The sequence below is a fragment of the Apodemus sylvaticus genome, chromosome 10, assembly GCF_947179515.1.
Source record: "Apodemus sylvaticus chromosome 10, mApoSyl1.1, whole genome shotgun sequence".
In the NCBI taxonomy this organism is placed as follows: Eukaryota; Metazoa; Chordata; class Mammalia; order Rodentia; family Muridae; genus Apodemus; species Apodemus sylvaticus.
The window spans coordinates 50,020,232-50,092,320 of NC_067481.1; the positions used below are offsets into that span (position 1 = coordinate 50,020,232).

At 36.9% G+C, this 72,089-nt stretch overlaps 4 protein-coding genes across 4 annotated transcripts; all 4 read left to right on the forward strand.

Annotated features, from left to right (window-relative positions):
* Positions 1-10,405: 10,405 nt before the first annotated feature.
* On the forward strand, positions 10,406-11,345 carry LOC127694543 (olfactory receptor 1500-like). The gene is given in 2 exon segments (XM_052196033.1): positions 10,406-10,621; positions 10,623-11,345. Coding segments are annotated over 2 exon segments (939 nt in total).
* Positions 11,346-27,681: 16,336 nt separating this feature from the next.
* Positions 27,682-28,620, forward strand: LOC127694103 (olfactory receptor 1496-like). The gene has a single exon (XM_052195517.1). The coding sequence runs from the start codon at positions 27,682-27,684 to the stop codon at positions 28,618-28,620; it is 939 nt and encodes a 312-aa protein (XP_052051477.1).
* Positions 28,621-45,970: 17,350 nt separating this feature from the next.
* On the forward strand, positions 45,971-46,909 carry LOC127694548 (olfactory receptor 1500-like). Its single transcript, XM_052196037.1, has one exon. It carries the CDS (start codon positions 45,971-45,973, stop codon positions 46,907-46,909), a length of 939 nt encoding a protein of 312 aa, XP_052051997.1.
* A 13,143-nt stretch (positions 46,910-60,052) lies between these two features.
* LOC127694188 (olfactory receptor 1496) lies at positions 60,053-60,991 on the forward strand. Its single transcript, XM_052195648.1, has one exon. It carries the CDS (start codon positions 60,053-60,055, stop codon positions 60,989-60,991), a length of 939 nt encoding a protein of 312 aa, XP_052051608.1.
* Positions 60,992-72,089: the final 11,098 nt, after the last annotated feature.

The following is a 72,089-nucleotide window of genomic DNA, read 5'->3' on the forward strand; positions in this document are numbered from 1 at the left end:
ATTCACATTCTTCTGCATGCTGGCCTCCAGTTGAACCAGCACCATTTGTTGAAAAGGCTATCTTTTTTCCATTGGATGTTTTCAGCCTCTTTGTCGAGGATCAAGTGGCCATAGGTGTGTGGGTTCATTTCTGGATCTTCAATCCTGTTCCATTGATCCTCCTGCCTGTCACTGTACCAATACCATGCAGTTTTTAACACTATTGCTCTGTAGTATTGCTTGAGGTCAGGGATACTGATTCCCCCAGAATTTCTTTTGTTGCTGAGAATAGTTTTAGCTATCCTGGGTTTTTTGTTATTCCAGATGAATTTGATAATTGCTCTTTCTAACTCCGTGAAGAATTGTGTTGGGATTTTGATGGGTATTGCATGGAATCTGTATATTGCTTTTGGCAAAATGGCCATTTTAACTATATTGATTCTACTGATCCATGAGCATGGGAGGTTTTCCCATTTTTTGAGGTCTTCTTCCATTTCCTTCTTCAGAGTCTTGAAGTTCTTGTCATAAAGATCTTTCACATGTTCGGTAAGAATCACCCCAAGATACTTTATACTGTTTGTGGCTATTGTGAAGGCGGTCATTTCCCTAATTTCTTTCTCAGCCTGCTTATCCTTTGAGTATAGGAAGTCCACTGATTTGCTTGAGTTGATTTTATAACCTGCCACTTTACTGAAGTTGTTTATCAGCTGTAGGAGTTCTCTAGTGGAGTTTTTGGGCCACTTAGGTAGACTATCATGTCATCTGCAAATAATGATAGTTTGACTTCTTCCTTTCCAATTTGTATCCCTTTGACTTCCTTATGTTGTTGAATTGCCCGAGCTAGTACCTCAAGTACAATATTGAAAAGATAAGGAGAAAGGGGGCAGCCCTGTCTAGTCCCTGATTTGAGTGGGGTTGCTTCATGTTTCTCTCCATTTAGTTTGATGCTGGCTACCGGTTTGCTGTATATTGCTTTTACTATGTTTATGTATGGGCTTTGAATTCCTGTTCTTTCCAAGACTTTAAGCATGAAAGGATGCTGAATTTTGTCAAATGCTTTTTCAGCAGCCAATGAAATGACCATGTGGTTTTTTTTCTTTGAGTTTGTTTATGTAGTGGATTGCATTGATGGATTTCCGTATATTGAACCAACACTGCATTCCCAGGATAAAGCCTACTTGATCATGGTGGATGATCATTTTGATGTGTTCTTGGATTCGGTTGGCAAGAATTTTATTGAGTATTTTTGTATCGATGTTCATAAGGGAAATTGGTCTGAAGTTCTCGTTCTTTGTTGGATCTTTGTGTGGTTTTGGTATCAGCGTAATTGTGGCTTCGTAGAAGGAATTGGGTAGTGTTCCTTCTGTTTCTATTTTGTGGAATAGTTTGAAGAGTATTGGTGCTATGTCTTCTTTGAAGGTCTGATAGAATTCTACACTGAAACCATCTGGTCCTGTTTTTTTTTTTTTTTTTTGGTTGGAAGACTTTCTATGACTCCTTCTATTTCTTTAGGCATTATGGGACTGTTTAGATGATCTATTTGGTCCTGATTTAATTTTGGTATTTGGTATCTGTCAAGGAAATTGTCCATTTCCTCCAGATTCTCCAGTTGTGTTGAGTACAGGCTCTTGTAGTAGGATCTGATGATTTTTTTGGATTTCCTCAGTTTCCATTGTTATATCTCCCTTTTCATTTCTAAGTTTGTTAATTTGGATACTTTCTCTGTGCCCTCTGGTCAGTCTGGCTAATGGTTTATCCATCTTGTTGATTTTCTCAAAGAACCAGATCCTGGTTTTGTTGATTCTTTGTATGGTTCTCTTTGTTTCTACTTGATTGATTTCAGCCCTGAGTTTGATGATTTCCTGCCTTCTACTCCTCCTGGGTGAAATGGCTTCTTTTTGTTCCAGGGCTTTCAGGTGTGTCATTAAGCTGGTAATGTATGCTCTCTCCATTTTCTTTGTGGAGGCACTCAGAGCTATGAGTTTTCCTCTTAGCACTGCTTTCATTATGTCCCACAGATTTGGGTATGGTGTATCTTCATTTTCATTGTGTTCTAAAAAGTCTTTAATTTCTTTCTTTATTTCTTCCTTGACCAAGGTATCATTGAGTAGAATATTGTTCAGTTTCCACGTGTATGTGGGTTTTCTGTTGTTTTTGTTGCTATTGAAGACCACTTTTACTCCATAGTGATCTGATAGGAGGCATGGGATTTGTTCAATCTTCTTATATTTGTTGAGGTCTGTCTTGTGACCAATTATATGGTCGATTTTGGAGAAGGTACCATGAGGTGCTAAGAAAAAGGTATATTCTTCTGCTTTAGGATAGAATGTTCTATATATATCTGTTAAATCTAATTGGTCCAAAGCTTCAATTAGTTTCATTGTGTCCCTGTTTAGTTTCTGTTTTCCTGATCGGTCCATTGAGGAAAGTTCAGTGTTGAAGTCACCCACAATTACTGTGTTAGGTGCAATGTGTGCTTTGAGCTTTAATAAAGTTTCTTTTACGAAAGAGGGTGCCCTTGCATTTGGAGCATTGATGTTCAGGATTGAGAGTTCTTCTTGTTGTATTGTATGGCGGAGAAACATCTTAAAAAATGCTCAACCTCATTAGTCATTAGGGAAATGCAAATCAAAACAACCCTGAGATTTCACCTTACACCAGTCAGAATGGCTAAGATTAAAAATTCAGGAGACAGCAGGTGTTGGAGAGGGTGTGGAGAAAGAGGAACACTCCTCCACTGCTGGTGGGGTTGCAAATTGGTACAACCACTCTGGAAATCAGTCTGGCCATTCCTCCGAAAACTGGGCACCTGACTTCCAGAAGATCCTGCTATACCACTCCTGGGCATATACCCAGAGGATTCTCCACCATGTAATAAGGATACATGCTACTATGTTCATAGCAGCCCTATTTATAATTGCCAGATGCTTGAAAGAACCCAGGCATCCCTCAACAGAAGAGTGGATGCAAAAAATGTGGTATATCTACACAATGGAGTACTATTCAGCCATTAGAAACAATGAATTCATGAAATTCTTAGGCAAATGGATGGAGCTAGAGAATATCATACTAAGTGAGGTAATCCTGACTCAAAAGGTGAATCATGATATGCACTCACTAATAAGTGGATATTAGCCTAGAAAACTGGAATACCCAAAACATAATCCGCACATCAAATGAGGTACAAGAAGAAAGGAAGAGTGGCCCCTTGTTCTGGAAAGACTCAGTGAAACAGTATTTGGCAAAACCAGAACGGGGAAGTGGGAAGGGGTGGGTGGGAGGACAGGGGGAAAGAAGGGGGCTTGCAGGACTTTTGGGGAGTAGGGGGCTAGAAAAGGGGAAATAATTTGAAATGTAAATAAAAAATATGTCGAAAAAAAGAAAATAAATAAAAAGAAAAAAAAGAAAAAAAAAGAAAGAAACTCTGTTACATTGATGTGGCCAAAGTCAATACCCTATTAGGCCTGATGTAGAGAAGAAGGAATATTTGCTTGGCTCCCTATTATCATACCCTCGATATTACCAAGAAGATTGGGATCAACTAATTTGTGTCCAGACAGCTAATTCTAAATATATATTTTTTTCACCACAAAAATAACAACTAATTAAATTTTAGAAAAAAAAAACAAACATAAAATTTGCAGCAAAATTAATGCCACTGTATACTAGTGTTGAGAAGAGACAAGAGCTAAAGGTGATTGCATTAGGAACCTAATAAGAATATCTAAAATTCAAAAGAAGCATAGAAAATGACCACACACACACACACACACACCACAAAGTAGGAATCAGCTGAATTGGAAAATCAAGTTTCAAAAGAAGTTTATGAGCTGCTAATTTTTAAAATGGTATCAAGCCTTTAGTCATGCCAAAATGAAGAACGTCTGCATAAGTCATAAGAGTAAGAAGATGCAGCTATTCCACTTTTGGATATATATCCAAAAGATTCCCCAACATGCTCATAGGCAAGTGCTCCATTATGTTCATATCAGGCTTATTTGTGATAGTGAGAAGCTGGAAACTGCCCAGATGTCCCACAAGAGAAGAATGGATACATAAAATGTGGTACATTTCTTAAGGTGCTTCTCAGCCATTTGAAATTCTTCAGGTGAAAATTCTTTGCTTAGCTCTGTACCCATTTTTTAATAGGGTTATTTGGCTCTCTGGAGTCTAACTTCTTGAGTTCTTTCTATATATTGGATATTAGCCCTTTGTTGGATGTAGGGTGGTAAAAATTTGTTGGGTGCCATTTTGTCCCTTTGACAGTGTCCTTTGCCTTACGGAAACTTTGTAATTTTATGAGGTCCCATTTGTCACTTCTTGATCTTAGAGCATAAGCTATTGGTGTTCTGTTCAGGAAAATTTCCCCTGTGCCCATGTGCTCAATACTCTTTCCCAGTTTCTTTTCTATTAGTTTCTGTGTGTCTGGTTTTATGTGGAAGTCCTTGATCCATTTGGAGTTGAGTTTAGTACAGGGAGATAAGAATGGATCAATTTGCATTCTTCTGCATGCTGACCTCCAGTTGAACCAGCATCATTTGTTGAAAAGGCTATCTTTTTTTCACTGGATGGTTTTAGCTACTTTGTTGAAGATCAAGTGACCATACATGTGTGGGATCATTTCTGAGTCTTCAATTCTATTCCATTGATCTACCTGCCTGTCACTGTACCAATACCATGCAGTTTTTTTTAAACACTATTGCTTTGTAGTAGTGCTTGAGGTCTGGGATACTGATTGCCCCAGAAGTTCTTTTACTGTTGAGAATAGTTTTAGCTATCCTGGGTTTTTTGTTATTCCAGATAAATTTGAGAATTGCTCTAACTCTATGAAGAACTGAGTTGGGATTTTGATGGGATTGTATTGAATCTGTATATTGCTTTTGGCAAGATGGCCATTTTTACAATATTAATCCTGCCTATCCACGAGCATGGAAAAATTTTCCATTTTCTGAGGTCTTCTTTGATTTCTTTCTTCAGAGACCTGAAGTTCTTGTCATACAGATCTTTCACTTGTTTGGTTAGAGTCACACCAAATGTATTTACATTGTTTGTGCTATTGTGAAGGGTGTCATTTCCCTAATTTCTTTCTCAGCCTGCTTATCCTTTGAGTATAGGAAGGCTACTGATTTGCTTGAGGTGATTTTATAACCAGCCACTTTACTGAAGTTGTTTATCAGCTGTAGGAGTTCTCTGGTAGAGTTTTTGGGTCACTTATGTATACTATCATACCATCTGCAAATAGTGAGAGTTTGACTTCTTCCTTTACAACTTGTATCCCTTTGACCTCCTTACGTTGTCTAATTGCTCTAGCTAAAATTTTAAATATTATATTGAAAAGGTATGGAGAGAGGGGGCAGCCTTGTCTAGTCCCTGATTTTAGTGGGATTTCTTCAAGTTTCAACATCATTAGTCATTAGGGAAATGCAAATCAAAACAACCCAGAGATTTCACCTCACACCAGTCAGAATGACTAAGATTAAAAAAATCAGGAGACAGCAGATGCTGGCAAGGATGTGGATAAAGAGGAACACTCCTCCACTACTGGTGGGATTACAAGCTGGTACGACCCCTCTGGAAATCAGTCTGGCAGTTCCTCAGAAAACTGTTCATGATACTTCCGAAGGACCCTTTTATACCACTCCTGGGCATATACCCAGAGGATTCTGTGGCATTCAATTAGGACACATGCTCCACTATGTTCATAGCAGCCTTATTAACAATAGCCAGAAGCTGGAAAGAACCCAGATGTCCCTCAGTGGAGGAATGGATATAGAAAATGTGGTATATTTACACAATGGGATACTATTCAGCAATGAAAAATAATGAATTCATGAAATTCTTAGGCAAATGGTTGGAACTGGAAAATATCATCCTAAGTGAGGTAACCCAATCACAAAAGAACACACATGGAATGCAGTCATTGATAAGTGGATATTAACCGAGAAGCTCTGAATACCCATTTCACAATTCACATATCAAATTATTCCCAAGAAGAAGGAAGGAGAGGGCCTGGGCCTGGAAATGCTTGATGCAGCAATGTAGGGGATTGCCAGTACAGAGAAATGGGAGGGGGTTGATTGTGGAATGGTTGGAGGGAAGAGGGCTTATGGGACTTATGGGGAGGGGAAATCATTTGGAATGTAAACAAAGAATATGGAAAATAAAAAAAAATATGTTCATTTACCCAATGGAATACCACTCAGCTATTAAAAATGGGGAGATCCTGAGTTTTGCAGGCAAATAGATAGAAATAGAAAAAAATCATCTTGAGTGAGTTAATTCAGACCCAAAAGGACATGCATGATATGTACTTACTAATAAGTGTATATTAGTCACAGAACTAAAAAAAAAAAAATGTCAACAAGCTTAAGAGCCCAAGTGAGGACACATCAGTCTCACTTGGGAAGAAGAAGAAAGCAATTGCAAGAGGGAAGAAGGGAGGGACCTGCAGGGAAAGTGGACTGGGCAGGGGAGTGGGTGGTAGACTGCAATCTGATCTGGTATTTGGGTGAGGGAAAAGGACTGAAGCCCTGAGGACCAGCAGAAAGAATGGAAACAGGCAACCTTGGAAGGTAGGTGGTTGAGGGGACACTAGAATACAACAGAGACCTGGGAGGGGAGAGAACCCAAGACTCAAATAGAGTGACCTTAGATGAAATGCAAGACAGTAGGGAGAGGGAACAGCAGGAAGGCAGACATCAAATGAGGGAGAGTAGGGCCATCCCACAGTCATAACTCTGACCCATAATTGTTTGTATCTGAAAGAATTACAGGGATAGAAATTGAGAAGGACCTGAGGAAAAGAAGGGTCAATGGTAGACCCAAAGTGGGTTCAAGCTCAAGGGGAGGTCCCAAGGCCTGACACTATAATTGAGCCTATGGAACACTCACAAAAAGAGACCAAGCATGACCTTACTCTGGAAGACACATCGAGCAGCTGAAAGTCAGATGCAGATATTTGCACCCAACAATGGACAGAAGCAGCTGACCATTCTTGAATTAGAGAAGGCTGAAAGAAGCTGAGAAGAAGGGCAATCCTGTAGCAATACTTGCAGTCTCAATTAAACTGGACCCCCAAGATCTCTCAAACACTGCATCACAAAACAAGAAGCATACACTAGCTGATTTGAGGCCTCCAACACACATACAGTAGATGGCTGCCAAATTTGTGTTCATTCAGAGATAATTTACCTAACCTTGAGAGACTGGATGGAGGCCCCAGGAATTTAGAGGTCAGGTGGAGTTGGGGGAATGGGGACATCCACATGGGGCATGGGGTAGGGAGGAGGTATGGGATGTGGAGCAGTTGGAGGGTGGACTGGGATGGGGTGTAAAGAATAAATTATTTAACAAAAGACAATATAAAAAGAACAAGAAATGAAAGACTACAGATATGCTATAGATGCTTAGAAAATTTACAGAATAACAAAAAATGCTCTCAACAACTCCATTCCCACAAATTGGTAGTCTACCTCAAAAAAGCATTCACAGTTACTTCAGTGCTTTTCAAATAGATTTGGCTCAGTCTACTGAGATCTAACCTGGATCACACAAAAATCCTGTGAATTTCATAACTGGTAAAGGGTAAGTAAGCACATGATTTTCTCTTCATTTCCACCTTCTTAGTAAGTGTATTAAGGACTGATCAGTGACCATCACATGCTCCCACCCCAGGGCTTTGGATAATTGGTTCTATATAGCTTGTAGGTAATTGTACAAGATCAGGATTCCCCAGGGATGCAGAACTCTTTGGGTCCACAGATAGCAAGAAGGGGACATACAAGAAGAAGTTGACTGCAGAGGATGCTCTTTCCTGTTCTTATAATGAATAAAAGTGTCCAGGATCTGAAGCAGGATCCATGATATACCTTCAGTCATCCTAGATAAAATTTCATGAGGTACATTACTATCTTCTAAACTACAGATCTTGCACTTCCAGTTTCATGACAGTATGATGGGCAATTTTTCAGGTATGACATTATTGTACTTTGTAATACTTTCTAATATTTTAGAATTACCTTGTTCCTTAGTTACATTGATATTAATTTTGTTAATGATGGGGTTTATTACAATTACTTATTTGGGACTTTTTCCCATTTCAACCCAAGGTCTTCAGGACAGGGGCAATGCTGCAGTGCTGAAGCCTTCTTTCAGTAAGTTTTTAGTTTTAAGTATTAGTAAGGCTGGAAGAGATCTTCTGTCCAAAAGAGAACAGATATCAACAACACCAGAGTATTCACACCATCTCAGTACCCATTTATAAAATTGAGTATCACCTTGAAAAAACCAGAGTCCATGTTTTTATAGAATTGCAGGTGAGCTGTATATATAACAACAGCTAGAACTATTTCCTTGTCATATCTACTATTCAGGTAAAAATTGTGACTTTATACATCTGAAGAAGTAAAGTAAATTGGGTCAGCAGCATGAACCATCAGAAGTGATCTTTACTTTGTCTTCTCTTCATGTAAGCCTACATAAACCATGGACACCACTCATTCACAGAATACAAATAATTCTGAGAAGCTTGGTGCACAATGTCCCTTAAATTGCTCTAAGTTTTCTGTTTTTTCTACTAACTGCTCACACAAGGCCTGTCGCATTATGAAAGGTCAGAGTCACTTTACTCTGATATAATGTTAATAACTAAATTAAATGTTAAAACCACAGTAAAACACCTTCATAGAATACCTTGAACAGTAATTTGACCAAAATGGACTTTAAGCCCTAGACAAGCTTGTATTAAAACTGTAATGTTAGGTATGTATATCTGAACATGAACTCAAGGGATGGATTAAATTAACTGATACTTTATAAGATATTTATTGTATATGTGTTTCTACATAATTATCAGTGGAATCATATGTATAGGGAAATGAATATCATATAAATATAGTAGAATCATATGAAGCATAAAATATTAGTCATTAGCATTATGAAAAAGAGCATTGCATTCTGCACACCCCAATACTTCCTATAAATACATAATAACATCTTAAATCTAATCACAGATTATCAAATTTTATTGTTAAAAGGGTAAGTTTGGTGACTTCATATTTTGAGGAAAATGAAGAAGAGTAATTATTTGGATATAATGTAAAATTCTTCCTTAAATTTTAGCCTATGATAGGCAAGAAAAATATACAGTTAGAAATGGTGGTGTCACAAACTTCTATTTGCAGTACAGCATTGCTGAAGAGTAAAATGCATATGTGACATGTTAGGTCATATTTGGTTGTAGTGGCTGATAGAAGTTGGGTAAGCACCCAATGTTTTGGTATGTTATTGGATTTGTGTTCTCAAAAAAGAATATGGACATCTAAGGAATGAATTTGGAAAGAGGGAACTGTATTATATCTCATTATACCAGTGTGGTATAAATCTACTGAATAAATTGGCAGTGAGACATGTGAGAGAGGTTGGATTTGAATGCTGACTTCAATACTTCACTTAAGAAATGATGGCATCCATTTCTAATAATGCAATTAGAAGATTTTGAATAAATGAATAAGAAGAGAATGAAGGTGAGAAACTGAATGAGGTCCTGGGTTGGTGTCGAAGGTAAGAGAAAAGAAAGAATACAGTAGGAATCTCATGCAGGATATTGAATTAGTCTTAACTATTATGAAAAAATAAAGAAATGGGAGAGAGAGAACAAGTTATGGGAGAAGAGTAAATTTCTTTTGGGATGAATTAAGCCACTTATGCCTGTGAAAGATCATTAGTCAGCAACAAGGTAGCTATTTCTGTAGATTACAGAGGCAACTGCATTTTGTCTTTAAATGATGATCTAATGCATTAAAGTATAGGTGTTTTTCTTCAGTTTGATTTTGAATTATGTGGAGTAGGTATACAAAAATTCTTCAAGAAGCTTCACAGAAATAAACTAATGAATATTCTAAACAGTAGTTTACACTGTTCTTTAACCAGAATGCAGGAAAGAAATGCCAAAACATTTTTCATATCACAAATAATTCGATGTGCTGAGGGAATACTAGAGAAGTAGAGCATGTTAGGGCAGCAAGGCCATAAAGACTGAACGTATTTGGATGCAGGGACTTCAGTTACTTTGAAGACAGCATGTTTAATTACTCTTAAGTATACCACACACCTTTTATGTCACAAATCATTTTCCTTTACAATGAAATATGTATATGGATAATGTGGGAGGGAATCAGCATACTCTACAGGATTTGATTTGTATGTCAACATCTACCAAGGACAACTGACAAATTAATAGACCAAGATTATTCCATATCATAGTGAGGTAAAGAATATGAAAATTAAAGAATGTAAAAAATAAAGGAAACTTTTTCTAAATAAACAAATGAGGCAAAAGAATGAAATTGATGTATCGTATCATACAGTCACAAACACTGGGATTTTAAGAAAACTTTTTTTTTCTTAAAGCCATTTGAGGGAGAACATGACTGGAAACAACCAAACTTTGATATCGCAGTTCCTACTCCTGGGTCTGCCCATCCTGCCAGATTATCATTTCCTGTTCTATGCCCTGTTCCTGGCCATGTACCTTACCACCATCTTGGGGAACCTGCTAATCATTGTCCTTGTTCGACTGGATTCCCATCTCCATACACCCATGTATTTGTTTCTCAGCAATTTGTCCTTCTCTGATCTCTGTTTTTTCTTCTGTCACAATGCCCAAGTTGCTTCAGAACATGCAGAGCCAAGTACCATCTATATCCTATGTGGGCTGTCTAACACAGCTGTACTTCTTTATGGTTTTTGGAGACATGGAAAGCTTTCTTCTTGTGGTCATGGCCTATGATCGTTATGTGGCCATCTGCTTTCCTTTGCATTACACCAGCATCATGAGCAACAAGTTCTGTACTTCACTAGTGCTACTCCTGTGGATGCTGACGACATCTAACGCCATGATGCACACCTTGCTCATGGCTAGATTGTCTTTTTGTGAGAAGAATGCAATTCTCCACTTTTTCTGTGACATTTCTGCTCTTCTGAAGTTGTCCTGCTCAGACACTTATGTTAATGAATTGATGATATTTATCATGGGATGGATCATCATTATTATTCCATTCCTACTCATTGTTATGTCCTATGTAAAGATTTTCTTATCCATTCTCAAGGTCCCATCTATCCAGGGAATCCACAAGGTCTTCTCCACCTGTGGATCCCATCTGGGTGTGGTGTCTCTGTTCTATGGGACTATTATTGGTCTCTACTTATGTCCATCAGGTAATAATTCCACTGTAAAGGAGAGTGCCATGGCCATGGTGTATACAGTGGTGACTCCCATGCTCAACCCCTTCATCTATAGCCTGAGGAACAGAGACATGAAGAGAGCCCTAATAAGAGTTATCTGCAGTAAAAAAATCTCTATGTAATGTCAGTACCTTGGATTGATACATAATATCATATAATAAATGTATTGATATTAGTGTTCTATATGAAATATTGTCCCTCATCATAGGACCTTCAAGAAGTAGCATGTTACATAACTGTTCAATGTAGAAGAGAGAAGAGGTTTGTTGCAGTAGTGAAAGAAGAAATGTTGTTTTTGATATCTGGCTACTACTTCCTCCTTACCTTGCATAAACAATGGTGAAAATTCACAGTGGATGAGGGACTGCCCAATATGACCTCTGTTCCTCCTATGTTACTGCAAAATTTTATCATGTTACCAGGATTTCTGTGTTCACAGATAGATCATTGAAATATTTTATACAATGGATTTATGACACTGGATTACAATGAAATCTCTTCACTAGCCTGCTTCCTTCTCTTCTTTTCTGCAGGTCCTCCCATACTGATTTTGACCTAATTTTCTTCTTAACTTCCCATATTCTTTCTACATATGTATGTATATATATATATATATATATATATATATATATATATATATATTATATATATATATATATATATATATCTTGATCTTAACAAATTTATTGAAGTCATTTTGTACAATTGTCATTTGTATAATATTAGTCTTAATTTGGGATTGATTAACAAATAGGGATCATTCCATTTATTTCTCTAAAATGAGTGAAAGAAGAAAGAAACCTAGATGCTGCTGATCTCTCATGTATATTCATATTTTACTTTGTAAAATATCAGTTTTTAGTGGATACCTTTTTAAACACTTGTGGCAATCTAAAAGAGATAGAGAAGGTTCTGTTTCATACACTGAAGAATATGAGGTCCAAGGACTTCCCATCTTACACATAGGAACAATGTGTGAATGGTATGAGATCATAGACTTCTACTTTTTTGGTCTGATTTCTGTAGAAAGAGGATTTTTCTTTATTTTTAAAATTCTTTTCCTAACTACAGCATAGAATAATCTTGGTCTATTTATTTCCTCCATTGTCCTTCGTAGGAGATGACTCACATCCAATTGTTTATACTCCACTCATCACTATCCCTTACTACAGTATCTCCATGTGAAGCCAATCCTACCTCTATGGGTTTCTCATTGTCTGGGAAACAGACTCACTTGAGCATCTGTGTAATCATCAATAGAAATATGCATACCTTGATCTCTTCTGTTTTCACACTGTCTTCTCTTTGTACTTCATCCTGCTTCTTGAATTGTTATGTTATCTCCCAACCAGTGGTCTATGTGATCACTCCTATGTACACACTCACCTGCTGTTTCCATAGCTAAACTCTGAAATCTCATTGTCACAATATAACAGATTTATAATTGACATGACAGATATACATCATGTCTGTTTCCTTTTCATGTGAAAAATAAAGTTTAAAAGACAGAAATATTCAATATCAATGAATATTTAATGGTTATAGAATGTAATGAAGAGCTATGATGGACAGTACAAAGAAATACCACAGTGCAAAAATATAGCTTAGAGTATGTAATTCTTCAAAAATATTTTTAAAAATTCAACTGACACATAAAATAATAAAGGTGTATTAAGACAATACAGTGTGATGAATACCATATGTAATGTAGAAGATGGACTGTGTGAGAGTGGAAGTAATTGAAATAGGGGAGGAAGCAATTAACAAGAGAGGTTAACAAAAACATTAAACAAACAAATAAGAAATCAAGTTTGGTGTGATCATATACCTGTGATCCCAGCACACATGCAGCTAAGGCAGAAGTATCAACAGAAATATGAGCTCAACGCAGCTGCTCACCTATGGTGACCCTATAAAATCACCTTCACTGCATGATGAGACCCTGTGATATTTGCCTCACTCACTGTATAGTAGGACCCTGTGAAATCAGCCTGAAGTGCATAGTGAGGACCTTGGAAAATCAAACTCCCAAACATCAATTTTGTGCCAGTGGAATATTGAGTATAAAGTTACATTATGAATGAGAAAATTTACACTTAGGCTTAAAATATGTTGGGCTTAAAAATATTGGTTTTGCTTTTATTATGCAGGCAATTGCAATTTATAATTGTCAGCAGAATGAGCAAATGATGATCAGATAAATAAAATTTATTATTCTCATAATGGGAGATATTACCCAACAACAAAAATGAATAATTTTGAAGTACTCAACTATGTGGAGTTTCTGTAGAGAAAAAGAAGGCAAATGTAAAGAGCAGATGTTGAATGGGTGAATTTCATTTAGATATTTTTAAAAGCCATATGACAATGATCATGCAAAAGTGTCATGGACTTCTGCATATTTATGTTTTATACCCATAGATTTGTGTTACTCTCAACGTTGGGCAGAGATTCTTCTATTCATAGTAGGTATTGGTTAATACTGAGTCACAGAAATGTCCAATGGCTGAGAATAAGTGACTATAATATGCATCCATAGATTGTATCTTATCTGGACCATCCATCCTCCAAGTCTCAGGGAGCATCATGGAAGAAGAGGAACACAGATTGGAAGAGATAGGGGATGGGGACAAGGACTGTGAGATGCTGACCTCATGATGACAGAGGTGTTGCAATCGTAAGTTTCAGGGATTGTGTTCACTTGAATGCACAATATCAAGCCAGCTAAAATTTCCAGTTTGAATAATTCCAACAGCAATTGACATCCCACTTGATGAAGTGCTATGGGTAATTGACAATTGCAGAGATTGAGAGCATTCTTATTCCTCAGTGTTGAGATCCCTGATGGGTTATCCTGTAAAAGATGATCAGTCCTAGATGCATATACATGCAATCAATGCTGAATGAGCCAAGTGGGTATGTGAATATGTGGATTTGTTTATATGTATGAATAACCATGAATGTTAAAGAAGAAGCTGTGAATTTGGGAGTGGTGTCAGATATAGGATGAGTATGATAGAGGAAGGAAAGGCGAGAAGTGATATAATTTCATTTTAAATTTTAAAATAATTAACACAGAAGTGGAAGGGGCTTCTAATACCCCACTCTTTCTTTAGGAGTTCTTGGCACTTGGTCATTTCTATTAGAGAGAAAATCCTTCCATGGAGTGGGGTGGACATCATCAGGCTGCCCACACACTAGTGAATGTCTTACAGTCGTGTGCATCTGAGCAGCACTAACTGGACTCTGGTTTATATAGTAGTAATGATGATAATGATAATAATGATAATAATACCTGATTTTATAAGAGATATGTATAGGGGAGGAGGGCCAAAGGAGTTGGAGTGAAGGTACTGAGAAAGATATGGTGAAGATGGATTGTATACATCTAAGAAATTTTAAATTAATAAAAATAAATACTTTGGAAGAACATTAAATTCTCACAAAAATCAGAGGCTTAATATGTACACATAATGTACAAATAGTGTATAAACATTTATATATATATATATATATATAAAATGTGTATGCAATTTATATGGATTTTTATGTATATATTCTTACCTATATTTGGTATATATATGGGACAGAATCCATTTAAGAGAGGCTACAGCAAGTGAATTTTCTGTATATGGCCCACCATTTAGCATGGCTGTGATGGGTGCACACTGAAGGGCCACAGCTCTAGGGATTTTTATCCCAAGACTGCTCTTTGCTGCTGATAAGCCTTTTCTGCCACTATTACATAACCTAATAATTTCTGAGCATCATACCACCCTGTTGGGCAATTGTTTTTTGCAGATCAACATGAAAATGAATGTTCATGAATTAATGCTATTTAGATGAATTTATAACTTTATAGAATTCCTGATTTGATTCAAATAATTTTAGGAAGAAAGTTTAAGTACAAGCTGTTAGTTTTTTTTCCCAGAAAGATGCAATAAAGTTTGAGTCACATAATGGCTGTCCCCCATAGAATAATAAGTAAAAGCTGCATAATAAGGAATGCAACAAACTTTCATTAATTGCACTAAGAAGAGAAATAGGCTTAGAATGATTCTGATCAAGGAAAAACATTCATTTTAGGTAAGACCCAAGGATGAGGCCACAGGCACGCACTATGGCACTATAGCAAGGCATGTTAAACTGTTGCTTTGAACATATAATGGGCTTATAGAATGAAGCACTGCTTTAAACTTACTATCAACATCCTTCTCTAACTCCCTTTTTGTGTAACATTTTACATGAGGTGATCTTTTTTTTTCTTACAAGAGAAATTTTTGTCTAAAAGATATAAAAAGCTGAAAGAAAAAAATATTTGATGTAGACATTTTGTCCTTTATCAATTGTATGTCTCTGTATATGCCTGACTCTCTCTCTCTTCCTTTTACTGTATATCAGAAAGACTTAAAGAACCTGAGGCTCTCCCCTGGTCGGAGAGAGGACAGTGAGTCAAAGAGTAAAGAGCTCAATAAAGGACCTTTCTTTTCTCAATAGCTCTTTTCTCAATAACTATCAGCAGGAGTTACTTGATCCAAAGGCAGCCAGAAGAAGATGTATTCCAAGGCAGCAGGAGGAGGCTTTGAAATGCCACAGTGGCTAGAGCTTAAGTACAGTTGCGACTCCTAATAGTGCCACTTCACATGGGCCAAGAGTATATACATATATATATATATATATGTGTGTGTGTGTGTGTGTAGTACATATAAGATATTGTATATAAGATACAATAAGACCAGACAGTATTTACATATCAAGGTTGGAAGAGGCAACCCATCAGGATGTAAAGGCTTCTAAATCAAGCAGAAGAATCTCAGATAGGCCTTTCTCCCACTGTTAGTAATCCCATAAGTACACCAACTTACAAAACTATAGCATATAAGCAGAGGGCCTAGTTCAGAGCCATAAATGCTCCCTGATCATTGTGAGCCCACTTGCATCCTAGGCAGCTGACTGTATGACCCATGTTTTTGTGGTATTCTTGATCCCTCTGGCTCCTCAAATTCTTTCTCCCTTTCCTCCACAGGACTATCCAGGCTCTGCATACTATTTGGCTGTGAGATTCTGAATATGTTTTCAGCAGTTGCTAGATGATGTCTCCTTGGTCTGTTAGATGAATTAGATGGGCTCCAGCCCTTGCTCATCATGAAGGCATGACAAACTGTAGGTTGGAGGTTGTGGGCTGTGATGGTGCCTCATTCCTTCTACTTGAGTTATTGCCTTTTTACAAATAATGGCCAGTTCAGGTTCTGTGTCCCCCATTACTAGGAGTCTTTGTTAATGCCAAACTCATAGGTTGTGAAGTTTCCATTTCACTAGATTTCTACTTTGCTCCACAAATGACCATAACTGCAGTCATCTCTCTTACTATTATCTCCACTCATCCCATCCTTTTCATTACTGCTACAATTCCTACCTCCCTAGTCCACCAGGGAAATCTATGTTAACTCTAACAAGAAATTGAAAGGCTTGTATGATTTCCTTGAAGAAGAAAACTGAATAAGATATCAATAGAAGAATGGATACAGAAAATGTGGTTGATGTACACAACGGAATACTATTCAGTGAGTACATCCTGAGTTTTGCAGACAAATGGATGGAAGTAGAAAATATCATCCTGAGTGAGATAACTCAGACCTAAAAGTAATTATGTACTTCCTAAAAAGAGGATATTAGACAAAAAAGTCCAGAATACTCAGGATATAATCCACAGAACTCAAGACGGTTAACAAGTCAAAAGGCTCAAGTAAGGATACTTCAATCTACTTGGGAGGGAGAAGAAAGCATCATGAGGGGAAGAGGGTGGGAGGAAACTCGGTGGGACAGGGAAAGGGGAGGACAAAATGGGAATATGATTAGGTATTGTGGGTGGAAAACAGGAGTGAAGCCCTTAGGGCCAGAAGAAAGAATGGAAACAGGAAATCTCAGGAGGTGGGAGGTAAAGGGAGGTAAAAGTCCATCTAGAATCTATCAGAGATCTGGGAGGTGAGAGACTCCCAGGACCCATAGGGAAGGACCTATAAGGAAATGTCCAACAGTGGAGAAAGGAAACTTAGAGAGTACACCACCAGAAGAAAGACAAGGCATCAAGTGGAGGGATAGATTTGCCATCCCACAGTCAAAAACTCTGATACAAAATTGTTCCTGTTTAAAAGAACTTCAGGGACAAAACTGGAGAAGAGACTTAGGGAGTGGATGCCTAGTGATCAATCTAAATTTGGAAACATCTTAAGGGGAGGCTGTAAGTTGTGACACTATTACTCATGCTATGGTCTGCTTCCAGACAGGAACCTAACATGGCTGCCCTCTGAGAGGCCCAAGAAGCAGTTGACTGAGACAGTTGAAGATAATTACACCCAACTAATAGACTCAAGTCAGGGGCCCTAGTTAAACCTGTTGTTTAAGTAAGGAAAGACTAGAAGAAGCTGAGAAGGGCAACCCCATAGGAAGACCAGTGGTCTCAATTAACCTGGACATTCGAGATCTCTCAGACACTGAGTCACCAACCAGGCAGCATACAGAAGTTTATCTAAGCCCCCTGAGACATATAGAGTAGAGGACTGTCTGATCTGGCCTCAGTGAGAGAAAAGATACCTAATGCTAGAGACTTGAGGCCCAAGGAGTGGAGAGGCCTGGTAGGTGGGATTGGGTGGGGACATCTTCTTGATGATTGGGGAGGAGGAATGTGGTCAGGAACTATTGGAGAGCAGACCAGAAGGGGGGAAACAATTGTACTATAAAAATAAGATTAAACATAATTTAAAAAAGAAAAATAAGAATACAAGGCTTGAACCCAGTCCTTTTAATAGTCACTATTACAAACTGTTTAAGATGATTAAGCAACACAAGTTAATAGAGAGTAAAACTAAAAATTATAATAGATTCTTATTTAATTGTGATAGTGTTTTCAAGAATATTCAAATATTTTTTAAAATTAGATATATTCTTTATTTACATTTCAAATAATTTCCCCTTTCCTGGTCCCCCCTCCAAAGTCCCATAAGCCATCTTCCCCCCACCTGTTCCCCAATCAACACCCTCCCACTTCCCTGTCCTGGTATTCCCCTATACTACTACATTGAGCCTTTCCAGGACTAGGGGCCCCTCCTCCCTTTGATGTCCAACAAGACCATCCTCTGCTGCCTATGAATCTGGAGCCCTGGGTAACACCATGTGTACTATCTGGTTGATGTTTTTGTCTCTGGGAGCTCAGGGAGTACTGGGTGGATCATATCGTTGTTCTTCCTATGGTACTACAAACCCCCTCAGCTCCTTGGGTCCTTTCTCTAGCTCCCCCATTGGGGACCCTGTGCTCAGTTCAATAGCTATCTGAGAGTTTCCGCCTTTGTATTTGTCATGCATTATTTAATTTGTCAAATATTAAATAATGGAGAGTAGTCTATGTTTAACAATTAATTTATATTATATATAGAGAGATAATCTTCAAAAGAATCAGAGATCCATAAAATATGACATTTAAAATAATTTCACTATTAATAGATTATGTAACTAGGAAACATTTGTTCCTGACAGTTCCTCCATCCCACTTCAAGGAAGGAGATGAGCATCAATATCTCCACGTGGAGTCACTCCAATTGTGACAAGCTGGGCAAGAAATCCCATAATTTCATCTACAGACAGAATGCTATCCAGAAAGGACAAATGGATGCAGGATAGTCAACGGCTAAGCTCTGCCAAGCATCATAATCTAGTCCTTTATAATTCACTTCTCTCAAATGGTTATGTGCAGAAGGCTAAAGACAGATGCTCCAACATTATAAGGAATATTGGGCCATGTAATACAGGTAATCAGTTGTCTCTGGAAATTGTATAAGGTTTGGAAGCTATGTCTTCGTGCTTCCTTCTCAAATCTTTGACGGGGTTGAAAAATAGTTATAGTCTGATAATTTAACTTAAATTGTTTAACATTAAAGAAAATATTGTATATTTGAAAGGATGCTTTTCAGATAGTAATACAAGTTAAAATCAAGCATGATTTAGGTACAGAATAAATTCATTCAATTAGTATAAACAGAGAAAACAAGACATTCCATGATGAAAGCAAATTTATATAATATCTTTCCACAAATCCAGCTCTGCAAAGGATAATGGATGGAAAATAGCAACACAAGGCAGGAAACCACACCACAGAAAAATCAATAAGGTATTCTTTCAACAAACCCAATGGAAGATAGCTGCACAACCAGAATTTCACCTTTAACTAAGAAGATAAGAGTAAGCAACAATCACTATTCCTTAATATCTTTTAATATCATTGGACTCAATTCCCCTATAAAAAGACATAAACTAACAGACTGGATATGTAAATGGGACCCAACGATTTGCTGCATACAAGAAACCCACCTCAGTGACAAAGACAGCCACTATTTAAGAGTCAAAGGTTGGAAAACAATTTTCCAAGCAAATGGTCCCAAGCAACAAGCTTGAATGGCCATTCTTATATCAGATAAAATTGACTTTCAACTAAAAGTTGTCAAAAAAGATATGGAGGGACACTTCATACTGGTCAAAGGAAAAGTCTACCAAGATGAACTCTCAATTCTGAACATCTATGCTCTGAATGCAACGGCACCCACATTCATAAAAGAAACTTTAATAAAGCTCAAAACACACATTGCACCCCACACAATAATAGTGGGAGACATCAACACCCAACTCTCAAAGATGGGCAAATCATGGAACCAGAAACTAAACAGAGATACAGTGAAACTAACTGAAGTTACAGACCAAATGGATCTAACAGATATTTATAGAAAATTCTATCCTAAAGTAAAAGAATTTACCTTCTTTTCAGGACATAATGGTACCTTCTCCAAAATTGACCATATAATTGGTCACAAAATGGGCCTCAACAGATAAAGAAATATTGGAATTATTCCATGTACCTTATCAGATCCACATGGCCTAAGGCTAAAATCAGAAATGAAAAGGGTAATAAAATAACAACAGAAACTGGAAATTCAAAAAATCATCTGAGTTTATACTCAATAAAGTTTGAAAATCTGGATGAAATGGACAACTTTCTAGATACATACCAGGTGCCAACATTAAAACAGGATCAGATAAACCATCTAAATAATCCCATAAGTCCCGAGGAAATAGAAGCAGTCATTAATAGTCTCCCATCAAAAAAAAAATAAATAAAATAAAAAAATAAAAAAGCCTAGGACCAGATAGGTTTAGCAGGGAATTCTATCATATCTTCAAAGAAGAGTTAATACCAATCCTCTTCAAACTATTCCATGAAACAGAAACTCAAGGAATACTAACCAACTCAATCTATGAAGCCACAATAACACATATACCTAAACCAAGCAAAGACCAGACAAGGAAGAACTTCGGACCAATCTCCCTCATGAACATTGATGCAAAAATATTGAACAAAATCCTGGCCAACCAAATCCCAGAATGCATCAAAACTATAATTCACTACGGACAGGTAGGCTTCATCCCGGGGATGCAGGGATGGTTTAATATACAGAAATCTCTTGATATAATCCACTACATAAACAAACTAAAGGAAAAAAACACATCATCATTTCATTAGATGTTGAAACGGCTTTTGACAAAATCCAGCAACCCTTCATGTTAAAAGTCTTGAGATCGGGAATCCAAGGCCAATATCTAAACATAGTGAAAGCAATATACTGCAAACCAGTATCCAACGGAGAGAATCTTGAAGCAATCCCTCTAAAATGTCGATCAGACAAGGCTGCCTACTCTCTCACTATCTATTCAATATAGTACTTAAAGTCCTAGCAAGAGCAAGGCAGTCAAAGGTATACAAATTGGAAAGGAAGAAGTCAAAGTATTGTTATTTGCAGATCATATGATAGTATACTTAAGTGACACCAAGACTTTAGAGAACTCCTAAAGCTGATAAACAACTTCAGCAAAGTGGCTGGATATAAAATTAACTCAAGCAAATCAGTAGCTTTCCTCTTCTCAAAGGATAAACAAGAGGAGAAAGAAATTAGGGAAATGACACCCCTTACAATAGACCAAAATAATATTTCACCTCTAGGTGGGACCCTAACAAAGCAAGTGAAAGATATGTATGACAAGAACTTCAAACATCTGATGAAAGAAATCAAAGAAGGTCTCAGAAGATGGAAAGATCTCCCATTTTCATGGTTTGGCAGGATCAATATAGTAAAAATGGCCATTTTGCCAAAAGCAATCTACAGATTCAATGCAATCCCCATCAAAATCCCAAATCAGTTCATCATAGATCTAGAAAGAGCAATTCTCAAATTCATCTGGAATTACAAAAAAAAAAAAAAAAAAAAACAGGATAGCAAAAACTATTCTCCACAACAAAAGATCATCCTGGGGAGTCAACATCCCTGACCTCAAGCTCTACTACAGAGCAATAGTGATAAAAATTGTTTGGTATTGGTATGGAGACAGGCAGGAAGATCAATGGAATAGAATTGAAGACCCAGAAAAGAACCCACACAGGTACGGTCACTTGATATTAGACAAAGAAGCTAAAAACATCCAGTGGAAAAAAGCATTTTGAACAAATGGTGCTAGATCAACTGGAGATCTGCATGCAGAAAAATGCAAATAGACCCATTCTTATCCTTTTGTACAAAGCTCAAGTCCAAGTGGATCAAGGATCTACACATATAACCAGACACACTGAAGCTTATAGAGGAGAAAGTGGGAATGAATCTTGAACACATGGATATACATAGGGGAAAAGTTCCTGAAAAGAACTCCAATGGCTTAAGATTTATCGATTCTTGGCTCTAAGAACAAGAATCGATAAATGGGACTTCATAAAACTGCAAACTTCTGTAAGGCAAAGGACACGGTCAATAGGACAAAACTGCAACCAACAAATTGGGAAAATATCTTTACTAACCCTAGATCCGATAGAGGGCTAAAATCCAGTGTACACAAAGAACTGAAGCAGATAGTCTCTAGAGAGTCAAATAACCCTATTAAAAATGGGGTATAGAGCTAAACAAAGAATTCTCAACTGAGGATACTCAAATGGCTCTAAAGCACCTAAAGAAATGTTCAGCATCTTTAGTTATCAGGGAAATGCAAATCAAAACAACATTGATATCCCTAATGAAGGAGTTGGAGTGTGGTCCTGAGGAGCTGAAGGGGTTTGGAAGAACAATGATTTTGGCCACCCAGATGCTCCAGGACTCCCAGGGACTAAGCCATCAACCAAAGGGTTCACATGGTTCCAGCCATGTGGCAGAGGAATGCCTTGTTGAGCATCAGTGGGAGGAGTGATCCTTGGTCAGGCAAAGGCTCAATAGATGCCAAAACAAAGGGAAATTGTGGGGGTGTGGGGAAGGAGGTTGTGGTTCTGGTGGAGGGCCATATACTTGGGGGGTTGGAGGAGGGATTGAGGGTCTTTGGGGATGGGGGAAATCAGGAAAGTTTTACCATTGGCAGTGTAAATGAAGATGATATTCAATAAAGAAATAAAATATACAGACTTTTTACATGTCTTTTATTCAACAACATAAATGGTCTAAAGTGGGAAGGGACATTGCACTATGATTTATTAAAATAATAGTATTGCACAAAAGTGCAAAGCAAATGCTTTGAACAACATTGAAAATGCTAAGGCTATTTACTTATACTTATATAAGTGAAGATCACAGTTCTTAGGAATGATTGACTGAATTGGACCTTGATCCTACCATCCGATTACCTTGTTTCTCAAGTCAACCAATACTCAGAGAGTAGATGGCATCATTTTTCTTGGTGTAATTAATACCAATTGATAGGCAAGCAAAATTTGGTTGATCTATAAAACCAGAGCAGTCAGAACTGAGTTTAAAGTCTTGAACACATACTTAGATCCAAGTTTCTGTTTCCACATTAACAAACAAAATTTAATCATTCAGAAATAAATTAGTCAACTAAAAATGATTTAAAAGAATTGCTAATTATCTCTAAGATCCCAAGTAAAAATAAGATAAATAAGGACCAACATCTCCTAGGGGGTTAGAATGTTTGTTTTTATTGTAATGTACAGAACTTCATACAACCAATGGCTACCAAGGTCAGGTAATTATAATAAATGAAGGAATTATAAATGGCATCTATAGACTTGTGACCAATGCTGAAGTCATACAACATGAAGTTATAATGTCACATATATTTTGAGGATTGGATAATGGTTGCAAGATATACAATTAATGTTTCATAGGGAGGTAAGTTGGCAAAATAAACTGGTATGGGAACATTGACTGCTTTTCTACTGCCTTGAGGAAGCCTTAAACATGTAATTTTCTTCCTCTGTTCCTGCCCTTTTCACACTTTGGTGCACACAGATTGCTGAACAATGAAGTTTAAAATTTTTCAGAGTGTTGTATATCTGCCCAAGCCCTCTTACTGCCATGTTGCATTGAGATGTTGTTCTTGGAACTTTCCCAGTGTGTGTGTTTTTCTGTGGTCTCATGCTTTAAAATGATGGTTGGATGGGCTGGAAAAATGGCTCAGCAGTTAAAGGATAGGCTCACATTCAACACCATAAAAACTACTAGAGGTTTCTTGTGCGAAACTCTTTTCTTGTGAAACACTTATGTCATTAATAATCAGAAAATTCCTGATAATGTGGGGGTGTTTTGCAGTTACACTTTTCCATTCCCCATCTAAGTGGGTTCCAGTCAATATAAGTCATGGAGACTTTCTGAACAGGAAATGAATATGCATCTTTTCATGCTTTTTGTTTTTCTGTTGCTGCTATTTATGTATCAGCTTTGTTTTTGTTGTTATTTAAATTCTACATTCTATTAAGTGAAGAAAATTTGATCAGTGACTAAAATTGGTTTCCACTAGATATCTCTGAGGAAAATTGGTCCCAGAATGGTCCTGAGTAATTCTTACATATTTAATGACTTCCACAGGATCTGGACTCCTCTGGGATATAGGGAATATAAGGCACAGAATGGCAACATAGTGATGTAGGTAGGGATGTGAAGATAGGATAAGAATACAGAGGCTACTATTCCTGTGTCTGCAAATAAAATGAAGGTGAGCAGGATCATCAACCAAAACTATGACTCAGCTTCAGCTGAGCTGAACAAAGGTAGGGAAATAAGCAGGTGTCTTGCTCTCAATTGGAATTTCTATGTTTCGCAGGGTAGTTTTGGGAGTACAATAACTTTCCTTTTTTCTCTGTTTCCAAAGATTTCACCATACTCTGATAGTATTTGCTTCATGTTCATCATGTATCCCATTCATATTGATATGTTCTTTCAAATTAGTCATTGTGTTGTTTCTTTCTCTCCATTTCAACACAGGAGCAGCCCTGTGAGATAAAGTTCAGTGCTGTGTTGATGAATGGTTGTTTACTATACTATACCTGTGGGGTCTTAGCAATCTCTGTACAGTGTGCTCCCCAAAGTAATTATTAATTTATCTGTACACCTTCACAAATATTTGTTTCATTGGTAATATATGTAAAAAATAGCAAGGGATATGTTTCTAATAGTTGGTGCACACACACATAATTTTGGAATCTCGAACAGCAGTAAGATTGGCTAAGTAGATTTTGTACTTTCGTACATTCCTTGTACATTTACAGGAACACCTAGATAATATAATCTTATTCTCAATGGAATACACTTACATTGAGAATAACATTAATATCATTTTCATATTTTGTCTAACTTGAGGACCATGTGTTTAAGTAATTTCTGAAGTTCATTGATCCATCAGTAATAGTTGCTGGCGATTTCTTTGGAATTTGAGCTTTCAAAACTTGTTTCCATAAAACAAAGATATGTTTCAAATACAGAGAAGGAGAAACTTGGGTGTTATGTCATCTGCCTGTTAGCCCAGTGCTCAGAAATAGAAGGAAGGCATGCTACATATTTGAGGTCATTCTGGAATACATAAGGAGAGCATTTTAAATAGTAGATGATTTTTTCCTACATGGTTTCCTTTTTGTAATGCTAATCCACAATATTTAAGTCTGCAAACTCTGATGTTAGCTGCATTTAACAATTATGTTTTTGAAGGTGCAATCTGTCAGACACGGTTGTAGCATTTCAGAAAATGTTGCTTAGATCACTTGAAGTTTCTCTTGTTTTGTAAGCTTTAAGAAGTGCAATAGAAGCTGGGTGGTGGTGGTGCACACCTGTAATCCCAGCACCCTGGGAGGCAGAGGCAGGCGGATTTCTAAATTTGAGGCCAGCCTGGTCTACAGAGTGAGCTGCAGGACAGCCAGGTCTATAGAGAGAAGCCCTGTCTTGAAAAAACCAAATCCAAAAAACCAAAAAAAAAAAAAAAAAAAAAAAAGTGCAATAGATTCATTAGCTAGGACTGTCCAGAACTACAAAATTACACATGTGTGTATGAGTGCATATGTACTTGAATATGTGTATATGTGTGTATGTATGCATATGTGTATGTGTGTGTGTGTGTGTGTGTGTGTGTGTGTGCACGCCCTGCAATGTCACATGGATACAGACTGCCCAAGTATTAGAGACTGATAGGGGTAACATTTGAAGAACTGCCTAAAACATTGGAGTACCTGATGAGAGTGGACATCTAATTAGACTTGTATCTAAGGTAGAAGATGCAACATATTTCTACACTTAAGTGTCCTTTGCCTGATTCTTTTGTCAGAATGCAAGAACAGTATCATCTGTTGAAGTATTAGTTACCTTTGTCAAAGTCTATATTTTAATGGCATTTAGAGACTATATGCATACCAAGTAGGAGTTTTCCAAATCACAATCTGTGTTTAATGCACTCACTTAATGCATAAATTCACCATCATATACAGCATAACTCAAGTGAAAATTTCAAAGTAGGTTGTTGCTTCTTTTTCATAATTTGTAAATTTTTATTCTATCTTTTCTAAATAAATATCAATGGCATTTTGTGGATTAAAACATATGGATATTATTTGTAGTCCCCAGTATTATGAAATTTTCAATGATTAACACTAACATTGCAAAAATACCTTATGTCTCTAATTCAGATTTTATATTTAAATGGGAATTTTTCTAACTTTGAAGTTAAAGAAATCTGTATTAGTTTGAGCACTACTAGTTAGTAGTTTGAGCACTACTAGTTAACAAACATTCACTGGCTGGATTTATGCATCATGGCTATCACTGATGCTAATTGCAGATTAAGAAGGATTATAAAGATCCAAACAGAATGAAGGCATATGAGACACTTCCTGTATATAGTTTACAACTGATGGGTAGATACCTTAACACAGTGATCAAAGTATTAATTGGGTGGGATATGTAGAGGTTTGTAGAGAACATGGCTAAATGTCTCCCTTAGTATAAGGTGACAAAATAAATTTAACTCAGTATGTGATAAGCAATAGTCTGGTATGGAAGTGTGGAAGAACCAGATGAAGTAAAAACATAAGGAAAGAAATAAAAGGCAAGCGAAGAATGGAGGAGCAACTTATATGTGTAACATGGAGATATTTACCACAGCATTGAATGAGGAGAGTAAAGCACATGGGGCTGTGTGGGATAAACCAGTAGAACCAATAAGATCATGAAAGATCATATATGTGCCTGATAGTAGCTTTTTTCTTATCCTCAGAACAACAGTTAAATTGAAACATGAATTAGAAAAGATATGAAGGAATTCTTCTGGTAGAATGTGATAGTGTAAATGATGCAAGTTTAAGGAGAAGAAAAGGACCAGGAGACATTAGAACATGAACATTACTGAGTCTGCTTCTGTATTTTAGTAAAGACAAGATGTGGTCCTGATATATTGATATAAACTTACAAAAATGAACGGATGAAATAAGAGGAGAATGGAAAATGATTCTCTGGGTAATGTATCACAACAGTTCAAGGTAATAAAAAAATAAACGGATCTAAATTTGTAGATTTCTGCCAAAATCTGATTATGTATTTTACTGTACTATGGGAAACTGGAAAGTTATAAGAACATGGAATGCTTTGGAAGATATTAATGTGAAGACATGAATTTCACTTGGGGCTTATGAGCTCTGGTGTCTGTTATATATGTAATGGATAGAAGATGATTACTTAAAAACAGAGCAGAAATGTTACAGGGTCTGAGTTTGAATATAACACATTGAAGTATAAGATTTTCTTCAAATGTATAAAACATTATGATGTTAAAGTTTGTAAAAATAATTCTTCATAGACATCAATATACAAAATAACAGAATAAATTACCAATGAACAAACTAGTTCCCAGGACGAGCAGGAGGTAGGAGAGAAAAGCATTTGTATCTTACTAGATATCACATGGAACTGTCTATGGAAGGATGAGAGACAAAAACCTGCAAAAGGTAGTTGGAGAAAAATCATTAACAGATATTAGGAGTTTTGAGATTATAATTAAAATAATGACTCTTGCATCCATTGTGGTAGAATATATATCTTAAATATGTATTTATTTTATATTTTAATAAATTCTGATATTTTCTCCTTAGGATACTGGAAAAGAATGAAAATGAACAACAAAACTGCCATCACCCAGTTCCTCCTCCTGGGTCTGCCCATTTCCCCAGAGTACAAACATCTATTTTATGCCCTGTTTCTAACTATGTACCTCACCACCGTCCTGGGAAACCTCCTAATCATTGTCCTTATTCAACTGGACTCCCATCTCCACACACCCATGTACTTTTTTCTCAGCAACTTGTCCTTCACTGATCTCTGCTTTTCTTCTGTCACAATGCCCAAGTTGCTGCAGAACATGCAGAGCCAGGACCCATCCATCTCCTATGGAGGGTGTTTGGCACAAATATACTTCCTTATGGCTTTTGGAGATATGGAGAGCTTTCTTCTTACAGTCATGGCCTATGACCGCTATGTGGCCATCTGCTTCCCTCTGCATTACACCAGCGTTATGAGCCTCAAGCTGTGTACTTGTCTAGTGCTGCTATTGTGGATGCTTACAACATCCCACGCCTTGATGCACACCCTGCTTGCAGCAAGACTGTCTTTTTGTGAGAACAATGTGATCCTCGACTTTTTCTGTGACCTATTTGCGCTCTTAAAGCTGGCCTGCTCAGACACTTATATTAATGATTTGTTGATACTCATCATGGGAGGGCTCATCTTTATTATTCCATTCCTCCTAATTGTTATGTCCTATGCAAGGATCATCTCCTCCATTCTTAAAGTTCCATCTACTCAAGGCATATACAAGGTTTTCTCCACCTGTGGTTCCCATCTGTCTGTGGTGTCACTGTTCTATGGGACAATTATTGGCCTCTACTTATGTCCATCAGGTAATAATTCCACTGTAAAGGAGACTGCCATGGCCATGATGTACACAGTGGTGACTCCCATGCTGAACCCCTTCATATACAGCCTGAGGAACAGAGACATGAAGAGAGCCCTAATAAGAGTTATCTGCAGTAAGAAAATCTCTCTGTAATGGTAGCACTTGGGATTGTCATCAGTTTTTTTTGTAGTAAATGTATTGATATTAATATTTTATCAGACATTGTCCCTCATCATAGGCCCTACATGGAAGGGCTTGCTACATAACTGTTCAGTACATGAACAGTTTAGAACAGTAGTCAATGTAGCAAAAATTGTCTTTAATATTTAGCTACAACTTCCTCCTTACCTCGTATAAACAATCCTGGAAATGCATAGTCGGTGAGGTACTGTCTAATATGATCTCTGTTCCTCTTAAAATACTACAATATTTTATCAATTTTCCTGAACTTCCATGTTCACTGATATTTCAGTTAAAATCATTGAAGTAATAGATTTACTACACTCAATAACAAAGAAATATCATCACCTCCCAATTTCCTTCTACAGGCTATTAGCTCTTCTATAATTCTTTTCAAATTTATGTCATTCTTTGCCACTAGTCTAGGCCCTGAGTTTCCTAGGCAAATGGATGGAGCTAGACAATATCATCCTAAGAGAGGTAACTCTATCACAAAAGAACACACACATGGTATGCACTCACTGATAAGTGAATATTAGTCAAGAAGCTTAGAATATCCAAACATGTTTTACATATCAAATGATGCCCAAGAAGACAGAACAAAGGATGGATACTCTGGTCCTTCATAGAAGGGGGAACAAAATACCTACAGAAGGAGATACAGAGTCAAAGTGTGAGCAGAGTCTGAGGAAAAGACTATCCAGAGACTACTATACCTAGTGATCCATCCCATATACAGTTACAAAACCAGACACTATTATTGATGCCTACAAGTACTTGCTGACTGGAGCCTTATATAGCTTTCACCTTGGAGGCTCTGCTAGTGCACGACAATTACAGAGGGGGCACTCTCAGCCAGCCATTGAACTGAGCACAGGGTCCCCAATAGGGGACTAGAGAAAGGACCCAAGGAGCTGAAGGGGTTTACAGTGCCATAGGAGGAACAATAATGTGAGCTACTCAGAGCTTCCAGGGACAAAAACATCAACCAGATAGTACACATGGTGTTACCCCTGCCTCCAGATGCATAGGCAGCAGAGGACAGCCTTGTTAGACATCAAAAGGAGGAGAGGCCCTTGCTCCTGGAAAGGCTTGATGCCTCAGTGCAGAGGAATACCATGACTAGGAAGCAGGAGAGGGTTGATTGGGGAACGGGGAAGGGAGATGGCTTATGGTATTCTCAGGGGGAACCAGGAAAGGGGAAATCATTTGAAATGGAAATAAAGAATATATCTAATAAAAACATATTACATTGGGTAGTTAGACATCATCCATGGCATGTGTTTTTATTAGATATTTGCTTTACTTACGTTTCAAGTGGTAACCCCTTTCCTCCTTCCCCTTCTGAAAATCCCCTATCCATTCCCCCTCACCCTGTTTATCCTCCCCTCCCCAGTTTCCTGATGTGCATTCTCCTCTTCTGGGGCATCAAGCACTCACAGCACCAATGGTCTCTCCTCTCATTGATGTCTGAAATGGTCATTTTCTGCTACATACGTAGCTGGAGCCATGGGTCCCTCCATGTGTACACTTTGGTTGGTGGTTTAGTCTATGGGAGTTCTGGGGGTACTGGTTGGTACATATTATTGTTCCTTCTGCAGGGTTGCAAACCTCTTCAGCTCCTTGGGTCCTTTCTCTAGCTGCTCCATTGGGGACCCTATGTTCATTTTATTGGTTGGCTGTGAGCCATGAGTATTTTGATCCACTTTCCAATAAGGATCAAAGGATCCATAATTTGGTCTTCCTTCTTCTTGATCTTCATGTGGTCTGTGAGTTGTATCTTGGGTATTCTGAGCTTAGACTCCAGAGAACCAAATAACTCTATTAAAAATAGGGTACAGAGCTAAACAAAGAATTCTCAATTGAGGAATGCTGGATGGCTGAGAAACACCTAAAGAAATGTTGAGCTTCCTTAATCACCAAGGAAATGCAAATCAAAACAACCCTGAGATTCCATTTCATACCAGTCAGAATGGCCAAGATCAAACAGGGGACAGCAAATGCTGGAGAGGATATGGAAAAAGAGGACTGTTCCTCCATTGCTGGTGGGATTGCAAGCTAGTAAAACCACTCTGGAAATCAGTTTGGCAGTTCCTTAGAAAATTGGACATAGTTCTACCTAAGGTTAGATTCTTGACTGAAGCCCATTTTCTTGCCCTTGGCCAAGGTCAGATTCCTGCCAGGTGGCATAACATTCCAGTAAAGCTCTCTACAGAGTTCTTTATTAATATAGATTTATTTTTATTTTATATGTGTAGATATTGATGACCCCATGCATGTTAGTACCCACTGAGGTCAAAAGAGAGCACTTGTATATCTTCTAGAACTGGAGTAAAAGATGGTGTGAGCCTCCATGATAGTATTGGGAATGAAACATAGGTCTATATAGTGTTCTCAACTACTGCCCAGACCTTCAGCCTTGTATCCAATTCTTTGCAACAAAACTACTGGACAAATAGCTATTTCACTTCTTTTCTTTTTATTAAGGTATCATCAGGAAAGGACTGAGGAGATGCTCAAATGGAAAAATACGATCACATAGGTATTAGGACCTGAATTTGAATCCCAAACACAGGCATTAAAAGCCATGCATGGCCATGTGTCTGTAACATCAGCTCACTGGTGTGGAAACGAGGGATCTCTGAGCTTGCTGGCTCCCTAGCCTAGCTGAAACAGAGTGCTTTGATTTCTGTGACAAGACTGAATCAGAAAATTTCACGGAGAAGGATCAAGGAAGATATCTCATAGCAACCTCAACTTCTGTATTTATACATAAGTAGGTACACCTACTCATGAGCAAATATACTTCTGTTTACCACATACAAAAATATATAAAACAAACAAATATAAAATAATTCATGTTCAGGGAACACAACAGGCATACATTTTGAATTGAATACAGTAGAGACATCCTAAGATATCAAGGAGTATGTTTTGATATACACAGCACTCAGTGGTGAGTTTTTTCAACTCACTCTGCTTCTAAAATAGCATTATAATGTGAAAATATTAAACCCTAACTCACAATGGCATGTTCTCTAGAGCAACATCATGTTGTAAAATTTAGAAGATTCCATGCCATCATCACTAGGCTTGATAACATGGATGTAAATCTTTTCCAAATGTGTTTTGATCCATACCCAGTTAATGAGTCACAAGCATTGGTATTAGAGAGAAGGTATGTGAACCAAACAACAGGACTAATCTCAAATGATAAGTTGAGTTTATTTTTTAAACATAACACATTATGAGCACTTGATGTGCATGGATAAAAAGTAGCTTCTTGTAAAGGGACACCCATTTACCACACTGTGTTCCTATGCATCAATGCATGTTTTTCAGAGGTCTTTAGGAGTCCATTAGCTACTGTCTATGATCTTGGCAAATAGAGGGCAAATTACTGGCTTTACATTCAAATTTCAGTGACTTTCACAGATCATATTTTGGAATTGTGTTTAGAAAAATTACATTGCAATGTAAAAAATGCTGAAAATATGTCATAGATTACTTTCTAGAAGAATAGATGACAGGAAATACTTAAACTCAGGGGTAACATCAACCAGGTAGAAAGAAACAAAGAGAACTATTTAAAAAATCAACAAAGACTAGAAGTTGGTTGAGAAAATCAACAAGTTAGATAAATTTTAGCCAAACTAGCTAAAGGACACAGTGTCAGTATCCAAATTAACAAATTCAGAAATGAAAAGAGATATAACAACAGAAACTGAGGAAATTCAAAAAATCATCAGATTCTATTACAAAAGCCTATACTCAACAAAACTGGAAAATCTAGATGAAGTAGATGATTTTTCTAGACAGATACTAGGTACCAAAGTTAAGTTAGGATCAGATAAGCCATCTAAAGAGTCCCATGAACACTGAGGAAATAGAAGGAGCCATTAAAAGTCTCACAACAACAACAACAACAAAAAGCCCAGGAACAGATAGTTTTAGTGCAGAATTCTATCAGACTTTCAACGAAGACCTAATAATAATACTTCTGAAATTACTCCATAAAATAGAAACAGAAGCAATTCATTCAATTGCTAATTCATTCAATAAAGCCACAGTTACACTGATACCTAAGCCATACAACTATCCTACAAAGAGCGAGATATTCAGACCAATTTCACTTATCAATAATGATACAAAAATGCTTAATAAGATAATTGAAAACCAAATCCAAGAATACATCAAAATGATCATTCACCATTATCATGTAGGCTTCATTCTGGAAATGGAGGGATAGTTAATATATGGAAATCCATTAATGTACTCCATTAAATAAACAAAGACAAAGATAAGCGCTAAATGATCATCTCATTAGTTGCTGAAATAGCCTTTGACAAAATACAGCATCCCTTCATTTCAAAAGCCTTGGAAAGACCAGGGATTTAAGGTCCATTCCTAAATATAATAAAAGCAATATACAGCAAACCAACAGCCAACATCAAATTAAATGAAGAGAAATTTTAAGCAATCCCAGTAAAATCAGGGACAAGACAAAGCTGCTGACTCTCTCCCTATTCACTCAATACAGTATGCAAAGTTCTAGTCAGACAAAATAGAAAACAGAAGGAGGTCAAGGGATCCAAATTGGAAAAAAAGAAGTCAAAATATCACCATTTGCAGATAATATGATAGTATTTATAAGCAACTCCAAAAATACTACCAGAAAACTCCTATAGCTGATAAACAACTTCAGTATAATGGCTGGTTACAAAATTAATTCAAACAAGTCAGCAGCCTTCCTCTATGCAAAAGGTAAATGGGCTGAGAAAGAAATTAGGGAAACAACACCATTTTCAATAGTCACAAATAATATAATCTATCTTGGTGTGCTGTAACCAAGCAAGTAAAAGAACTGTATGAGAAGAAATTCAAGTCTCTGAAGAAAGAAATCAAAGAAGACCTTAGAAGATGGAAAGATCTATGGTTATGGATTAGCGGGATTAACATTGTTAAAGCTGCCATTTTACAAAAAACAACTCACAGATTCAATGCAATCCCCATCAAATTTCCAGCTCAATTCTTCATAGTGATAGGAAGAGAAATTCTCAACTTCATCTGGAATAACAAAGAATGCAAGATAGCAAAACAATTCTCAACAACAAAAGAACTTCTTGGGGAATCACCATTCCTGACTTTAAGCTCTACTGCAGAACAATAGTAATAAAAAACACATGGTATTGGTATAGATACAGACAGGTAGATCACTAGAATAGAACTGAAGAACCAGATATAAACTCACGCACTTATGGTCAACTGATCTTTGACAAAAAAAAATCCAAAACCATCCAGTGGAAAAAGCAAACATTTTCAACAAATGGTGTTGGTTCAATTGGCAGTCTACATGTAGAAGAATGCAAGTTTATCCATTTTTATCTCCTTGTAAAAATATCACATCCCAGTGGGTCAAGGACTGCCACGTAAAATCAGATACACTGAATCTAATAGAAGAAAAAGTGGGAAAGAGACTTGAACATGTCAGGATAGGGGAAATTTTCCTGGACAGAACAACAATGACTCAGGCTCTAAGATCAACAATTGACAAATGGGACCTCATAAAATTGAAAATATTATATAAGGCAAATGACACTGTCAATAGGACAAAATGGAAATTTATGGATTGGGAAAAGATCTTTACCAACCCTACATCTGATAGAGGGCTAATATTTAAAATATACAAAGAACTCAAGAAGTTCGACTACAGAGAAACAAATAACCCTATTAAAATAGATAATAGAGTTGAGGAGCTAGAGAAAGGACCAAGGAGCTGAAGAGGTTTGCATCCCCAAAGGAGGAACAATAATATGAACTAACCAGTACCTCAGAGGTCCCAGGGGCTAAACCATCAATCAAAGAGTACACATGGAGAGACCCGTGGCTCCAGCTTCATATGTAGTAGAGAATGAACTTTTTAGACATCACTGAGAGGAAAGGCCATTGCTCCTGTGAAGGCTTGATGCCCTAGGGTAGGGGAATGCCAGGTCAAGAAAGTAGGAGTGGGGTTGGTAAGCAGGGGGAGAAGGATAGGATAGGGGGTTTTCAGAGGGGTAATGAGGAAAGGGCATACCATTTGAAATGTAAATAAAGCAATTATCTTATAAAATAAAAAATATTAAAAAAAGAATTTTCAACTGAAAAATCTCAAATGGCTCAGAAGCAACTAATGAAATGTTTAGCATCCTTAATCATCAGGGAAATACAAATCAAAATAACTGAGATTCCACCTCACACCAGTCAGAATGGCTAAATTTAAAAACTCAGGTGACAGCAGATGCTGGCTAGGATGTGGAGAAAGAGGAACGCTCCATTGCTAGTGTGCTTTTATGTACCATTATATGTGGATATGGTATTCTTGCTTTGGATTTCTGAAATAGTCTGACTTCAACAAGGACTATTGATTTCAACAAAATCCACTATAGATTATTTGTGACCAAAGAAACATAAAGACTTGCAGGAATACCAACCAATTATATCTCCCTCTTAAAATGCTTAATTTTCTTCATTAACAAATTTTTTATTTCAGTTATCTGCAAACATTAAGGTAAGGAAAATGTCTACTGAAAACTCAGATACAGTTTGTGAGAAGTTTGTTTCCCATCTAACTGAGAAGATAGCATTTCTAGTGCTGAGCATGACTAGGAATAAAAGAAGAGAAAGTTCATGTGCAAATGCTGCATGAAGTATACAGCTTAATGTTTCTCAGCACAATGAGGAATCTAAGATCCCTGACTACAGTTAACCCACGAATCATCTAAGATGGTGCCTTGAAAATTAATGTGAGAACTCAGCAGGACATTTACCAAAATGTTGATGTTACCCTTGAATTAAGACATTAGATTTCTAATTCACACTGAAAGAAATGGCATTGCTGTTTCAAATGGACTTAGCTACCTTTTAACTGATGAATTATTAGTTTCTTTAGAAAAATTGTAGTTTCATTCCTGATATGAAATTTAAATATCATTAGATTCTTCAGAAAAATGAAATGATATGACATCATTCAATTTAATTTTAAAATTCTTTTCTTCTATATTCTTTGTTTACATTCCAAATGATTTCCTCTTTCCAGCTTCCTCCCTCCCCATAAGTCTCATAAGCCCTCTTCTGGGTAGATGGAGGAACAGGGGGAGGGAAGAGGGCTTATGGGACCCAGAAAAGGGGAAATCATTTGAAATGTAAATAAAAAATATATCAATAAAAAAAATAAGCCCTCTTCTCTCCATCCATTCTCCAATCACCCCCTCCCATTTCTCTGTCCTGGTAATCCCCTACAATGCTGAATTAAGCCTTTCCTGGAGCAGGGCCCTCTCCTTACTTCTTGGGAATCCTTTGATATGTTAATCGTGTCTTGAGTATTCAGAGCATCTGGGCTAATTAATATCCACTTATCAGTGACTGCATTCAATGTGTATTCTTTTGTGATTGGGTTACCTCACTTAGGATGATATTTTCCAGTTCCAACCATTTGCCTAAAAATTTCATGAATTCATTGTTTTTAATTGCTGAGTAGTATTCCATTGTGCAAATATACCACATTTTCTGTATCCATTCATCCATTGAGGGACATCTGGGTTCTTTCCAGCTTCTGGGTATTATAAATAAGGCTGCTATGAACATAATGAAGCATGTATCCTTATTGCATGCCAGGGAATCCTCTGGGAATCCTGGCATATGCCCAGGAGAGGTATAGCAGGCTCCTCTGGAATGTCCATTTTTCTGAGGAACTGCCAGACAGATTTCCATAGTGGTTGTACCATCTTGCAATCCCACCAGCAGTGGAGGAGTGTTCCTCTTTCTCCATATCCTTGCTAACACCTGCTGTCTCCTGAGTTTTTAGCCTTAGCCATTGTGACTGGTGTGAGTTGAAATTTCAGGGTTGTTTTGATTTGCATTTCCCTAATGACTAATGATGTTGAGCATTTCTTAAGGTGCTTCTCAGCCATCCGAATTTCTTCAGGTGAAAATTCTATGTTTAGATCTGTACCCCATTTTTAATAGGGTTATTTGGGTCCCTGGGGGTCTAACTTCTTGAGTTCTTTGTAGGGAGTACCAGGACAGAGAAAAAGGAGAGAGGTGATTGGAGAATGAGTGGAGAGAAGAAGGCTTATGGAACATATGGGGAGGGGCGAACTGGGAAAGGGGAAATCATTTGGAATGTAAACAAAGAATATAGAAAAAAAAAAGGAAAGAAAAAAAAAGGAAATGGAGAAGAGCTTGAGGAAAAAAATGTCAGAGACAAGCCCAAAGTGGGATCCAGCTCAATAGGAGGCTCCAAGGCCTGACAGATGTAGATATTTGTACCCAACCAATGGAAAAAAAAAACTGTTGACCCCTGTGGTTGAATTCAGGAAAAGCTGGAAGAAACTGAGGATGAGCATGAGCATGTAGCAGGACTAGCAATCTCAGTTAACCTGGACCCCAGAGATCTCTCAATCACTGGACCAGCAACCAGGCAGCATATAACAGCTGATATGAGACCTCCAACACATATACAGCAGAGGACTGTTGGATCTGGGTTCAGTCAGAGAAGATGCACCTAACCCTCAAGAGACTAGAGGTCCCAGGGAATTTAGAGGTTTGTTGGGATGGGGGTTGGGGAGGTGGGGGCATACTTGTGGAGACAGGGGGAGAGGAAAAGATATGTGATGTGAAACAGTTGGAGGCTGGACCGGGAGTGGAATAAAATCTGGAGTGTAAAAAACAGATTAAATAAAAAAAGTAATGTATTAAAAAATAAACTACTGAATAAAAATCTGTATGGATTACAGAGGTGTTGTTGGTGCACTTAAGTGTAGGAATCTGGTAAGAATATAATGTGCAGTGATATAGATGAATATTATCATGAAAATGCCTGGAAAACAGTAGTTAACATGTTTGTAGAAGTTAGGAAAACTTGAAAGACAGAGTAGTATTGAATAGAGGAATATCACATGTAAAACCCCACACTGAAGAATACCATATAACTAACCTAGGAAAAGTAAACCATGATTCCTAACTCAACTAGGATGTATTTAAGGGACTCTGAGACCCCAGCCTGAGATCTTTCTTATTCCCATGTTAATTGTGGAAATGTGAATTAACGCCTCGATGTTCATAATCTGTGTATTATCCCTGCTCGTTTCTTCCACGATACTCAGCTCTGGGTTTGAAGGAACTTGCTCTCAGGAGTCCAGGCCCTGGAATAACTCACTAATGACACATTAATTAGCCTGAATCATTCTGGAATACTTAGGAGTCATGCAATTGTGAGTGATCCAGCCTTGATGACTCCTGACTCTGTTTATGGGAAGGTGGTAATGGCATGGAATGCATAGGTGGGTGTGTAGTCATTGATTCTATTGGGGGTTGAAAGGTATCTTTTATTCCTAGAACATATTTTATGGAGTGTTCCAGGTGCAATTAGGAGATTCTTAAAGTACTTAAGCACAATACTCTGAATAATTTAAGATATATTAAACTTATGCTAACTCACCCTAGAATCCTTCAGATTGTGTGGCAGCAAACTACAATGAGAAGCACAAGTTTTGGAAAGATTCCCAGGTGACCTGCTCCCAATACATCCTAGCTTGCTGTAAACAGGTCCTAGGAGAGATACACATGCTACTAACAAGTGTTATCTGTATGTGAGCCAATTTTGTATTTATGTCTATAAATAAGAAAAAATACCTAATTCAAATCATGTTAAATAATTTTTCATGAAAATATCTTTTAATGGTCTATGGATCCTTACCTTTCCAGGTGAAACTTAACAGCCCTGTGTCCCACCATCATGTTCCTACCATTGTTCACAGGTGCATAGATGACATATTAACTTCTGCTCTCAGTGCCTGTGACACTTGGCTCTCATCATCTGGTTCACATGCTGAAGAGATTCTTTATACAGTGTTATGCTGGAAATTTTCATTCCAGAGTAATCTACATATTTACTGGTCTTTTAACCATTGGATTATATATTGCATTAATATTTGCATGAAAATACTATGTGGTACTTCTAAATTATCCAGTATTGTAAGTTCTAATCTCTATTCTAGTTGTACAAAAAAATCCAAAATTTTCTTTATTGAGGAGTATCATTCATCCCATATAGACTGAAAACCCTGCTTTTTGTGTAATATTTAACAGCAGTATTATGCTTTGGTTGTGTCATGTTTTCTCAAACTCTTATGCTGAAGGCTTTGTTCCAAATGCAGTGTTCAGAGTTCACTTTGCAGACATGATGGTATCTTTACAGCCCTGAACCAGTCAATAGATACATCTAGTAATGAGTCACAATATGATAGCATCAAGTACAAACTAAGATCTGGCACATGTTTGGAGGAGGTAGATCACAAGCATATTTTTAAAGAGTACAGTAGTTTCTATTGCATCATCTCTATCTCTCTTTGCTTCCTGGTTGCCATGAGTTGCACTGATGTTTTCTCACATATTTTCTATTAATACATATCAATGTGGAATCAGAAATGTTAAGCCAAGTTTCCATGGACAGAAACCTCTGAAACAATTAGTAGAATTGCCCTTTCTTTTGTAAGTAGTTTATTTCAGATCTCTAGTCACAGAACTGAAGAATTGACAAAAGGAGCAGACATTCCCCAGCAGAAGAGCACATACTTTGGGAACTATGCACATGCTACATACTACTGTCTGCTCTGTTCTTAAACTTATTTTAGCCACAGAAGCATAACTATCTATGTAATACAATTAGGTGAACTTGAGAATGCCCCACCTTATTCTTTCTGAATATGCTCTTCAATTTTTGCACTAAGACCTACCTGAATCACAGAGAAAGTTGTCAAGCTCCTAGCACTTACGCAAATACTAAGTTCTGTGGACTTTCTTGAGAAGATTGTTTTAGAGAGTGAGAAAGGTAGACTGGGTGCTTTTTCTGTACATGAGTATATTTTGCATAATAATTGCAATACTTTACATTTGTAGCATCAATTAGTAAGGAGCAACCAATAGCTTTTCAATACCCTGGGTTGTTTGTACATTTTAATTGTTCCCCTTTAAACAATTCCTTGATTAGATGTAACATATTCAGGGCACTTGAAGTTTCCTTACAAACTGGAGGTAATGTCATATTGTTGAAAACAGCTCTAAGATATATCATGGAGAATCAAATTGGTGCCAAAATGGAGCCTTTATGCCTACTGAATATTTTTATGGTACTAGAATGTATTCTGTACAGTACTGGAGGGGAAAGGTTAACACCAACTCAGCTATAAATCGTTTGATCTACATCAGTAACCTGTCTACATGATATATTGGGTAAAAAGTGGCACAAAAGTTTTGAGAGTAGCTAACCATTATTTATTTATTTGCTTGACTAAATCAAATATAGTAAGTTGAAACAAAAACCTTCACATCATTGCTGGAATAGGAAACTCAACAGAAGCAAAATAGCCCTGAGTACATGCACAAGAATCAAAGACCCACAGATGCAGGAATTTCATACAAATACTAAACTTAAAGCTAAAATATGTACATAGAAGGCCTGGTGCAGATCTGAGCTTTCCATGTGCTTATTGCTTTAGTCTCTGTGAGTTTATATAAGTATTGCTCCTTTGATTCACAGAGCCTTTTTCATCTGGTATTCTCTCTTTGCTCTGGCTCTTACACTCTTTCTGCTATCCTTTCTTTGGACTTCCATTAGCGCTGAGGAGAGGAATTAGTTGGAAACATTCCATTTTGTCTTAGTCAGGGTTTCTATTCCTGCACAAACATCATGACCAAGAAGCAAGTTGGGGAGGAAAGGGTTTATTCAGCTTACACTTCTGCATTGCTGTTCATCACAAAAGGAAGTCAGGACTGGAACTCAAGCAGGTCAGGAAGCAGGAGCTGATGCAGTCACAGAGGGATGTTTCTTACTGGCTTGCTTCCCCTGGCTTGCTCAGCCTGCTCTTTTATAGAATCCAAGAGCACCAGCCCAAAGGTGGTACCATCCACAAGGGGTCCTCCCCACTTGATCGCTAATTGAGAAAATGCCCCATAGTTGGATCTCATGGAGGCACTTCCCCAACTGAAGCTCCTTTCTCTGTGATAACTCTAGCCTGTGTCAAGTTGACACACAAAACTGGCCAGTACACATTTAGAGCTACATGTTACAAAACTCTGGATTCATTTTCTGACTGTTAGTCTCTCAATCTGTTCCTGTCTGCTACAGAAAATATCTTCTCATCATCAGTGAGGATGACTGAATAAGGCACCAATCTAAGAGTATAGCAGAGTGAAATTAGGAATCATTTTATTGTTTTTTTTTCATTTTCAGACTAGTAATATTTGGTTTTACCCTAGGTCTCAGGGATGTCTAATATCTGGTTCTTGGTTTCACAACTAGTGTTGGGCATGGGTTTCATCTTGTGGAGTGAACTTTAAACCAAATCAGAATTTGGTTGGATATTCTCATAAGTTCTGTGTTGCCTTTGCCCTAAGTCTTCATATCTTTAGTCCCTATGTCCAGCAGTAGATGTCCAACTCAAAGCAAACTTAATAGTAATTTTTGGAGAAAATAGTTTTTTTGGTCTGCTTTTTAAAAATCCTCATTAGTATTTTCCTTATACCTTGTGTCTTCTGGCATTTATGTTGTTATGTATCTGTATATAACTTGTACCCTTTCTTTGGATTTCCTGTTTTTATTTGATTTTTGTTATCTAAAGATAAAAAGAAAGAACAAAGTTGAATGTGTTGGGAGCATCTCAGAGGAATGAGAAGAAAATAGTTATTCAAATATATAAAAAAAATTTTCTTGCCGAGCAGTGGTGGCGCACACCTTTAATCCCAGTACTTGGGAGGTAGAGGTAGGCAGATTTCTGAGTTCGAGGCCAGCCTGGTCTACAGAGTGAGTTCCAGGACAGCCGGGGCTAAACAGAGAAACCCTGTCTTGAAAAAACAAAACAAAACAAAATTTTTTTTCTCAATAAAAAGAATAATCACAAAATGAACGACAAAAACACACAATTTTTTCTGATCTAGTTGCCTTTACATATGAATTTTATAAATAAAAATCAATTTGTACAAATAATTCTTGTTGGAATTGCATTTGTAATTTGATTAAATGCTGAAATAAGCATGTGACAAGATGACATCTACACAAAATTTAATCTTAAGGTGAAGGAATGTTGCAGGTTAAAATATTTCTTAAGGCTTCATGTTTTTAAATTAATTCATAGTTTTGAAAATATATATAATACAGAACACCAGTATTCACCTTTAGATTTCCTATGTGTGGATGAAGTAAGGCCAATTGTTTGATATGCCTTCTGTCATGCCTTCCTGCTGGGTTGAACCCTAAATCATCAAAACATAAGCCCCCCCCCTAACCAGTTTCCTTGTCAGCTTCATACATATATATAGTATAATTTAGTGACTTCTATCCCTGAATCTTCCTTAATAAAATCTTAAGGTTTCTACTAGCTCCATGCAGTTGCAAACTGACATATTAAATGGAAATTTCCAGAGATTCATAGTTTTAAATGACAGGCTGTCCTGTGCACTCTGATGAAAACAGCTATCCCAGTGTCTATCCTGCAATCAATCTGAATAATCACTTTATCTAGTATTTTCACATTGTATCTGCTTCCTTCCTTGTGAGGCATTCTTCAGTCATCTTGAGAACCAGTTCAACTCTGTTTCTAATGCCTCATTTAGAGAGTAAATCTTTAAATGAAGCTCACAGAGAAAACTAAAGCTATATCACATTGTTGTGTTATTCCCTTTATTTCCTGATAATTAGACATTGTAGTAGTTCTCATGATCAAATGTAGAAAGTTGAGTATATGACAGTGAAATACTTTTGGAAATAGAAATAGCCACCAGATTCCTCTATTTATGGCAAAGTATTATAACTGTCATTATTAGTTACTTAGTCTTCATTTGCATAATTTATAAGTGAAATTTTCCTATAGACAAACATTTGTAGAAGAAAATGTCATGTCATAGAATTTTGTTACTACCTTTGTTTTCAAGTATTTTCTTAGACATTCAAATGTATTTACCTATGTGAGGGAGAAGCTGATGTATTTAGAAAAGTGAATAAACTTTTTAGTGATTGGCAATATTTAAATATGCATTTTCATATTTGTATCCTATGATGTTGCTAGATGGGTAGATGTGAACCCCTTTTCAGATTCTCTGGGAATCTGCACAAATAATTATGTTGCTCATAAATAGCTTAATCACTATCTTAGGGTTTTGATGCTGTTAAGAGAAACCATGATCAATGCAACTCTTATAAAGAACAACATTTAATTGGCTTGGCTTACAATTCTAGTGATTTAGGCCATGATCCTCATGGTGGGATGTATGACACTGTACAGGCATATTTAGTGGTAGAGGAGTCAAGGATTCTATATCTTGGTCCAAAGGCAGGAGGTCCAGGAAGAGACTGTTTTCTGTAGGCAGCCATGAGGACATTGGATTCCACACTGGGCATAACATAGCTTCAATATATGTATATATAATTGAGGATATATATATATATATATATATATATATATATATATATCCTCAAATCCTGATTTCAGAGTGAAATACTTCCTCCAACAAGGTCACACCTCCAAATAGTGCAATCCCTATAGTCCAAGTATGGCAACACAAGAATCAGACCACCAAAATAACATATCCCAATATATAGTTTAATTCTTTGTCTTGTTCGTTGCTACACCATGATAAATGTATTTAAATTCCAAGACTTCAACATACATTGAACTTGATACACAGAAAGAGACAATTATTAAAATTGTTGGGAAAACAGCAAACAGAATTTGGAGTGGAATTAATACCATAGACTACCAACATTGTAAAAGTTAATTTTACAAACAAGGTCTAAAGTTAATTATATTAGGAACCTAGAAAAAGATGAATGCCTTAAGGTCAAAACAAACAATGAAAATGAAAACACACACACATACACACACACACACACAAACACATACACACACACACACACACACACACACTCACACACACACACACACACACACACTATAAATCAGTTGCAATTGAAAACAAATATCAAAAGAGGTAAAAATAGAAAAACCAAAATGCTGATTTTTAAAGAGTAATAAACCATTTGTCATCCTTAAAATGAAGAATGTCTGCAACGAAAAGTAATGAAAGAAGAGGCATGCTATGCAAGCCAAGAAAATTTAAAGAGTAACAAAAGAATGCCTGAACTATTTCATTCCCACAATTGATAGTCTAGCTCAAAAAAGCATTTACATTATTTTGGTGGCTTATAAATAGCTTTGCCTTAGTCTACGGAAATCTAGGCAGGATCAGACACAATCCCATCCATTTCATAAACAGGCAACGGATAAGTAGGCATCAAGTTTTCTCTTTGTTTATACCTTTCCACTAAATATATTCAGGAGAGATCAGTGACTACCATCTGCCCCCACCTCAGGGCTTTGACAAATAGGTCCTATACAGTTCCTGGTTAATTGCACAAGACAGGTATTCCCCAGGGATTCAGAGCAACTTGGGTCCATAGATGGCTAGAAAGGGACATATAAGAAGATGTTGATCACAGAGAATATTATTTCCTGATCTTATAATGTATAATGGTGACCAGGATCTAGTGCAGGAACCGTAATACACCCTCAATGTATTTATCAGGAAGTAATTATTGTCCTCTAAACTACAGGTCTTGTACTTCCATTTTATCAGGTATGATATTTTTCTTTGCAATTTCTATACTTTTCAACAATTTGAAATATTTTAGAAATACCTTGGTCTATGGTTACATTAGTAATCATGTACTTAATTATTATTATTATTATTTTTTTTTTACAATTACTTACAAGGCATTTTCCCCATTTCATCCTAATAACAACTCTTCAGAGTAGGGTCAATGCTGGAATGCTTAAGTCTTCTTTTAGTAAGTCTTTAGTTTTGGAAATTAGTAAACATTGACGAGATCTTCTACCCCAAAGGGTTTAAAAGTCTTCAACTTCAGGAAGTGACTATACTTGCTCATTACTGCAACCCATGCACCAGAGTATTCACATCACCTGGGCATCCATTTATAAAATTGAGTGTTAGCTTGAGAGCAGAGTTAGCATTTTCAGAGAATTCGGCTGAGTTGCATGTATATTAACTGCTAGAACTATTTTTATGGGACAGTCTCATCTGTTATTCAGGTAAAAATTGTGAGCTTTACAACTGAAGAATTAAAGTTCATTAGGTCAGCAGCAGCAATCACAAGTGATCTTTGTTTTGTAATCTCTGCATGTAAGTCTACATAAACCATGGGACCCACTCATTCACAGAATACAAATAATTCTGAGAAGCTAGATGTACAATTTCCCTTATATTCCTGCAGTTCTTTTTTTCTATTAACTGCTCATATGAAGCTTGTCACATTTTGAAAGGCCAGAGTTTCTTTATTCTGATATAATGCTAATGAATAATATATGTTAAAAACATGGTAATACACTTTCATTGGTATACCTACAACTGTAATTTGAACAAAATTTCTAAGACCTATATAAGACATATATATATGTGTGTGTGTGTGTGTGTGTGTGTGTATAAATATATGTATATATGGATGTGAATACCATATGAATATGAATATATTGAAATCATCTGACAATTAAAATATTTGTCATTATATTCAGTGAATATTCAAAAGAGCATTGCATTCAGTACACCTGAATATGTTCCATGAATACAAAATTGCATCTGAGCAGTTAATCACAGATTATAAATAGTTCATATGAAAAGGTGACTTTATATTCAGAGGAAATTGAAGTCAAATAACTTTTTGGATTTAATGTAAATTGCTTCCTTACGTTTGAGTATATGTCTCAGGCAGAAATGTAAGGAAGAGAAATGCCAGTATAATTTTCATATTAGAAGCCATTAGATGTGTGCAGTAAATACTAGAATAGCAGAACATACTAAGACAACCTGTCTACAAAGACTGAACATATTTGGATGTAGAGACTAAAATTTCCTTCACGAGAGTAAGATTAATTATTGTAGAGTATACAACACACAGTGTGTGTCAAAAACCATGTCCCTTTTCACTGAAATGTAGATATGGATATTGAGAGGAGGAATCAGCAGACTGTACAGGATTTTGTTTGTATGTCATTATCTACCGAGGACAAGTGAGAAATGAATAGACCAAGGATTTTCCATGTTACAGTGAAGGAAAGAATATAAAAGTCAAAGAATGTGAAAAATAGAGTAAACCTTTTCCTAAATAAGCAGATGAGACAAAACAGTGGGATTGATCTATGATATCAAACAGGTTCAACCACTGGAATTTTATAAAATCTATTTTTTTTCTTAAAGTCATTGAAGGCAGATCATGATTGGAAACAATCAAACTTTGGTCTTGGAGTTTCTCCTCCTGGGTCTGCCCATCATGTCAGAGTATGAGCTCCTGTTTTATACCCTGTTCCTGGCCATGTACCTCACCACCATACTGGGAAACCTGCTAATCATTCTCCTTGTTCAACTGGACTCCCATCTCCACACACCCATGTACTTGTTTCTCAGCAATTTGTCCTTTTCTGATCTCTGCTTTTCCTCTGTCACAATACCCAAATTGCTTCATAACATGCAGAGCCAAGTACCATCCATATCCTATGCAGACTGCCTGACACAGATGTACTTCTTTCTGGTTTTTGGAGACACGGAGTGCTTCCTTCTTGTGCTCATGGCCTATGACCGCTATGTGGCCATCTGCTTTCCTTTACAGTATCCCAGCATCATGAGCACCAAGCTCTGTGTTTCACGAGTGGTACTACTGTGGATGCTGACTATATTCCATGCCATGCTGCATACACTGCTCACTGTGAGACTGTCTTTTTGTGAGAAGAAAGTGATTCTACACTTTTTCTGTGACCTACCAGCAATTCTGAAGTTGTCTTGCTCAGACACATATGTTAATGAATTGATGATATTTATCATGGGCGGGATCTTCAGTATTATTCCATTCCTACTCATTGTTCTGTCCTATGTAAGGATTTTCTTCTCCATTCTCAAGATCCCATCTATCCAGGGCATCCACAAGGTCTTCTCCACCTGTGGTTCCCATCTGTCTGTGGTTTCTTTGTTCTATGGAACAATTATTGGTCTATATTTATGTCCATCAGCTAATAATTCTACTGTGAAGGAAACTGCCATGTCTCTGATGTATACATTGGTGACTCCTATGCTGAACCCCTTTATCTACAGCCTAAGGAACAAAGACATAAAGAGGGCCTTAGTAAGAGTTATCTGCAGTAAGAAAATCTCTCTGTAATGGTAGCACTTGTGATTGTCATCTAAATTTATATAATAAATGTGTTGATATTAGTCTTCTATATCAGATATTATCCCTCATCACAGGACCTACAAGGAAGGGCATGCTACATAACTGTTCAATATCTGAAAGAGAATAGGTTTAGTGTAGTAGTGAAAATATGAAAGATTATCTTTGATATCTAGCTACAACTTCCTCCTTTCATTTCATAAACAATTCTGGACATGCATAGTGGATGAGGTATTGCCTAATATGATCTCTATTTCTCTTTTGTTGCTGCAAAATTATATCGTTACCCCAATTTCTATGTTCACTTATACATCAACTAAAATAAGTAACAGATTTATGACGCTGGATAACAATGAAATCTCTTTAAGTAGTGTTCTAGCCATTCCAACAGGTTCTCCAATATTGATTTTGACATTATTTATCTCTCTTAACCTCCAATGTGTTTTCCTACCCATATTGTATTTTCTGCTCAGTCTTGACCATGAATAAATTTGTTGAATCACTTTGTACAATTGTCATTTGTATAATTTTGTCTTAATTTGGAGTTGGTTACTTAGGACCATTCAATTTATTTTTTTTGATATGAGAAAAAAAAGAAAGAAAAGAAGTTGGTAATGCCTCATGCATATTCATATTTTATTTTGTAAAGCATCTGTTTCTAATGAATAGATTTATTTTTACCCTTGTGACAATCTCAAAGAGATAAAGAAGGCTCTGTATCTCAGACTGAAGAAAGTGAGTTGCAGTGACTTCCTATCTCACATGGAAGAGCAATATGTGAGCTCATATGAGATCATAGACCAGTTCCATTCTTTTCTCTTATTTCTGTAGAAACAATAGTTTTTTTTCCTTTTTTTTAATATTCTTTGTTTCTCTACATCATGGAATAACCTTGTTCTATTTATGGTTTAGTTGTCCTTGGTAGGTGATGACACACAAATCTTGTCCTATATACTTGGCTGACCCCTCCTCTTCATACACATCATCTTTGTGTGTAGAAGATCATGCATCTAAGGACTTCTCACTGCCAGGGGAACATCTGCTCTTGAGCCTTTGTTTAGCCATCAATTGCAGCATGCACACCTTTAGTTCTTCTGTTTACACAGTCTTCTCTTTGTATTTTATCCTGTTTCTTGAAATATGATGTTGTTTCCCACTCAGTGATCTACATAATCCCTTGTACACACACACACACACACATTTACAAAAGTAGATAATGTCTCATGGAATTTCAAATTGTACCTTTTTATTAATATTGTTTTAAAATATTAGTATTGTAATTCTCATGTAGAGTCCACCTACTGTTTTCATAGTCAAACTCTGAAATCCCATTGTCACTTGATAACTGATGCATAAGCAACATGGCAATATGTAAATCAAGTCTGTTTCCTTTGCATGAGAAAAATGAAGTTTAAAAGACAGATATAGGTTCTGTGTTCAATATTAATGAAATTACATTCAATATCTATAGAATGGAAACAAGAGCTCTGATGAACAATACAAAGAAAATCACAGTGCAAAACTATAGTGTAGAATGTATATATATTTAAACATTCAAAAATATTAACTGACATAATTCAATGTGATGAAAACCATATGTAATGTAGAAGATGGACTGTGTGACAGTGGAAGTGGTTTAAAGAGAAGAGAAGAAAGTAAAGAACAAGAGAGATTAACCGAAGAATAGAACAAAAAGTGAGAAATCAAGCCAGGTGTGATTGTTTGCTTGTGATCCCAGGACACATACAACTTGGGCAGAAGCATTAATGTAATGGGAGGTCATACTGGGCTGCACAGTGTGACCCTATCAGATCAGCTTTAATGTACAATGAGACCTCTGTGTGATGTTAATGACTGTTTTTATTTCTTAAGTGATTATGGTGCTGTCTAAGTAGTTTATCTGATCTTGATTTAACTATGGTAAGTGGTATATCTGTCTAGAAAATTGTCCTTTTTTTTTTTTTTTTGGACATCTTCCAGTTTTTGGAGTATAGTTTTTTTAAATAAAATGAACTCAAGAAGTTAGACCCCAGAAAACCAAATAACCCTATTAAAAATGGGGTACAGGGCTAAACAAACAATTTTTACCTGAAGAACTTCGGATGGCTGAGAAACATCTTAAAAAATGCTCAACATCATTAGTCATTAGGGAAATGCAAATCAAAACAAACCTGAGATTTCACCTTACATCAGTCAGAATGGCTAAGATTAAAAACTCAGAAGACATCAGGTGTTGATGAGGATGTGAAGAAAGAGGAACACTCCTTCACTGCTGGTAGGAATGCAAACTGGTACAACCACTCTGGAAATAAGTCTGACAATTCCTCAGAAAACTGGGCACGTCACTTCCGGAAGACACTGCTATACTACTTCTGGGCATATACCCAGAGGACTCCCCAGCATGTAATAAGGATACATGCTCCTCTATGTTCATAGCAGCTCTATTTATAATAGCCAGAGCTGGAAAGAACCCAGGTTTCCCTCAACAGAGAAATGGATACAAAAAATGTGGTATATATAGACAATGGAATACTATTCAGTCATTAGAAACAATGAATTCATGAAATTCGTAGACAAATGGATGGAGCTGGAGAACATCATATTAAGTGAGATAACTCAGTCTCAAAAGATCAGTCATGGTATGCACTCACTGATAAGTGGATATTAGCCTAGAAACTTGCCAAGACATAATCCACATATCAAATGATGTCCAAGAAGAACCGAGGAGTAGCCCCTGGTTCTGGAAAGGCTCAGTGCAGCAGTATAAGACAATACCAGAACAGGGAAGTGGGAAGGGGTGGATGGGGGAACAGGGGGAGGGAAGAGGGCTTATGGGACATTCGGCGAGTTGGGAGCCAGAAAATGGGAAATCATTTGAAATGTAAATAAAAAAATATTGAATAAAAAAAAGACCTACTAATTCTTTGAATTTCCTTAGTATCAGTTGTTATGTCACCATTTTCATTACTGATTTTGTCTTCATTTGGGACCCTTTTCCTCCTACTGGTTGCCTCCTCCAGCCTTGATATGAAAATATTGCCTCGTCATGTTGTATCTTGTTATACTATATTTGATTGATATCCCTGAAAAGCCTGCTTATTTCTGAGGGCAAGTGAATCAGATTTATATCCACAGGAAAGCAAATGTAAGGAAAGAGAGTCTGGAAGAGGGAAGAAGGTAATCATCTAAGAAAAAACTAAATAAAAAGGAAAAATAATTTTAGAAAGCCAAACAAAAACAAATGCCTCTTTCCCAATATTAGTAATCCCACAAGAACACCTGCTGACAACTTACTGAACAGAACACCAAAGTTCAGGTTCTAATATCAACAACTGTTAATGGGACCTCATAAAACTGAAAAGCTTTTAAAGGCAAAGGACACTGTTAATAAGACAAAATGGTAACCTACAGATTTGAAAAAAGATCTTTATGAACCCTACATCCCACATAGGGCTAATATCCAAAATACAAGTCACTCAAGAAGTTACCCTCCCAAAAACCAAATAACCCCATTAAAATGGGCTACAGAGCTAAACAGAAAAGTCTCAACAGGGGAATATTAAATGACTGAGAAGCACTTAAAGAAATCTTCAAGATCTTTAGTGATTAGGGAAATGAACATCAAAATAGCCCTGAGATTCCACCTTATACCAATCAGAATGGCTAAGACCAAAATCTCAAGCAACAACACATGCTGGTAAAAATGTGGAAAAATGGGAACAATGTTCAATTTCCGGTAAAATTACAGAATTGTACAACCACTCTGGAAATCTATTTGTATTTTAAATAGTTATGCTCTCATCCCTCATTAAATGATCCTTTTTCTTTCTTTCATTCTTTTCCTTTTATTTTTGTTCAACACATAAACAATATTACAAAGATCTCCAACTGGCGAAAACAGAGATCACATTGACTGTGGCATTTCCAGTCACAGTGGCTGCATCTACCACTATGTCTAAAGCTATGACCAGACAGGAATTAGAAAAGCTAGAGAACCAGCACCATGCTGTAAGACAGTCTTGTAGACATATCAGGGAAGCAGCACACATGGACTCTTGACCCCTTTATTTTTTTGACATACAAAATAAATTATGTTAGTTTAGAAAATGGCAATAAATGGCTGCTGTGAGAGGGAGAATCAGTTTCCAGTGTCTAGGCTTCTGATAGATTATACAATATCAAGTGGTCACCCCTAAACACATGTACATATTAGCAACATTCAATGGACTCAGTATAGTGAAAGAGAGGGAGAGAGAGAGAGAGAGAGAGAGAGAGAGAGAGAGAGAGAGAGAGAGAGAGAGAGAGAGAAAGAGAGAGAATGAAAAAATATTTAATATTGGTGTGTTTCCCTAGATTCAGTTTGCAAGTATTTTATTGAGTATTCTTGTATCATTGCCCATAAGAGAAATCAATTGAGCCTTTGTGTGGTTTAGGTATCAGGGTAACTGTGGCCTCACATAATGAGTTTGGCAGTTTTCTCTCTGTTTCTATTTTGTGGAATAATTTAAGGAGTATTGGTATTAACTTTTCTTTGAAAGTCTGGTAGAATTCTGTACTATAAAAATCTGACCCTGGACTCCTTAGGTTGAGAGATTTTAATGACTACTTCTATTTCTTTAGTGGTGATAGTGCTGTCTAAATAGTTTACCTGATCTTCATTTAACTATGATAAGTGGCATATCTATCTAGAAAATCATCCATTTTTGGTGATTTTCCATTTTTTTGAGTATATATTTTTGAAGTAAGACTTAATGATTCTTTAAATTTCCTTAGTATCAGTTGTTATGAGTCTCCCTTCTCATTTCTGATTTTTTAAATTGGATACTGCCTCCCTGTCTCTTGATTAATTTGGCTAAAGATTTGTCTGTCTTGACTTTCTCAATGAACCAGTGTTTGGTTTTGTTAACTCTTTGTATTGTTTTCTTTGTTTCAAATCATTGATTTCATCCCCAGTTTTGATTATTTCCTGCCTTCTACTCCTCTTTGATGTGCTTGCTTCTTTTTCTCTAGAGCTTTTGGGTGTTTAAATTGCTGATGTTAGAATTTCCTAATTTCTTTATGGAGGCATTTAGTGCTATGACCTTTCCTCTTAGCAGTGCTTTCATTGGGTCCCATAAATTTGGATGTGCTGTGTCTTCATTTTCATTGAATTTTAGAAAGTCTTTAATTTCTTTCTTTCTTTTTCGTCTGATCAAGTTATCATTGAATAGAGAATTGTTCAATTTCTAGGAGTGTGTAGACGTTCTGATGCTTCTGTTGTTGAAGTCCAACTTCAATCCATGGTGTTCTGATAAAATACAAGGCATCATTTCAATTTTCTTGTATTTTTTGAGGCTTGCTTTGTGATGAAATACATGGTCAATTTTGGAGAAGGATCCACGAGGTTCTGAGAAGATACATTCTTTTCTCTTTGGGTAAAATATTCTATAGATTCCTTTTAAATCCATTTGATTAATAATTTCTTTTAGTTTCCTTATTTTTCTGTTTGTTTTTTTGCTGGATATTCTCTCAGTTGGTGAGAATAGGGTGTTGACATCACCCACTATTAATGTGAGGGGTTTTTATCAGCAATTTAAGCCTTGCAATGTTTCTTTTACAAATGTAAATGCACTTGTTAGGGCATAGATGTTCAAAATTGAGATATTATCTTTGTCATTTATTCCTTTGATGAGTATGATGTGTCCTTCCCTGTCTATTTTATTTAATTTTGAGAGAAAAATCTACTTAATTATAATGGCTACTACAGATTATTTCTTGGTTCTGTTTGCTTGGAAATCTTTTTTCCAGTCCTTTACTCTGAGGTAATGTTTATTTTTATTGCTGAGGTATTTTTCATGTAGGTAGCAGAATGATTGATGAAGAAATGGGGAGCAGAGCACTGGTGCAAAACTGGTGTTGAGTAGATTGCTAACAAATTAAGTGTAAATAAAAAAGTCCAAATGAATCAAACTACCTTGTAGGCTAATATAAATAAGAATAATTTTCATTTAAATTAAGCTAAACATTAAAATGGCAATAAACCATTTTAATGTATAATTACCATATGACTAGGTACATATATCCAATGATTAAACCAAATGGCTGTATATTGATATTCACAAAAATGCTTCTTTGTCCCTAAGTGAAAAAAACTATCAACAAATTATTATGCAAATAACCATGGCATATCTGCCCAATGACATACTGTTCAACAAGTCAGTCATTGCCACATAGAACTATATAGACATACCCTAAAGTGGAAATTGGTTTCTTTGGAGACTCAGTTGTGTTATGTGATATTTTTCTGGAAACTGTCTTTTGAAAGGTTTTTGCTAAACCAGAGATGTAGGAGGATGTTTTGCTGAGAACTGACATTTTTTTTTTTTGTTGTTCTTGTTTTTGGAATCGGATTGGACAAAAGGCTTGTGATGTTTGGGTAGAGCAGACACTTGAAAGAACATGAGACGTTATTGGAAAGGGTATAAATAAAACACAACATGCAATAGATGCTTTAGTGTGATATGGCTTGCCATATCATTCTTTACTGGTCATCACTGGGCTTTGCTAATGCTGGTCTCCGTTGATGGCACTGTTTGGCATTGGCGTATCTTACTATTCTTTGCTAGCCATCATTTGTCATGACTTTCTATAGAGAAATGCACCAAAGAACTTCTAGTGTTGTTCTGGTGGCTTTTTGTGACTTCTGTGACTCAACCAGCTGGCAGAACCTTGAGGTTTTCTTCTGGATCCACCTACTGCTGCTGATTCATGAATGGTGTTTATGAGTGGATTGAGCTGTCACTGATGATTGGTGTGAACTAAACTGCTGATATCTTGACAACCCTGATTGGATTTTCTTCAAAGAACTGTTTCTAAACAGGGACACATCCTCTTTTGCTCTGTTAACCTTTCTTTTCCACTACTTCTGGTGGGTAGTGGGCTAGAGAAGAGGTTAAAGCATGTGAGAACACCTATGAAAAGTACATTTCGAAAAAATATAAGCCTACAATGCAGAGTTTATATTCAAATTAAATATCAAGCATAGCAAAATATGTAAGAGTATAGAGTAGAGTGGATTTGCCTGTGGATGCTTGGAGGTGACAGTATGTGTGCGTGGGCACAGGAATCCTTTGGGAGGTTATGGGTTTCAAACTGCAATACAAATATTTTGAATGACATTGAAAATTCTAAAGTGATTTGGTTATACTTATGTAGGTGAAGAATACAGTTCTTTGGAATGAACCAGTTGAAACTTGAGTCTACCATTCAGTCACTTTTGTTTCTCATGTCAACCAAAACTTAGAGTAGATGCTGTCATTCTTCTTGAGAAATTAAAACTAATTTACAGGCAAGCAAAATTTGGTTATTCTATACAGTCTGTGCAGTCAGAACTGTCTAAAGATCTGAACCCAGTCTTAGATTGCACTTTCTATTTCTACATTTACAAAAACAGTTAATCAACAAAAAAGTAATTGAAAAGTTAATCACCTCTAAAAATCTAAATAAAGGTTAGATCAATAAAGTGCAATATTACCTGGAGATGAATTATAATTTACAGAACTTCATACAACCAATGACTGCCAAGTTTAGGTAATTATAATGAAGGAAGGAATTACAAATGCCATTTATGGCCTTGTGACCAATGTTAAACACATACAACATGGAATTATAAAATAATTTCACATGTTTTCTTTCTTTGTTTCTTTCTTTGTTTCTTTCTTTGTTTCTTTGTTTGTTTCTTTGTTTCTTTGTTTCTTTGTTTCTTTCTTTGTTTCTTTGTTTCTTTCTTTCTTTCTTTTCTTTCTTTTTTTAATTCTTAAGCAATTTTACTTTATTTTTTATTAGATATATTCTTTATTTACATTTCAAATGATTTCTCCTTTCCTTGCCGCCCCCCCCAAAGTCCCATAAGCCACCTCCCCTCCACCTGTTCCTCAATCAACCCCCTCTCACTTCCCTGTCCTGGTATTCTCCTATACTGCCACATCAAGCCTTTCCAGGACCAGGGGCCTCTCCTCCCTTTGATGTCCAACAAGGCCATGATCTGCTGCCTATGTGTCTGGAGCCATGGGTAACACCATGTGTACTATCTGGTTGATGTTTTTGTCCCTGGAAGCTCTGGGAGTACTAGGTAACTCATAATGTTGTTCCTCCTATGGTGCTGCAAACCCCTTCAGCTCTTTCGGTCTTTTCTCTAGATCCCCCATTGGGGACCCTGTGTTCAGTTCAATGGCTCAATGTCTGCCTGAGAGTGTCCTCCTCTGTATTTGTCATGCACTAGTAGCACCTCCCAAGTGACAGGTATATCCAGCTCCAGTCAGCAAGTACTTGTGAGCATTGATGGTTTTGTTGTACTTAAAACCTACTGTTTGATGGGCTGGAAAGTTAGCAGTTAAAGGCTAGGCCCACATCTACAAATAAAAGACTACTGATGTTGTATTGTGAAAATTTTTGTTGTGTGAAACACTGTGAGTCATTAATAATTAGAAAATTCCTGATAATGTGGGTGTTTTGCATTTACACTTTTTGCTTTCCCTTTTGAGTGGACTCCAGTCAATAGAAAACCTGCAGATTACCTGAACATGGAATGCATATGCATATTTTCATGATTTTTGACTTTTTTGTTGCTGCTATTTATGTATTAGTTATGTTTTTTGTAATTTAAACTGTACATTCTATTAAATATGCCAAGTAGTGATCAGTGACCAAATTGGTTTCCACTAGAGATCTCTGAGGTAAATTTGCCTCAGAATGCTGCTGGATAGTTATGTATTTAATGAGTTATATAGGTTCTGGACTCCTCTGGGATGCCAGACAGCAAGGCCTAGTGATGGTAGCAGGGTGATGTATGTAGAAGTGGTACAGATAGGTGATGAGTGCAGAGGCTGCTAGTTCCTGTGTCTGCAAATAAAATGAAGGTGAGCACTATCCAGAACCAGAAATTGACTCAGCTTCAACAGATCTGCATACACTCAGGAAAAGTGTCTTGCTGTCAATTGGAATTACTATGTTATTCATGACAACATTCTAGGTATGATAATTTTCTTTTTTTCTCTGTCTTCCATGACTTCCATATCTTGTGCTAATATTTATTTCTTGGTCATTATGCATCCCTTTCATATTTATGTGTTCATTCCAATGACAAATTATGCCCTTTTTATCTACATAGCATATCATTTCAACACAAGATCATCCCTGTGAGTTCAGTGCTAGTGTGCAGAAGGGTTCTTTAGCATACTTTCACCTTTGGGGTCCTAAACCCTGAACTACATTTTCCGCAAGATGATGGTTACCTTTATGTGTTCATGTTCATAAATCTCTTTTTAACTGAAAATGTATGTGATTGGTCCTAAGTGCAGTCCATCAAGAGTGACATTAATATCATTTAGGTGTTAATTAAATGTACAATGAAATCTATTCAATAAAATTCAGTGCTTCTGAAGATTCCAAACTTATATTCAGGAGTACAAAATGTTAGAAACCTATTCTTTGTCATTTCCATGTACTGTTTTATTTGAGAAGTGTGGACATAACATCTAAAGAAATTTCTGAAATCCATTGACCCATCGGTTGTAATAGTTGATGGTGGTTTCTCTGGTTTTGATCTTCCAAAAATTGCCTCCTTAAAAGAGTTAATGCTCAATTTCAGGGAAGGAGAAACTATACAAAACAACCCTTTCACACTCAGCACTGTACTCTACTTCACAGGGCTGTTCCTGTGTTGAAATGGTATGCTATATATATATATATATATATATATATATATATATATATATATATATATATATATATAAAGGACATAGTTTGTCATTGGAATGAACATATTCCAATGGGTATTGTACTCCACAATATCTAAGCATGTCTGTTTGTGAAGGTGCAAGTTGTCAGACTGGGGTTTAGCACAACAGAAAAAGTTGCTTATATATCTTGAAGTTTCTCCTGTTCTGTCAGCTTTAAGAGATGCAATAAAATCATTAGCCATGGTTGTCCATAATTACAGAATGATGTGTGTGTGTGTATGTGTGTGTGTATGAAAACATGTGTAAACATTCATGTGTGCTGTCTGTCTGTTTCTCCCTCTCCCTCTCCTTCCCCCCACCATGTGTGTGTTTGTGTGTGTGTGTGTGTGTTTGTATGTGTTTGCACATGCACATGCATAGGTATATCACTAAAGACTGTCCAGTATTAAAGACTGACAAGAACATAAGAACATTTAAAGAACTGCCTAGAACACTGTAGTCCCTGATAAGACTGCCCACTATCTAATTATCTATGTATCTAAGACAGAAAATGCAACATTTTTCTACACTTAAAAGTCTTTGGCCCTAATTCCTTAATCTGAATGCATAAAGCTCACCATGCAATGATGTGTTAGTTACATTAGTCAAAGTGTAGAGATTTTAATGACATTTAGAGACTATCTACATAGCATCCAGGATTTTTACAAATCAGCATTAGTGTTTAATCCACTTGATGTATAAATTCATCACACATACAGCATAGACCTTGAGGAATAACTCAAGTGAAAATTCCAAACTAACTTGTTGCTCCTTCTTTTTTATAATTCATAAAATTTTTCATTTTATCCATGTAAGACATGAATATCTATGATATTCTATGGACAAAAACATATAGATATTATTTGTAGTCACCAGTATTACTGAGATAACAAAAGATTAATCATAACACTGAAGAAGTACATTCAATCTCTGACACACTGTACAGAGATTTTATTGCTAAGTATTCAAGACTTTCTATTTAAATGGGAATGTTTTGAATTTAAAGAAATCTGTATTAGTTTGGACAGCAAGTAAAATTTCACTCACCAAATTTATGCATCATGATTGGCACTGGTCCTAGTTAGAGATTAAGAATGATTGTAAAGAACCAAATGTAGTGAAAGCTTTTGTTACTTTTCCTGCATATAGTTTACAGTTGATAGAAGGATAGGTTAAAGGATAATCAAAGTAGTACTTGTTTGGTATATGTTTAGGTTTGTAGGGAACATGGATGAACTTAGGATAAAGAGACAAAATAAATTTAGTTGAGTATATGATAAGCAATAAGCTGGACATAGGAGTGACGATGAACTAGATGGAGGGAAAACAGGATGAGGAAGTAAGAGACAAGAGAAGAAGGGAGGAACAACTCCAAAATATGGGACATGAATTGATTTACCACAGCACTGAATGATGTGAGAAAAGCATGTGGGACCATGTGGGATGTATGACTGGGCAACTGTGAGATTATGAGACAGCTTTGAATGCCTGACAGGGTCATTGACCTTATCACTAAAATAGCAGTGGTGATCTGAAAAATGATTCAGAAAGATGTGAAGGAGGAACTCCTCTGTTAGAATGCCACAGTGTAAATGAGTCATGATGAAGGAGAAGGGAAAGGAGACTGCTTCTGTATTCCAGAAGGCCAATATATGATCCTTAAATATCAATATAACCTCACAGAGAGGAATGGATAAAACAGGATAGTAGAGGAGAGTCTCTGCATAATATATGATGGCAGTTTAATGTGAGGAAAAATGAATGGAATGATGTTCACATAGATCTGATTTAAACCTGATTTTCTTTTGTTTATACTATGGTAGACTAGAGAGGGAGGAGAAGGAGGAATTCTTTGAGAAGTAATACAGTGAAAACATGTATTTCACTTGGGGCTTTTGAGCTTCAGATGCCTGTCATACATGCAATGAAGAGAAGATTAGTTAAGAGTAAACCAGAAACCTGTATGTTGCAGGGACATGAAGGTCTGTGTTTGAAATGGTAATATAACCACTGGCACATTGAGATTTCCTTGAAATTTATGTAAAACTAAGATAATAAAGCTTATACAAATTCTTTAATAAATGTAATATACAAAATAACATAGAACAAATACAAGTGAACAAACCAGTTATCCAGGATGAGCAGGAAATATGAGAGGAAAACATTAGTATTTTAGAAATATCATAGAACTTTCTGGAAAACAACAAGAGATAGAAAACTATAAAAGGTAAGTTGAGAAAATTCATTGGTGAGGTTCTTTTTTTTTGTTGCTTTTTTGTTTTTTTCTTTTTGTTTTTATTTTATAGACCTGAAGTAAATCTATCAATGGTCAAATAGTAAAACAGAGCTGGCCTGCTGTGAGCTATGGGCTATTTAATAATTTGTCTTAAAAGTCTTGTTAATAATTATGTATTTTATTTTTTAGATTTGCTCAATATGTATGAGTGTTTTTGTCACATGTATACCTGTGTAGCTCGTGTATGCCTGGTGTCCTTAGATGTCAGAAGAGGATATTATCTTCCCTGGAACTGGAGATATAGATGGTTGTGGACTGCCATGTAGGTGTTGGGAATAAAACCTGGGTCCTCTGTCAGAATAACATTGTGTTCCTGTCTGCTCAGCCATCTTGACAGACCCAATGATTATATATTTTAAATTTGTAGAATTGTGAATCAGAAATACTCAAGTAGTTTTCTAAAGTACCAGAATACCAACTTTTGTAAGCTGCAGTGTTTTTTCACAGAAACATGCTGGACAGTGTAAACTGGTCACTGGTTGGTTCTTGGTTGCTAGTGGGATTTCCATGGGCAAAAATTATGTTAGGGTATCATAATTTATCCTTTTTAAAAGATAAATTTTAAGTTATCTTTCATCTTTTTTATTTCCTTTATTTACATTTCAAATGTTATCCTCTTTCCAGCTTCCTCCTGAAAACTCCTATCCCATTTCCCTTTCACCTGCTTCAATGAGAGTGCTCCCCCACTCACCCATCCCTTCTCCCCACTCTGGCATTCTCCTACACTGGTGCATTGAGCCTTCACAGAAGCAATGGCCTCTCCTCCCACTGATACCCAACAAGGCCATCCTCTGCTACATTTGCAGTTGGAGCCATGGGTTCCTCCACGTGTACTTTTTGGTTGGTGGTTTAGTCCCTGGGAGCTCTGGGGGCACTGGTTGGTTGATAATTGTTGTTCTTCCTATAGGGTTGCAAATGTCTTTAGCTTCTTCAGTAATGTTTACAGATATTAGAAATTTTTACATTATAATCACTATGATGACTCTCTCGTTGATTTTTGTAGAATATATATCTTAGGTATATATTTATTTTAAAACAAGTGATTCTGATATTTTCTCATTAGGATACTGGAGAAAAAGAATGATAATGAAAAACCAAACTATCACCACCCACTTCCTCCTCCTGGGCTTGCCTATGCAGCCAGAGCACCAACACTTGTTCTATGCCTTATTCCTGGTCATGTACCTCACCACTGTCCTGGGAAACCTCCTAATCATTGCCCTTGTTCAACTGGACTCCCATCTCCACACACCAATGTACTTGTTTCTTAGCAACTTGTCCTTTTCTGATCTCTGCTTTTCCTCTGTCACAATGCCCAAAATGCTGCAGAATATTCAGAGCCAGGACCCATCCATCCCCTATGGAGGCTGCCTGGCACAAACATACTTCTTCATGGTTTTTGGAGATATGGAGAGCTTCCTTCTTACGGCCATGGCCTATGACCGCTATGTGGCCATCTGCTTCCCTCTGCATTACTCCAGCATCATGAGCCTTAAGTTCTGTGCTTGTCTACTACTGCTATTGTGGATGCTTACAACATCCCATGCCATGATGCACACCCTGCTTGCAGCAAGACTGTCTTTTTGTGAGAACAATGTGATCCTCAACTTTTTCTGTGATCTATTTGTTCTCCTAAAGCTGGCCTGCTCAGACACTTATGTTAATGAGTTGATGATATTTATCATGAGTTCTCTCCTCATTGTTGTTCCATTTTTCCTCATTGTCATGTCCTATGCAAGGATCATTGCCTCCATTCTTAAGGCTCCTTCTACCCAAGGCATCTACAAGGTCTTCTCCACATGTGGCTCCCATCTGTCTGTAGTGTCACTGTTCTATGGAACAATTATTGGCCTCTACTTATGTCCATCAGGTAATAATTCTACTATAAAGGAGACAGCCATGGCCATGATGTACACAGTGGTGACTCCCATGCTCAACCCCTTCATCTACAGCCTGAGGAACAGAGACATGAAAAGAGCTCTAATAAAAGTTATCTGTAGTAAGAAAATCTCTCTGTAACAGTAGCACTTGGGATTTTATCTAATTTTATGCAATAAATGTATTGAGATTAATATGTTATATCAAATATTGTCCCTTATTATTGGACCTACAAGGAAGAGTATGCTAAATGACTATACAATACATGAAAGAGAAAAGTTTTTGTGGAGAGGTCAAAGTAATACAGATTGTCTTTGATATCTGTTTATAGCTTCCTCTTTACCTTGCATAAAGAACCCTGGAAATGCATAGTGGATGAGGTACTGCCTAATATGATCTCTGTTCCTTTTAATTATCTGTAAATTATTATTTTACCCTGCCTTTCATGATTATTGATATTTCAGTTAAAATTATTTAAGTAATATCAATGAAATGTCTCTATTTCCAATCTTCCTTCTAAGGCTTTCCCATATTATGACATATTTTATTCTTTTAGTTCTTTTAATTCATTTCCAATTCATGTTAATTCATTTCCAATTCATGTTAGCCTTTGTGACTAGTCTTGACCCTGAACAAATCTGGGGGAATTGTTTTGTATAGTCATATTAATTTTAAATTTTTATTCTAACATTTGAAATTGATTACTAATCAGACACCTTTCAATTTTATTTACTTCTCTGTGATAAGGGAAAGAAGAAAGCTAGAAGCTTGTAATGCCTCATGTGTATTCATATTTTATTTTGTCTTCTTTTTCTTTTTTATTAGATATTTTCCTTACTTACATTTCAAATGTTATCCTGTTTCCTGGTTTTCCCTCCAAAAACACCTGATCCCATCCCCCTTCCTCCTACTCATCAACCCACTCAGTCCCTCTACCATGTCCTGGCATTCATATTTTACTTTGTAAACTATCTATTTTTAGCAGATGACTTTGTCTACTCTTAGTAAAATCTCAAGGTAGAAGAGAAGATTCTATTTTACAGACTGAAGTATGTGAACTGCAGTGACTTTCCATCCCACATAGAGGGGCTATGGATGAGTGAGTATGAGATTATACATGAATTCCACTCTTTTGTATCATTTCTGTATAATAAAGATATTTTCTGTATGCTGCACTCTTTGCTTCACTGTGGCATGGAATAGCCCTGGTCCATTTACTTTCTCAGTTGTCCTTGGCAGTTGTTGACACACAAACCCAGTCCTGTATACTCTACTGACCCCTGAACCCCAAAATACATACATCATCTCCATGTGAAGCCAATCATGCCTCTAGAAATTCTTACTACTTTGGGAACTTATTCACTTGAGCCTCTCTGTAATCTTCAATAGGAACAAGCCCATTTTGAGCTCTTTCTTACACAGCCTTCTTCGTCATTTAGCTTGTTTTTCAATTATGATGTCATCGACCACCCACTGATGGAAGATGTAAGCAGTTCTGATCTATATAAGTTGTTCTACACACACACACACACACACACACACACACACACATTTTATATTTACAAAAGTGAATAATAACTCATAGAAATTTGAATTATGCCTTTTTGTTGAGTTTTAATTTAATATATTTATTATTATTATTATTACTATTATTGCTCCTATTAGTTAAGGTAGCATTGACTGTTTAGATTGATCAATTCTGAAATCTCATCGTCATGGTATAAAAGCATTATCGGGAACAAGACAGACAATATATAAATTAAACCACTTTCCTTCTTATGTGCAAAATAAAGTTTAAAAAACTGAAATGATTCTATATTCAATAGCTATGACATTAGATGTAACTGCTATATCTCAGAAGCAAAAACTGCTGAGCAATGTAAACCAGTGCTACCATGTGAAAATATAGCCTAGAAGGTACAGGTCTTTAAACAGCTTTTAAACATTTTAACTGATACATAAATCATACAGTTGTATTAATATAATACAATGTGATGAATACCACATGTAATGTAAAAGATGGACTGTGTCAGAGTGGTGGTGGTTTAAGAAAAAGCAAGTGGAAAGAGTGAGGCTAATAAGGAACTTAAAAAAAAAATAGAAATCAAGCCAGGTATGATTGATCATGCCTGAGATTTCAGCACACAAGAGGCTCAGGCACACACATCAATGCAAATATTAGGGCAGCAATGTTGCACAGTGAGACCTTGTGAGGTCAGCCTATCTGTGTAGTGAGACCCTGTGAGGTCAGCCTATCTGTGTAGTGAGACCATGTGAGTTTATCCTGAGGTGCACAGTGAGACAATGCAGAAGAAATGTGACCAATCCTGCTCAGTTAGACATCAGGGTGTCAAGGGAGGGAGTGAGTATGGAAGAAAAAATAATTAGCACTATAACATGACTCCAGCAAGCAGTGAAGCAAATTTATTTTTCCCAAGCCGCCTTTATACCATTCAATCTACATGCAAAGTATAGGGTCAAGGAGGAAACAAGGCACAAACAAAAGTTCCATGGTCACTGTTCCTAGGGACTTATCAAAATGATTAAGATGCAAGGAACATATTCCTCAGCTGCATTTTCTTGAGCCTACTTCCTTGTCCTAGCCTAATGTAAATATTCTCTTTAGTTTCCTAAAAACTATACCAAGAGCTCTCCCCAGTAATGAAATTCCCAAACATTAGTACTGGGTTTTGAATATTGTATTTGCTCCAGAAAAAGGATGATATAACAATTTTTCAAACTTTTGTACAAAGAGTTACCATATAATTGAGAAAAGATACAGTTGTGGGATTCAAACAAATAGTTTTGCTTCATTATGCATGCATGCATAATTTATGATGGTAAAATAGCAGAATGAGGTAGATATATAAAACATATCATACTCAAGGAATAAAAATTTATTCAACAACATAAACAAATGAATTTTTGGTTCATACTACTGTGTAGAGGTTTTATGGAAATAAACAATGCCACTGTAAAGACTGTATATTGCATGAGTGAAATTTCACAGAGATATATTAAAAAGCCATATATAAATGGTCATTTGTGGTGTTGCCTTCCAAATATTTTTATTTTTATCCATAAGTTTATGTTACTCTTAAACATGGGTGGAGAACCTTCTGATTGTAGTGGATATAGGTTAACCCCAAGTCACATAACTGTTCAATTGCTGAGGATATATGACTATGATATGCAGCCATAAGTAGGATCATATCTGGAACATCCCTTCTTCAAGGCTCAGGAAGAATCATGGAAGAAGAGGTAGAAAGATGGGAAGGACTGTAAGATGTTGACTTCTGATGATGACAAAACTGTTGCAAACCTAAACTTACAGTGAGTGTGGTCACCTGAACAAAACTTGCACAGATCAAGACAGTTAAAAGTTCCAGCTTAAACAATTCAAATTGCATTTGACATCCTACCCCTAGATGATGAGCTATGGGCAATTAACAATTGCATAGAGAGGGAGCATTCATCTTCCACAGTGATGAGCTCCTCCGTTTGATTTTCTGATACAAAATGGTCAGGTCTTTGAAGTGTACATGTGCAGGCCACACTGAATGAGCTCATTAGATTGTATTCAAATGTGGCTCTCTTTATGTGTATTTATAACAATAATAGTCAACAGGAGTTGCCTTGAGAGATAGATGAGTTGGTAAAATAGGTAACATGCAAATATGAGGCTCTGTATTCAGTCTATAGAGCCCATAAATAAGTACTACCTCTATCCCAAAACTCTCTAAGTGCATAGCCAACTCTGCAATCTTCTCTAACATAGGAGATTTGTCAGCTTCCCCCCTGATCTTTTCAAAAAGTGTATACATGAAAACCATGAAACAAAACCCAAAACCCACCTCTAGAAATAAGTTAGGAGACACTCAGCAGCTGAAGCTGCTATTTTGCCAACCTCCTTAAAGAACATTTATAACTCCTCATTACTTGATCATTCCTCAACCATATTTGAAGCAGAATTACTCATTATACCCATACCACATTGTTCACTACCTATATGCTTGGGTTTGTAAAAATGAACTTTAATAAGGGTTTTTAAATGTTTTGACCTCCTCTTTAGCCAGTCATCTGAAGGCAGGGGAGAAAAGATCTACAAGGGGATGTTGATCTGCTTAGAAGTAGTTCTTTGGGGGTGATTCCAATCTCTGTTTTTCAGGATACCAGCAGTGCAGTTCAAAAGTTTCACCAAACACAAATCAGCAACAGCATATAATCCAGCAGAAACTGCCAGGCCTCTGCTGAATAGGCATGAGTCAGAAGGAGTGACCAGGACCAGCTAGAATGCCAGGAGTTCTCTGCTGTGCCTCTCTTAATGAAGTGAAGGTTACCAATGATGCACGAATGAGCCATTACAGAGCTAGCTATGCAAGTGGTCTGAGTCTGTTGATTCCCACTTACACTCTTTCCAAAATTATGTGTCCTCCCAAGGGTCTTGCCTCAGTAAAACACCACATGAGTCTGCATCACATGACAAAAGCACAAACATCCACATGATCTTGTTTTGGTATTTCTGGTAGATGTCCTTAGGACACATGCTGTTTTATGAAGGGAAATGGAAGATCAGTGAGTCTGGGAGCGGGGAGGTATGTGTTTATGGAGGGGGAGCAAACCGAGAGAAGGAGAGGAAGGGTAAGCTTGAGCAGTGATTGAGAGGGATTGTATGAGATAATAAAGTAAAAATATCAAAACCCCCAATAATTCTTTATAAGCAAGTTGGCACATACTAAATATGCAGAGAGGGTTCATGAAAGGACTGTGACCAGTGTGAGTGTGGTGATCATGGCTCTGCCTGGCCTGGTTCTTCTCCCCAGTTCTTTCTGCTTTGCCAAAAATTGTTAGATTACATTCTTTTTTAAAAATTTATTTATTTATTTGTTTGTTTGTTTGTTTATTATACAGTGTTCTGCCTGCAGGCTGGAAGAGGATACCAGATTATGTTATAGATAGTTATGTACCACATTGCATTTCCTGGGAATAGTACTCAGGACCTGTGGAAGGGCAGCCAGAGCTCTTAACCTCTGAGCCATCTTTCCAGCCATAGATTACATTCTCAAAGCTGACCACCAGGGTCTTTTCCCACATTTTGTCAGTGCTTCCTCCTGAGAATTACTACAAGGTACATCTCTTAAAGTATTGAAGTCAAGCAATCAAAGCCCCTTTAAATTAAGCACCTCATTCTTATACAGGATTTTCCATTGTACCTTTATAAACTTCCATTATCCTATATGGCAGGTCTGTCTCCTCTCTATCCAGTCACTGTCCTTAGTCCCATTTACCTCCAGAACAAATGCTACTTAACCCTCCTTTGTCCCCTTTCTCCATTCTGCTTTGTTCTCTTCTCCCTCTTGTTCTGCTTGCTGGCTTTGTTGCTTATACTTGTCCTCTGTCCCTGTGGGGAGATTAAATCTCATATTGACTGGGTTTTTTCCCTTACAGAACATTTTCAGTTTTGTGAGGTCCCATTTATCAATTCTTGATCTTAGAGCCTGAGCCATTAGACTCCGGAAATTCCCCCTGTGCCAGTGAGATTGACGTTCTTCCCCATATTCTCTTTTATTATTCAGTGTATCTGCTTGTATGTTGAGGTCCTTGATCCATGTGGATTTGAACTTTGTGCAAGATTATAAATATGGATCTATTTTCATTTTTCTTTTTTTTCTTTTATTTATTTATTGATATATTTATTTACATTTCAAATGATTTCCCCTTTTCTGGACCCCCACTCCCCGAAAGTCCCATCAGCCCCTTCCCTCCCCCTGTTTTCCCACCCAAACCTTCCCACTTCCCTCTTCTGATTTTGTTCTATATTGCTTCGCTGAGTCTTTTCAGAACAAGGGGCCACTCCTCCGTTCTTCTTGTACCTCATTTGATGTGTGAATTATGTTTTGGGTATTCCAGTTTTCTAAGTTAATATCCACTTATTAGTGAGTGCATACCATGATTCATCTTTTGACTCTGGGTTATCTCACTTAGTATGATGTTCTCCAGCACCATCCATTTGCCTAGGGATTTCATGAATTCATTGTTTCTAATGGCTGAATAGTACTCCATTGTGCATATATACCACATTTTTTGCATCCACTCTTCTGTTGACGGATACCTGGGTTCTTTCCAACTTCTGGCAATTATAAATAGGGCTGCTATGAACATAGTAGAACATGTATCCTTATTACATGCTGGGGAATCTTTTGGGTATATGCCCAGGAGTGGTATAGCAGGATCTTCTGGCAGTGAGGTGCCCAGCTTTCGGAGGAACCGCCAGACTGATTTCCAGAGTGGTTGTACCAATTTGCAACCCCACCAGCAGTGGAGGAGTGTTCCTCATTCTCCACATCCTCGCCAACACCTGCTGTCTCCTGAATTTTTAATCTTAGCCATTCTGACTGGTGTAAGGTGAAATCTCAGGGTTGTTTTGATTTGCATTTTCCTAATGACTAATGAAGTTGAGCATTTTTTAAGATGTTTCTCCGCCATCCGAAATTCTTCAGGTGAGAATTCTTTGTTTAACTCTGTACCCCATTTTTTAATAGGGTTGTTTGGTTTTCTGGAGTCTAACTTCTTGAGTTCTTTATATATATTGGATATTAGCCCTCTATCTGATGTAGGATTGGTGAAGATCTTTTCCCAATTTGTTGGTTGCCGATCTGTCCTTTTGATGGTGTCCTTTGCCTTACAGAAACTTTGTAATTTTATGAGGTCCCATTTGTCAATTCTTGATCTTAGAGCATATGCTATTGGTGTTCTGTTCGGAAACTTTCTCCCTGTACCGATGTCCTCAAGGGTCTTCCCCCGTTTCTTTTCTATTAGCTTCAGAGTGTCTGGCTTTATGTGGAGGTCCTTGATCCATTTGGATTTGAGCTTAGTACAAGGAGACAAGGATGGATCAATTCGCATTCTTCTGCATGCTGACCTCCAGTTGAACCAGCACCATTTGTTGAAAAGGCTATCGTTTTTCCATCAGATGTTTTCAGCCCCTTTGTCGAGGATCAAGTGGCCATAGGTGTGTGGGTTCATTTCTGGATCTTCAATCCTGTTCCATTGATTTGCCTGCCTTTCACTGTACCAATACCATGCAGTTTTTAACACTATTGCTCTGTAGTATTGCTTGAGGTCAGGTATACTGATTCCCCCAGAATTTCTTTTGTTGCTGAGAATAGTTTTAGCTATCCTGGGTTTTTTGTTATTCCAGATGAATTTGAGAATTGCTCTTTCTAACTCTGTGAAGAATTGAGTTGGGATTTTGATGGGTATTGCATTGAATCTGTATATTGCTTTTGGCAAAATGGCCATTTTAACTATATTGATCCTGCCGATCCATGAGAATAAGAGGTTTTCCCATTTTTTGAGGTCTTCTTCCATTTCCTTCTTCAGAGTCTTGAAGTTCTTGTCATACAGATCTTTCACATGTTTGGTAAGAGTCACCCCAAGATACTTTATACTGTTTGTGGCTATTGTGAAGGGGGTCATTTCCCTAATTTCTTTCTCAGCCTGCTTATCCTTTGAGTATAGGAAGGCAACTGATTTGCTTGAGTTGATTTTATAACCTGCCACTTTGCTGAAGTTGTTTATCAGCTGTAGGAGTTCTCTAGTGGAGTTTTTTGGGTCACTTAGGTAGACTATCATGTCATCTGCAAATAATGATAGTTTGACTTCTTCCTTTCCAATTTGTATCCCTTTGACCTCCTTATGTTGTCGAATTGCCCGAGCTAGTACCTCAAGTACAATATTGAAAAGATAAGGAGAAAGGGGGCAGCCCTATCTAGTCTCTGATTTTAGAGGGATTGCTTCAAGTTTCTCTCCATTTAGTTTGATGCTGGCTACTGGTTTGCTGTATATTGCTTTAACGATGTTTAGGTATGGGCCTTGAATTCCTGTTCTTTCCAAGACTTTAAGCATGAAAGGATGCTGAATTTTGTCAAATGCTTTTTCAGCATCCAATGAAATGACCATGTGGTTTTTTTCTTTGAGTTTGTTTATGTAGTGGATTGCATTGATGGATTTCCGTATATTGAACCAACCCTGCATTCCTGGGATAAAGCCTACTTGATCATGGTGGATGATTGTTTTGATGTGTTCTTGGATTCGGTTGGCAAGAATTTTATTGAGTATTTTTGCATCGATGTTCATAAGGGAGATTGGTCTGAAGTTTTCTTTCTTTGTTGGATCTTTGTGTAGTTTTGGTATCAGCGTAATTGTTGCTTCGTAGAAGGAATTGGGTAGGGTTCCTTCTGTTTCTATTTTGTGGAATAGTTTGAAGAGTATTGGTGTTAGGTCTTCTTTGAAGGTCTAATAGAATTCTGCACTGAAACCATCAGGTCCTGTGCTTTTTTTGGTTGGAAGACTTTCTATGACCCCTTCTATTTCTTTAGGGGTTATGGGACTGTTTAGATGATCTATTTGGTCCTGATTTAATTTTGGTATTTGGTATCTGTCTAGGAAATTGTCCATTTCCTCCAGATTCTCCAGTTGTGTTTAGTATAGGCTTTTGTAGTAGGATCTGATGATTTTTTGGATTTCCTCAGTTTCTGTTGTAATATCTCCCTTTTCATTTCTAATTTTGTTGATTTGGATACTTTCTCTGTGCCCTTTGGTCAGTCTGGCTAAGGGTTTATCTATCTTGTTGATTTTCTCAAAGAACCAGCTCCTGGACTCGTTGATTCTTTGTATGGTTCTCTTTGTTTCCACTTGATTGATTTCAGCCCTGAGTTTGATGATTTCCTGTCTTCTACTCCTCCTGGGTGAAATAGTTTCTTTTTGTTCCAGGGCTTTCAGGTGTGTCATTAAGCTGCTAGTATATGCTCTCTCCATTTTCTTTTTGGAGGCACTCAGGGCTATGAGTTTTCCTCTTAGCACTGCTTTCATTGTGTCCCAAAGATTTGGGTATGTTGTGCCTTCATTTTCATTAAATTCTAAAAAGTCTCTGATTTCTTTCTTTATTTCTTCTTTGGCCAAGGTGTCATTGAGTAGAGTATTGTTCAGTTTCCATGTGTATGTGGGTTTTCTGTTGTTTTGTTGCTATTGAAAGCCACTCTTACACCATAGTGATCTGATAGGAGGCATGTGATTAGTTCGATCTTCTTGTATTTGTTGAGGTCTTTCTTGTGACCAATTATATGGTCGATTTTGGAGAAGTACCATGAGGTGCTGAGAAAAAGGTATATTCTTTTGCTTTAGGGTGAAATGTTCTATAAATATCCATCAAATCCAATTGGTCTAAAGCTTCAATTAGTTTTACTGTGTCCCTGTTTAGTTTCTGTTTTCCTGATCGTTCCATTGAGGAGAGTGGAGTGTTGAAGTTCCCCACAATTATTGTGTTAGGTGCAATGTGTGCTTTGAGATTTAGTAAAGTTTCTTTTACAAATGAGGGTGCCCTTGTATTTGGAGCATAGATGTTCAGAATTGAAAGTTCTTCTTGGTGGATTTTTCCTTTGACCAGCAAGAAGTGTCCCTCAGTGTCTCTTTTGATGACTGTAGGTTGAAAGTCGATTTTATCTGATATTAGAATGGCTACTCCGGCTCGTTTCCCGAGGCCATTGGCTTGTAAAATTGTCTTCCAGCCTTTTACTCTAAGGTAGTTTTTGTCTTTGATATTTAGGTGTGTTTCCTGTATGCAGCAAAATGTAGGGTCCTGTTTCCTTATCCAGTCTGTTAGTCTATGTCTTTTTATTGGGGAATTGAGTCCATTGATGTTAAGAGATATTAAGGAATAGAGATTATTACTTCCTGTCATTTTTGATGTTATTTTTATATTTGAGTGATTATCTTCTTTTGGGTTTGATGAAGAAGGTTACTATCTTACTTTTTCCAGGGTGTAGTTTCCCTCCTTGTATTGGAGTTTTCCTCCTATTATTCTTTGTAGAGCTGGGTTTGTGGAAAGATATTGTGTAAATTTGGTTTTGTCATGGAATATCTTCGTTTCTCCATCTATTGTGATTGAGAGTTTTGCTGGGTATAGTAGTCTTGGCTGACATTTGTGTTCTCTTAGAGTCTGCAAGAGATCTGCCCAGGATCTTCTAGCTTTCATGGTCTCTGGTGAGAAGTCTGGTGTGATTCTGATAGGTCTTCCTTTATATGTTACTTGGCCTTTTTCTCTTACTGCCTTTAATATTCTTTCTTTGTTTAGTGCATTTGGGGTTTTAATTATTATGTGGCGAGAGGTATTTCTGCTCAGATCCAGTCTGTTTGGAGTTCTGTAGGCTTCTTGTATATTCATAGGTATCTCTCTCTTTAAGTTGGGAAAGTTTTCTTCCATAATTTTGTTAAAGATATTTGCTGGCCCTTTCAGTTGTAAATCTTCACTCTCATCTATACCTATAATCCTTAGGTTTGGTCTTCTAATTGTATCCTGGATTTCCTGGATGTTCTGGGAAACAACCTTTTTGCATTTTGCATTTTCTTTGTTGACTCAATGGTTTCTATGGTATCTTCGGCATCTGAAATGCTTTCTTCCATCTCTTGTATTCTGTTGTTTATATTTGCATCTATGGCCCCTGATTTCTTCTCAAGGTTTTCTATCTCCAAAGTTGTCTCCCTTTGTGATTTCTTAGTTGTTTCTACTTCTGTTTTTAGATCCAGGGTGGTTTTGCTCAGTTCCATCATTTGTTTGTTTGTGTTTTTCTGTAATTCTTTAAGAGATTTTTGTGTTTCCTCTTTCATGACTTCTGCCTCTTGACTCAAGTTCTCCTGCATTTCTTTAAGGTTTTTTTTTTGTGTGTTTCTTCTTTATTGGCTTCTGTCTCTTGAGCCTTATTCTCCTGCATTTCTTTAAGTGATTTTTCTGTTTCCATTATACGGGTTTCTAGCTTATTCATGTTCCCCTGTATTTTTTTTTTAAGAGATTCATTTATGTCCTTTTTGTGTTCTTCTAGCAGCATCATGATCAGTGATTTTAAATCCAAATCTTGTTTCTCTGGTGTGTTGGTATAACCAGGACTTGCTGATGTTGGCGAGTTTGGTTCAGATGCTGCCATATTGCCTAGATTTCTGTTAGTAGCGTTCCTGCGTTTGCCCTTTGCCATCTTGTTCTCTGGATTTAGTTGGTCTTGTCCCTGGCTGGTGTTTGGGCCTCCTGAGGGGCTCTGGGGCTATTACTGCAACACTATATGGCTGGGTTTCCCCTGTCGCAGACTGCTGCTGTGCTGTCCTCCTCTTGCATGCCCTTGCAGGTCTAGTGTGCTTTGCCCCAGATTGTGTCTGTGAACCAGATGGAGCCCGTTTGCACCTTCAG

Bases quoted from the DNA above. Each gene is read 5' to 3' on its own strand.
- LOC127694103 (XM_052195517.1), top strand. From the start codon at position 27,682: ATGAAAATGAACAACAAAACTGCCATCACCCAGTTCCTCCTCCTGGGT.
- LOC127694548 (XM_052196037.1), top strand. From the start codon at position 45,971: ATGATTGGAAACAATCAAACTTTGGTCTTGGAGTTTCTCCTCCTGGGT.
- LOC127694188 (XM_052195648.1), top strand. From the start codon at position 60,053: ATGATAATGAAAAACCAAACTATCACCACCCACTTCCTCCTCCTGGGC.